General features: G+C 34.0%; 3 protein-coding genes across 3 annotated transcripts; all 3 read left to right on the top strand.

Annotated features, from left to right (window-relative positions):
• The first annotated feature begins 48,160 nt into the window (after nucleotides 1-48,160).
• LOC148271488 (uncharacterized) lies at nucleotides 48,161-51,618 on the top strand. The gene is made up of 3 exons (XM_088241341.1): nucleotides 48,161-48,946; nucleotides 51,250-51,396; nucleotides 51,448-51,618. Exons 1-3 carry the CDS (start codon nucleotides 48,161-48,163, stop codon nucleotides 51,616-51,618), a joined length of 1,104 nt encoding a protein of 367 aa, XP_088097467.1.
• A 27-nt stretch (nucleotides 51,619-51,645) lies between these two features.
• On the top strand, nucleotides 51,646-52,254 carry LOC148271487 (uncharacterized). Its single transcript, XM_088241339.1, has one exon. The coding sequence runs from the start codon at nucleotides 51,646-51,648 to the stop codon at nucleotides 52,252-52,254; it is 609 nt and encodes a 202-aa protein (XP_088097465.1).
• Nucleotides 52,255-56,624: 4,370 nt separating this feature from the next.
• Nucleotides 56,625-70,434, top strand: LOC148271486 (uncharacterized). Its single transcript, XM_088241338.1, has 4 exons — nucleotides 56,625-56,843; nucleotides 59,986-60,082; nucleotides 66,393-66,764; nucleotides 69,584-70,434. Exons 1-4 carry the CDS (start codon nucleotides 56,792-56,794, stop codon nucleotides 69,723-69,725), a joined length of 663 nt encoding a protein of 220 aa, XP_088097464.1. The 5' UTR covers nucleotides 56,625-56,791; the 3' UTR covers nucleotides 69,726-70,434.
• Nucleotides 70,435-70,744: the final 310 nt, after the last annotated feature.

Below are 70,744 nucleotides of genomic sequence, written 5' to 3'. Positions count from 1 at the left end.
TGTGGTCGTTCAAGGTCACACACGGTTTTACTATAGGGGCTATTATGTCCCACCCGATCCTGTTAAGTTTCAAAATATGATAACTTTTTTGTCAAAAAATTAAAAAAGTACACACCGAATGACCTTGAACGTCCCATACTTATAATAAATCTTGAAAACCACCCGATGGATCTAAACCTGGTTTTCACTGTCATGTAACGTGTCCTAAAACAAAGCTACTTGTATTTGTTGCATCTTCGAAAAATAAAAATTAGTTACGTCATATTCATTTCTTACCGAAAATTACCGTAAAATACCGCGGAGATTTTACCGCCTTGCATCTCGAATTTATTGCGATACAAGTAAATATCGTTTTTGCTACCATTTATGCTTGCAATATACACATGTATGTTCATAAGGATGAATGACAATATCCGACTAAGACCCTCCATTTAATCTTTCAAACTCACAGTGAAAGGGGCAGTGAACGTAATAAAGTTAAATTGAATTGAAATAATATACGAAATTAGAAATTTCAAAAGATCTACTCATTTATTGACCAAAATATTGTTTTTTTGAATGAGTAAAACCGATAGGAAGACCCACAGTCTTTTAAGACGGTTTCGGGGATGTGGAGAAATGTACTCCTGCTCCGGCGAATTACGCTTTCGGGAATTTTCCCGTGGTACATCATTACTTGCACCTCCAGTACCTTATGCACCATTGGGTGCGAATAAGAGTTTGATGGTGATGAACATAATGTCATTGTATTATTTTAGATGTTTGTAAATCTAATATTGTGGATTATCGTAATATATAATTTTTATTTGAGAATAAAAAATACTGTTTTGTAATCCACTGTATTTGCTTACACAACCGAATATATAATATATGTATTATGTATGTTTACTTGTTAAATAACCCTAAAGAGGGAAACATTTTGTAGCCGAAACTAGACAGTCAAATTGTACAAAAAAAAATCTTTTTTTTTTTGTATAATTTGATTGTTTTGGTAATTTTGTTTATAGTTAATTTTCTGCTTACTAAAGTTGAAGGTGTAAACAAGGACTTATACACTCGCATACGTTAATGTTTATTGTATGCAATTATTACTTTATTATGTCTATATAATGATTTAAATCATATATACATTCAAATTAACAATGCACTGGCCTATGCACCATTAGGTTCTGATAAGGGTTTGGTGATAATGTATTTCAATATAAATTTTACCGATGTATATATAAATTTACTTTAATATAAATAAATATTCGTTTTTATAAACGATAAATCGATATTATTATCGAAACTTATTTAAACGAATAATGGCGGTACATTACTTTTTCACTAACACATTCGTAAAAAACTCTTTGCGATGTTCTTATGAATATTTTTTAACCTGTTATTATAATCGAATATTTTATATCAGTTTAAAAAAAAAAAGGTATTTATTTAAGAGCAATATTTTCCGAATAATAAATAATTTACATGAAAACTAAAAACTGCACTAATAAGTGCATATTATTTATTTATACCCTTTCTAATTTATATTATAAAATAAGTGGGTTATATTGTTTATTTTGTTTATATATGTATTTTAAGTTTAAGTAAAATATTATTAAAAGTGTTTGCACGTAATTGATGAAAAATAAGTAGTGCATTTTTTTATTTTAATGTTTCTGTATATTATTTTTCATTGTTTGTAAAGCAAATAAATACATTAATGTCAGGCGGGATGGGATTTCTATGAAGACGACAGATATTATTTAATAATACGCTAATTAGCAGCGTGGTTTATTTAAATTTCTGTGCGTTTGACTTAACGGTTCCTAATTTATAATTTCATTTGTGAATAAAAACTAGCAGATTTAAGATATATACGAATTAAAACATATAAACAAAATTTAAATAATAATACGTTGTGTATAAAAATACTTATTTAGTCATGTTTCTTGCAATAAAGGGAACATTATGAAAATTCATCAAAAATATTTAATCCGTTCGGTATTTTTTACTTGTCTAAATCACTCTATAGCTAACAAATATATTGAATACTTAAAAATAATACAGTTTTTTTTCTTTAAGCTAACGAAATAGTAAAACAAATCAATGCCAACCTAGCCAAATAAAAAATATCTATCTTTGCTCTTTTGCCTAAATTTTGGGTTTCTGCCTGATCAATTTCAATATATGAAATTCAATTTTTAAAAATATGTTAGGTTTTTAACACAGAAAAATAATTTTAGTTTGGTTAAATTAATTTATCAATTTTTGAGACTAAATCTCAACTCCATAGAATCAAATTCCTGTGTATTGAAAGCAAAATACAAAACAATTGTGTTTATAAACAAATGAACAAAAAATCTTTTGAACATAGGGAACAAGGTTTTTCTAATCAGTGTGAACTCGGATATGAAACTAGAAATAAAAATGAAGTAAGTCTGCCATTTAGTAAGAAAACAAAGACACAGAACTCGTTGGTTCACCGAGGTGGACCATCAGAAATAAGAGTTTAAGGAAAGACCATTAGAAATAAGAGAACAAAAAAAAATCATTTCATTTGAATGTTAGTTGATAAAACATGTGTGTAGCAGATAAGTTAGCTCTTAAAAAGTGATTGCATTCGAGTTGGTCTTAAAGAATTTTTTGTAATTAGTGAAATGTTAATAAATTATTATATATTTTAATAATAATTCGTCGTCGTCATTCCCTTTCCGTACCTAATGGTGCTTAGATTACTGCAGTGGTACACAAATCGCAGCGTATCTTGATCATTTTTTGTTACATGAAGGTAAGATGATCAGTCTTACGCTTCAGGTACCAGTCCAGGCACTATGAAATATTCTGGTGGGAAAACACCTTTTTAAATAAATATTTCTTATCAACCATGTCGGGAATCGAACCCGAGACCTCTTGCATGGGAGACAAATGCGCTTATCATTACACCACGAGGCCGACTAATAATTATATATAGGTTAATATATTAGCACATTCATGTATTGTGTTTGTACTATTTAAGGACAAAACAAAAATAAAAAAAACAAAAAAATATTAAAACCCATAACTTTATCAGACAAGAAAAGCACGAATATAAAAATGTAAAGTTTTGAAGTGACAGAGGCAATGTAGCATAATGTATTTCTTTATATTAAATCAGAGCTACAGACAGTATTTAATATATGAAATAATTACAGTTTTGAAAAAAATGCCTCAAAAGTATCGAATATTTCAATATATATATACATTTATATTTGTTTTTATTTTATTTATGAAATATATAATACATATCTAAGATATTATACTCCCAGGAATTTAAAAAAACCTCATTGGGACCGTAAATAAAAATGAGACATTTTTGTGACAATACATAATATCATACATAGTGAATACATCCGAAATTGTAAGAAAACAAAAAGAAACATAAAGCATAGTACTTTACACCATCTATATAAATAACATTAATAACTATCACTATCAAAAAGATTTAAGTAATATTTTTTAATTACGACACTTTTGAATTGGCTATTCGATTTTTCGTGTTTTAATATTTATTTAAAATTCGGATGGTCAATACTTTCCAGAAACCTTTTTCCGAACTTCGTTGAGCAAAACTTAGGTACATGAAAATTCCCTGATTTACGCGTTATTATTATTATATTTATTGAATTATTTTATAGAAATACACCATTCTTTCTCAATGGTCCCCTTGATAAAACCTGTGTGAAGGAATATTTCTTTTATTAAAAAAAAGGTAATAATAATAACAAAAAATAGAAAAAATACCTAAATAAAAAACACATTTTTCTAAACAGAAATGACCGAAAAATATTTTTTACAATAATAATAATATTACGAGTACAATACATAAGTTTTTATGTATTTTTTTAGTTAGTGTATACAATAAAGCATTATAAGAGTAGGCATATTTATTTTATATATTTTTAATTAATATTTTTTCTTTCATTCTTCATACTTCATAAGTATTTTGAAAAAACAACGTATTATCCATTAATAAAAAGTCGATTACGGGAATAATCTAATTCGGTTATTCGAACTATTAATATTGATAATAATCGTTTGCGATTAAGCATACCCCAACAGATTTATGTCTGACAGACCGGGTCGTATTCATTTTACAACGCGTGTGAAAAGGTAACAGATTTTGTATGCGTTTGCAGGATAAGCGCGGTAAAATATCGGTAGTATGGATTTGCGTGGCAGGTGTGAAAACGGCCGAATAACCACAAAAATCCAGTTTACGCGAGTAAGATTTTGCATGCCAAGGGTGTTTAGAAAAAAGTATTATTATGACTAATAATTTCGAATAAACATAATTTTTATATTTAGCTATCTGGATATTGCGCATTGGATTTTGCATACAAAGGTGTTTTTTGAATAATAAGTGAATTTTTTAAAATTTATAAAACCTTTTTTTACTTCACCAATCTCAAAATGAGTAGAAAAAATTTGACAGATGATGTTATTGAGCAGCTTCTAAACGATACGGATATTGAAGTGTCTTCCAGTGATGACAGTGATTTAGAGTTAGAATCTTCAGATGATGTTTCTGAAACAGATGACTTTGTAATCGAAGATTACGATGAATCTGATTATTTCGACCAGGATAGTGTTAATTTAGAAGAAAACAGCCAAAATGACGGAGAAAACGTCTTCGCTTCTAAATCGGGTTACCAATGGAGCAATATTTTACCTTCTACTTCAACAACACGTTCCCATAACATAATTAGTCCTACGTCCAAATTAACTTTTTTTATTTTAATTTTGAATATTATATAAATTTTTACACGGCGTTGTTCGATTTTTGAGTTTTTATTTCTTGATTATTTGATTTTCAAGTTTTTTAATTTCGTATTTTAGATTTTTTAAGGTCTCGAGTTTTTTTTTATTGTACTTAATTTTTTTAAAATCGATTTAGTGATTTTTCAAAGTTTTTTTGCCATGGAGTTACTGTGGAGTAATAGAAATTACTATTTTGTATTATTTTTAGTCGTCGTATTCTGTAAAATTGTATAATATATCTACCTATGTAACCGATAAAAGGAATTCGTGCCGTGTTATACTTTATTGTATTTTATTTGGGAAACATACCAACAATTTTAAACACATTAAGATTGAGCTGTGTGATTTTTTTTCTATATTATTTTGTAAAATATTATTAGTTTTTAAAATTAATTCAAATAAATTAACAAACACGCTGTATATGGTTTACGAACTCGCTCATCCCTCTCCCGACCGCCCGCCGTACCGCCCCGCTAGCTAGTGGCGTAATTTCAATCAGTGGTATCCAAAACGTGGCAGCGGGAGGAGCGCGCTGCCATATAAAATATTATCGCAGCAGTATTTTATGAAATGTATGAATTTCGCAGAAAACTGGAAATATTATGAACCAGTTTTATAAACAATACCATGACAATTATAAAGACATTTTTAAAATATTTTTTTAAGACGTATTTATAGCATTTTAGCTGGGGTATTCGTAGTACCCCCTCAGGCGCTCGCGGAATTTTTTCACCCTCAGGCTCCCAAAGGTTAGTAAAACCGTGTGTGACCTTGAACGACCACCGCTCATGCCGCAATTTAAAAAAAAAAAAGTTTTTTTGCTCTTAATTACGTCCCTATAGATTTAATATAAAAAATATGAAAGCCTAAGAAAATAAAATTTATTAAAAATGTTCATATATTTTTTTTCTTTGGACCAATTCTTTTCAAGATACACGTTTGAACATCAAATAGAGTTGATCGAAATAGCGAAAAAGCGGTATTTGCACTAACTTTTTACTAATTGTTTGATAGTCAACCTATCAAAAGTCATCATCATCATTCTATGTCCGCTACCTAGTTGGAGCATATGGTGTTCACAAAGATCCTCCAAAAGCAAAAGAAAGAGCAAAAGTCGTACGGGTTTTGGGTATGTCATAATTCATGCTTTGGGAAAACCTCGTACGGACATTTTGCTGAGACCTCTCCTCATTGTTCGACCAAAAGCGTGTAAGTGCTTCTTTTAGGTACAGTTGTCTCATATCCAGCACCTTCATGTATTGGAACAGCTGTTTTGACGGGTATGTTGGAGGGTGCCGGAATATTATTCTCAATAATAATTTAATGATGTAATCGTATGTGTGTATATGAGTACTTACATATATATTTATATTTTTGTTTTTTATTACTTTGTTGAAATTTTTACATATTTTTGAATTTGGATTTTAGGCCAGAGCATTCTTAACAATTTTAAATCGATTGATAAGGTGGTTGATAGCTTTCCTCATAAAGGTTTGAAAAAAACAATTATTTTTTGAAAATCATTGTTCAATAAGTCAACTTATATTCACTACACATTGTCACATATATGCACACCCATACATGAATACACAATATATTTAGTAAATACACACCCTCACACAATATATTTAGTCCCCCTCCCTAACATGTACAATAATACTGATACATTGTAACAAGTAGGTACTTAGCATAAATATTATTATTGTACAGTAAAAGTTATCCTCATAATGTAATTGTACACATTATATATAAATGTATATATTTGTACCGACATATTGAAACCATTGTATAAATTCTATAATGTGGTTTTATAGTACATAAATTTAGAGTTAACTCTAATGGACCGGTGAAGTTTACATATTATATTACATGCTAAGTTTATCAATTAACTATTTGAATTTTTTAAGTACAATATTGTAAGGGAAAAAAAACATAAATGAAAGTAATTAAATAATTAAAATCGAAGATACGCGCTGCACATGTGAAATGAGCCTATGGCCCATTTCACATGTGCAGCGCGTATCCATGCGACATCGCATAGTCAGTAGAATTGTATTTGTGTGTGTGAGAAGGGGATGGGGACTGCGGAACTATTTCATTCCTAAAGTATCGATTCGAATATTCGAATATCGATTCGAAGTTACGGGATCATGTATATATATAAATATACATACAAATTTCATTTGTATGTGTATATATATAAATATACATACAAATTTCATTTGTATTTTCCAAATTATATACCTAACTTCTTTAAAATTTCATAACCTTGATTCATTGAAACACAGAAAAGATATCTTCAATCAGATCCTGCTTTACAAAACTGTAAATAATAAATTTGATTCCCCAGAACTAATTAATCTACTTGCATACCATGTCCCCTCTAGACTGATATTTTCTATCTTCCTAACATTAATTCTGAAGATGTTTTTTAAATTAACTTAAACTTACTGTCTTTTTTTTTAAAGTTGCTTTTCATTGGTTTTTTGAATCCCTTGAAATATGTAGGTACGTAAATATATTTAACCTTTAAAAAAAATGGTTTGTGCACTTGATCATGTTTTTTTATTCTTTTTTATTTTAACTCTTACTTTTTAATTACTTTAAGTAAGTTTTTTTATTAATGTTAATATTATTTCCATTTATGTAAATACTAACTAGAAACTTTTAACATAACTTTTTTACTTCGATTTTAATTATTTAATTACTTTCATTTATGTTTTTTTTCCCTTACAATATTGTACTTAAAAAATTCAAATAGTTAATTGATAAACTTAGCATGTAATATAATATGTAAACTTCACCGGTCCATTAGAGTTAACTCTAAATTTATGTACTATAAAACCACATTATTAACACATTATAGAATTTATACAATGGTTTCAATATGTCGGTACAAATATATACATTTATATATAATGTGTACAATTACATTATGAGGATAACTTTTACTGTACAATAATAATATTTATGCTAAGTACCTACTTGTTACAATGTATCAGTATTATTGTACATGTTAGGGAGGGGGACTAAATATATTGTGTTAGGGTGTGTATTTACTAAATATATTGTGTATTCATGTATGGGTGTGCATATATGTGACAATGTGTAGTGAATATAAGTTGACTTATTGAACAATGATTTTCAAAAAATAATTGTTTTTTTCAAACCTTTATGAGGAAAGCTATCAACCACCTTATCAATCGATTTAAAATTGTTAAGAATGCTCTGGCCTAAAATCCAAATTCAAAAATATGTAAAAATTTCAACAAAGTAATAAAAAACAAAAATATAAATATAAATGTAAGTACTCATATACACACATACGATTACATCATTAAATTATTATTGAGAATAATATTCCGGCACCCTCCAACATACCCGTCAAAACAGCTGTTCCAATACATGAAGGTGCTGGATATGAGACAACTGTACCTAAAAGAAGCACTTACACGCTTTTGGTCGAACAATGAGGAGAGGTCTCAGCAAAATGTCCGTACGAGGTTTTCCCAAAGCATGAATTATGACATACCCAAAACCCGTACGACTTTTGCTCTTTCTTTTGCTTTTGGAGGATCTTTGTGAACACCATATGCTCCAACTAGGTAGCGGACATAGAATGATGATGATGATGATGACTTTTGATAGGTTGACTATCAAACAATTAGTAAAAAGTTAGTGCAAATACCGCTTTTTCGCTATTTCGATCAACTCTATTTGATGTTCAAACGTGTATCTTGAAAAAAATTGGTCCAAAGAAAAAAAATATATGAACATTTTTAATAACTTTTATTTTCTTAGGCTTTCATATTTTTTATATTAAATCTATAGGGACGTAATTAAGAGCAAAAAACTTTTTTTTTTTTAAATTGCGGCATGAGCGGTGGTCGTTCAAGGTCACACACGGTTTTACTAACCTTTGGGAGCCTGACGGTGAAAAAATTCCGCGAGCGCCTGAGGGGGTACTACGAATACCCCAGCTAAAATGCTATAAATACGTCTTAAAAAAATATTTAAAAAAATGTCTTTATAATTGTCATGGTATTGTTTATAAAACTGGTTCATAATATTTCCAGTTTTCTGCGAAATTCATACATTTTTTCATAAAATACTGCTGCGATAATATTTTATATGGCAGCGCGCTCCTCCCGCTGCCACGTTTTGGATACCACTGATTGAAATTACGCCACTAGCTAGCGGGGCGGTACGGCGGGCGGTCGGGAGAGGGATGAGCGAGTTCGTAAACCATATACAGCGTGTTTGTTAATTTATTTGAATTAATTTTAAAAACTAATAATATTTTACAAAATAATATAGAAAAAAAATCACACAGCTCAATCTTAATGTGTTTAAAATTGTTGGTATGTTTCCCAAATAAAATACAATAAAGTATAACACGGCACGAATTCCTTTTATCGGTTACATAGGTAGATATATTATACAATTTTACAGAATACGACGACTAAAAATAATACAAAATAGTAATTTCTATTACTCCACAGTAACTCCATGGCAAAAAAACTTTGAAAAATCACTAAATCGATTTAAAAAAAATTAAGTACAATAAAAAAAAACTCGAGACCTTAAAAAATCTAAAATACGAAATTGAAAAACTTGAAAATCAAATAATCAAGAAATAAAAACTCAAAAATCGAACAACGCCGTGTAAAAATTTATATAATATGCAAAATTAAAATAAAAAAAGTTAATTTGGACGTAGGACTAATTATGTTATGGGAACGTGTTGTTGAAGTTGAAGGTAGAATATTGCTCCATTGGTAACCCGATTTAGAAGCGAAGACGTTTTCTCCGTCATTTTGGCTGTTTTCTTCTAAATTAACACTATCCTGGTCGAAATAATCAGATTCATCGTAATCTTCGATTACAAAGTCATCTGTTTCAGAAACATCATCTGAAGATTCTAACTCTAAATCACTGTCATCACTGGAAGACACTTCAATATCCGTATCGTTTAAAAGCTGTTCAATGACATCATCCGTCAATTTTTTTCTACTCATTTTGAGATTGGTGAAGTAAAAAAAGGTTTTATAAATTTTAAAAAATTAACTTATTATTCAAAAAACACCTTTGTATGCAAAATCCAATCCGCAATATCCAGATAGCTAAATATAAAAATTATGTTTATTTGAAATTATTAGTCATAATAATACTTTTTTCTAAACACCCTTAGCATGCAAAATCTTACTCGCGTAAACTGGATTGACCGAAGTATCAAAGATCACTAAACTGTGGAGCAAATAGCAAATGAATTGTGATGCATGCTGTTTGCGCGGTGGGGAAACAAAGACAAATGTGAATTATTATTAAATGAGTTCCGCGGAAAAATATTTTAATATCTTCGATACATTTGTAACATAATGGAGTAGAGTTATGCATAAAATGAAATCAATATGATGATTAACAAAAAAGGTATTGAACAATTTATTTTTTTTATTTTTTTTATTTTATTTATTTGGATAACCAACAGCTATAATGATATCATATTTATATAACAAAACAAATAACAAATAAGCCAATTACAGGTTTTCACAAGTAGCATCACAGTAAGTTAAAAAAGATTCTCGAACATAAAATGAATAGTAATTAAATGTAAATTTAAAAGAAAAGAAAAAAATACTACGAGTTATTTTGAAAGCAAACGCCGCACGTTATTAAGATTATTTTCAAATAAATCTATGTTAAATGATTTATTTAGTACATTAAAATTATTAAAAGTTCGCCATAAATATGAATTTTGCCTATAATTAGATGAAACAAGAGGTATGAGAAGGGGGTTATTTCTTAAAACTTTGGAAGGAACATTGATAGAAAGTTTGCAAAGTAGTTCAGGACAGTCAATTGAACCAGAGGCAATTTTAAGTAAATAAATTATATCCGCTATTTCACGACGTTTTTGCAGAGGCAGTAGGTGATGTTTTTTACATATATGAATATACTGGTCAGATTTAAACTCAAGTTTCAACCGGAAACACATGAACTTTACGAATTTTTTTTGAATATTTTCAATGCGTGATATCTGCACATTGTACATAGGATTCCATATTTGTGATGCATATTCTAAGTTGCTTCGCACTAATGTACAGTAAAGGATTTTAAGTGTCTTTGCCATAGTGAACGACGTAGAGCTACGCATAACAAAGCCAAGCGCACGCGATGACTTTTTTATGATGCTGTCAACATGGGCGTCAAAAAGTAATTTACTATCATGGAAGACACCTAGATCCTTTACACATAATGAGCGTTGGAGGTTTTGACCCTTAAGCACATAGTTAGTACGTAAAAAATTTACTTTGCGACTAAATGTAATAACTGAACACTTAGAAGGATTAAGGTCCAAGCAGTTGGAGTTGCAGTAATCCTCTAGACGGTCGAGATCTGACTGCAGATCAAAGACGTCAGCTGGGGTCTTGATTGTTGCAAAAATTTTCATGTCGTCAGCAAAACAAAGCAAACGCGAAGAGGTAAAGCATTTATCAATATCGTTAACAAAAATTATGAAGAGCAAAGGTCCCAGAAGAGACCCTTGAGGCACCCCGCTGGGGACCCGTACCCAACTAGAAATAAAATTATTAACCACTACCGCTTGCGACCTGTTGTCTATATAAGATGAAAACCATCTGAAGAGGTCACCTCTAATACCGATTTTAGTTAATTTTTTTAATAGTAATTTGTGATCGATTCGGTCGAAGCATTTACTGTAATCGGTGTAAATAACGTCTACCTGATGACCACCGTCCATTGAATCAGTAAGGTAATCATTAAGTAAGATTAAATTTGAAACAGTAGATCTCCCTTTTAGAAAGCCATGTTGAGATGGACTCAGTGAGTTTTTAATGGCGGAATATAGTTGGTTATAGATTATTCTTTCAAATACTTTAGACACTATACACAGTTTAGAAATTGGTCTATAATTGACAATATCGGTTTTAGGCCCTTTCTTGTGGACTGGTGTTATAAAAGCGGATTTCCAAATATGTGGGATTGTGCATTCTTTGAGAGATCTTTTGAATAGCAAAGTGATTGGTACACATATAGTACTAGCAGAATTTATGAGAAAACATGCGGGAAGGTGATCAGGTCCAGCTGATTTTGATGTATCTAGCTTTAAGAGTACATTTTTTACAAAGTCTTCTTCTTCTTCTTCGTTTTTTCATGGCCTTTTCACATCTCAACTTGGGTGTTCTGGCCAGTGTCGAGTAGTTTTTTTTTTTTTTTTACATATATACACATGTGTTAGTAATATAATATGTACAAGTTAGTATGTTAGTATTTAATATAATATATACATAAAATAATAAAACATATTTACAGCTTTACACCATTTACAACTAGATATTTACATAGGATTTTAAATACACGTTTATTGGGTGGGGACAGGAGAGTAAGAATATGAATAGGGAATGGGATATTAATATCAGAGAGGTCGGATAGGAAATCAGGATAACAATCATTTATGGGGCATCCAAAAAAAATATGGTTTAAATCTTCCTCATCTAGCTGACATTCGCAAATGGCAGAGTCCCGGACATGGATTCTGAACAGGTGAGAACCATTGCAGCAGTGCCCAATGCGCATTCTGCATATGGAGGATGTCTCAAACTTGTTCAGAATCACTTTGGAAAACCAAGGCTTTTCTGTAACATTTGGTTTCAGTTGGAAAAGATGTTTACCCTTGGCTTGGGAAGAGGCTACCCAATATTCTTGCCATGTGCGAAGTTGCTTCTCCTTCGTCATAACAAGGAGATCACCTAGTGGTAGTAAATTACTATAGGCAGGATCCCCGGAGTGGACCGCCTCCTTTGCCAACGCGTCCACTTTTTCGTTACCGGGAATACCACAATGGCTAGGGATCCAGGACATAACAATACTCTTATTGGATGCCTCTGATATAGAAAGAAGAAATCGAGTTTCCACGCAGAGCTCATCCTCGGGATAAAAGGATGGAGGGGATTTGATTTTTTGTAAGGCACTCAAGGAATCCGACAGGATTAGGAACTTGCTATATTGTGAGCTTAAGGCGTATTTGACAGCTTCTCGGATTGCGATACATTCTGCGGTAAATACAGATGCATTCTTGTGCAATTTGTACAATCTTTGAAAGTTGTTGTCTTCACAATATATAGCCGCACCCGTATGGGTTGCCGAATCTGACCGAGATCCATCAGTGTAGATAATTTTCCAACCTATCCATCTTGACGACCGAATACGGTTGAATGTACACCGGGGCTGTAGGTGGCTTTCGACTCCGAATGTGAGTTCAATACTTGGGGCATAAATAGAAGTTTTAAATGGGAAACGATAAAGGGGAAGAAGGTCTTTAGGATAAATGTAAGATTCGAAAGATTTGTAAAAATGAAAACTGTTGACTAGTAAAGGGGGTGGTTTATGAAACCAAAAAGATGAGGATGTCACGTAGTCAGAGAGAAATTGTACCTTTTTGAGGAGCAGGTTGTTTTTTTGGACAGAGCATTTTAGAAGAAATCTATCCGCCAAGTATTGTCTTCTCATACCGAGTGGGGGATCACAAGCTTCTACTTGTAAAGCGTTAATTGGAGATGACTTCATGGCTCCGACGACTAGTCTCAGACTTTGGGATTGGATCCGGTCAAGTCTTTGGAGATTCTTTTTTGAACAAGGTTCTAAAAGGAACGAGGCATAATCTAGATGGCTCCGGATATACGCAGTATAAAAAAGTCTCTGTATAAAAGGGTGGCTCCCCCACCATACTCGCGAGACTGCTCTTAACGTATTCAATCCGGCTTGACACTTGTTTACTATATGATTTATGTATGAGTTCCATGTAAGATGAGTGTCCAGAATTACTCCCAGGAACTTAATCTGTGACGTAAAAGGTACTATCTCATCTCCGTGTTGAATTTTTATGGTTGGGATTTTTCGCTGTCTACAAAAGGTTATGGCATTACTTTTACCAGTCGATAGATCCAAGCCATGTTCCACTAACCAATTCCTGATGTTTCTCATACCTAAATTTAGAGTATTTTCTAGATTATTTGGGTCCTTCCCATATGTATACATGAAGAAGTCGTCCGCGTATTGAAGCAAACTTGTCTCTGAGGGAACAATTCCGCTTATGTCATGCGTATAGATATTGAAGAGAATCGGGCTCAGGACAGAACCCTGAGGTAGTCCCTTGCTCAACTCTCTCTCCACCACAGCATGACCGCGAACACTGATTTCTACCTTTCTGGAGAGAATCAAATTTGCTATTAAGGAAGTGAGTTTTCGCGGGATTCCAATTCGTAGCATTTTAGCTTCTAGAATATGGATAATAACATTGTCATATGCACCACTTATGTCCAGACAGACACCTATAAGAAATTCTTTCTTAGTAAGAGCGGCTCTGATATCAGATGTCAGAACCGACACGCTTTCAATAGTGCTCTTTCTTTTCCTGAATCCAAATTGAGACTCGGGGAGAGTTTTCGAGCTCTCCACAAACCAGTCCAAGCGTTGTCTCACCATATGTTCCGCCACTTTCAACAGTGTGGAGGAGAGGGCTATGGGGCGGTAGGAAGACCCAAAGTTTGGGTCTTTGTTGGGTTTAAGGATAGGGATAATGGATTGGGTTTTCCATGAAGGGGGGATGTTTCCTGATTCAAAGATCATGTTGATCAATGATAGGATGTAGGAGAGGGTAGGATCACTGTTATGTTGGATAAAACTATACAGTACACCGTCAATCCCTGGAGCTGAGTCTGTGAGCCGGGTCAGAATAGTCTTCAGTTCATCTAAACTGAAGCTATGATCTAACCAGCTTCTATTTGTAAACTGGTACCAATAGGGAGACTCATTCCAGTTATTTGCGGTCTGCGGGGCTAATTTGTTGGCGAACTCCTCAACCCACCCTAGGGTCTCAGGACGTCTCACTGGTGGAGTGAAAGAACCTCTAAATCGACGTATCATGCTCCAAACAGTTGATATAGGCACGTCTCGTGATAAAGAGCAACAGAAGTTTTTCCATCCTTGTCGTTTCTTGTCTCTTAAGAGGCGTTTTGTTTTAGCTTCAACCTGTTTAAAACTCAACAGGTTTTCTAGGCTCATGTTTAAGGAGTAAACTTTAGCTTGCTTTTTCCTTTTCAAAACTGCCTCCGCACATTCGCTATCCCACCATGGGGCAGGGGGGGGTTTACTTCTATTGCCTTTCTCCTTTACAGGGACATGTTTGTCTGCTGCTTCGACGATGCATGATGACAATGCTTCATAGCACTTCACTACATTCTCTTTCGTCAGGGTGGGCAGCTCGTTCACTTTAAGTTCAATGTCGTCAGAGAAGTATCTCCATTTAACTCTTTCTGTAATGTATCTCGGTCTTCGTCTTCCCCCAGGGGATAGGCCACTTTGGCAATATCTATGGCTGGATATGAGGTTGACTACTATAGGGTAATGATCACTACCAATAGTGTCATCCTTAATTGACCATTGCACAGATGGTGCCATTGCAGCGCTGGAGATGGTGAGATCCACTGCACTGGGTCGCTGATTTGGAAGCTGAAGGCGCGTCGCGGAGCCATCATTAAGGACACACATATTCAGATCATCCAAGAGATCAACAATATCTCTTCCCAACCTGTCGCATGTCGGAGCACCCCACAGGGCATGGTGAGCATTAAAGTCACCAAGGATAAGGAACGGAGGGGTCAATTTTTGGAACAAAGATAAAAGTATCGATTTTGAGGGTTTGTTGGTTGGGGAGATATACATGGAAAGGATGGTCAAGTCATTAACCTTTGCAGCTGTCACTTGGAAAGGACAGCCGTCAGTCTTGACATTAATAGGGATAAAGGGAAGGGAGTTTTTGATGAGGAGGGCAGAGCCACCCTTCCCATCCTCACGATCATCTCGCAGACAGTGGAATCCCCGGAATGTAATAGTAGATCCCGGGACCATCCACGTCTCCGAAATGGCCGCAATTGAAATAGATTCTTCTTGCAATGTATGCAAGAGATCTTCTTTTTTATTTAAAATGCTATGGCTGTTCCACTGCAGAATCCTCATCTGAGGAGCCATGGTGGTGGTTAAGTAGGGAGGTTATATTTAGAAGTTGATGGGCGACGTTGGACGGTATTTGTGGATTGTTTTGAAGGATCGATACTAGAATACTCAATATGGTAGATATAATTGTATTGTTCGATGTTGGGACTGTGCTAGGAAAAGCATTCCCATTAGAACCAGATGGAAGTTGTCCATTCGGGAAATACAGAAGTGAAGGGTCATGATGAGGAACATTAGGTTTGGAAGGTAGTTTTTTTGACCTCGACTTCCTCTCTACTGATTTTTTGTAGGATATTGGCGCGGAGGGCGCGGGCATAACAACATTGACATTCGGTTTTGTCGTTTTAGAGACGATTTCTGCATAGGAAATCGTCGCTTTTCCGAACATTTTAGAAGCTTCAATATATGAAATGTTTCTGTCAGCCATCGTGTGTTTTATGTTTTGTTGCCTTTTAAGCTCAGGGCACAGCTTGCTGGTGGCAGAGTGGTTACCAGAACAATTGAGGCATTTTATATCTTCTGCCGCCACCGTGCAGGATTCCCCATTGTGTGAGGAGCCACACTTGTAACAGCGCACAAGAGATCTACAGACAGTCTTTGTATGTCCGTACTTACAGCATTTAAAACACTGAATAGTCGGAAATACGTAGAGTTCTACGGAGAGGGACACATTGAAGATGGAAATGTGGGAAGGTAGAGATTTTGAGTCGAAGGTCAAAACCACCGTGCGGGAGGGTTTCCATTCGACTACGTCACCATTACTCGATCTGTAATTCAATCGTCGAGCCTTGATTACTTTTCCGAATCCATGAGGTACCTCGGCATTCTCCACAATGTCCTGTTCAGACCAGTGCGAAGGGATGCCTTTGGTAACACCTTGTTTAGTTACTAGGAAAGTCGGAATGAAAACGTTATAATTATCTTTTTTAGCTATTTCTGATTTTACAAACGTATTGGCTTCGTTTGCCGTCTTAAACTCCACAGAAATACGGTTACGGCCGACGGACTTGATTCCGTTCCAGGCAGTCCGAATATTGTTTCTATGAAGAAATCGACCGAAGTCAATATCGTACAAGTTGGTTTGGGTGACGCCGTCTACTTGTACTTTTGTTACATGTACGATAAATGGAGCACGATCCATTCCATTGTACATGCGGGATTGGACTTTGGTAGGTGTGGTAATAGGCGATAAAGTGTTTGTGACCTCTGGAGTACCTGGGTTTGTAGAAGCTGAGGGTCGGGGGCTAGGTGTTTTGTGTGGGAGGGGTCGGTCTGACTCAGAACTCGATTTCCTCTCCGAATTTATAAGTTTGAGTTTTTTTGATTTAGGCCTTATTGTAACAAATTCGGCGGGATCTGGAACAGTGTCCATTGTACCGCACGACGAATCTAATTGAGATCCATCCGGTGGATCCGGAGGTTTCTCTTTATCGTTCATTTATAAAAAATAAAAAAAAATAAAAGTACAAAACAAGTTGTAAAAACCAAAAAAAAATTTGGCTACACGTGTATGGAAAAAATAATTGTTACCTGGTTATTAGGTTTCGGGACAGAGAACGAAAACAAACACAAACTACTGAAAACACTTAATAATAGATAAAATTGTATGTACACCACTCTTTTTTTAACCCAATTAGTGAATTATTTCGACTTTTTAAGGAAAAAACACAATAATTATTATCTAAGACAAACAAAAACGACCGCCACCACTGTTAGTCATAGACAATCGCCAAACAATCTTTTACATAGTCTGTGGTAATCACTATGGAATTAATATCTGAGGTATACACATGAGACGAGGTAGATGAGGGATTAGTGGAATTTCTCGATTGGATACTAGCTGGATTTAGAAAAGTGGAGTGAAAATATTCAGAAAATGCGTTGCAAATTTCAATACCAGTGTTTACTCGCATATTACCTAATACAAGACTATTAGGAATACAGTTAGATTTGGATTTGGACTTCACATACGACCAGAAATTTTTAGGTGAGTCCTCGATGGACTTTTCTACGAATGCAATGTAAGAATCGTGACAATCCTTTTCAAGATGTTTGATTCTATCACGTAATAATTTAAAAGTTATTAGATTGGAGTGATTGCCGTAAGTCTTATATTTTCTTAAGTATTTATCCTTTTCTTTAATTGCTTTTACTAGCGCGGGGGAGTACCATATAGGATATGAACTGTTCAAAGTCTTAACAGCGGGTACAAATTTATCTCTCAGATTTGTAAAAGTATTGTAAAAAAAGTTTACGGATTCGTCAAATGATCTAATTGAGAATTCAGTATGCCAGTCGATGTCAGAGATTGTACTATTTATTGAATCAAAGTTTGCTTTATTAAACAAATATTTAGTTAGCGGTGCAGGCTTCAGGTAAGTAAGTTCAATAAATTGAGCATTAATGAAGAGAGCATTATGATGCGGGTCAATAGGTACCAATGGGTCCATACATTCACTAACATTAACAATGTCATTAGAAATTACCAAATCTAGGATCCGTCCGTGTTTATTAAAAATTCCATTAAATTGCGACAAGTTATGTGTATTCAATTCATCGATAAGTAGGTACTCATCGTGACTTTGAGCATTAGAAGGCAAGTATGAAACATTATCAGTTGAAAGCCACTTAATACCGCTCAAGTTGAAATCACCTATTATCAAATATTTGTCAAGCGGGTTATTAGAAATTGTCATATTTAACTTAGAGAAAAAATTTATCAATTGGTCGGAAAAGGAATTGCCTGATTTTTGTTTACATAGGTATAGAACACATAAGTGTAGTTTGGTGCGCGTACGGGTACCTGCGAGATTAAGAGATAGTGTTAGCCACAGATCTTCAGCGCTGGAGTTGAATGTCGGCTGGGCAATAGCTGATATTTCTTTACGTACCGCTAGGAGAACACCGCCGCCCCGCGACTGTCCCGTTGCCGTGTAATCCCGATCGCGACGCCAAACCATATAGCGGCTGTCAAATAGTTCACTATCGGAAATGTTGTCGTTTATCCACGTTTCGGATAGAGCTATAATATCGTAACTAGATATGCTTAAATTACGTTGGAATATAGTAGTCTTAGAACGTAATCCCCTTACATTCTGGTACAGTATATTTAAGTTGGTTTTAGCCATAAGAAAGATCGTAAATATTAATTAACATAATTATGAAACAAAATAAAATAGAAACATGCGAGTATTGATTCCGAAGATTACCGGTACGTAGTTTAGGCAGAAAAAAGTAAATGTAATGTGTTAGAGCGGGCGAGCGGATATAATTTGCAATAAATGTGCGAATAAAAGAGACATAAAGATGTAGATACTTGCGTTGTAGATAAATAAAGTTAAATTGTAAGTAAACATATGAGTATATAATAATATAATAAAGCGAGCGTTTGCTTTCGAAAACAGGGGTTACAAACACATTCAAAACAATCATTGACAGTAATGCGAGTACATAAAAAATACATAAGGAAAGTGCGAGCGATATAAATAATAATAAACATATTAAACGAACTTGTTTAAATCGGCCTCAGTGTTTATAATGTGGACACTCGAAGTATCATTCAATCTTGCATGAATTTTGCCATATTTTACCCAAATATACTTATATCCCTTTTCATCCTTCACCTTGGATTTGGTCATCGTAAGGAATTTCTTGGTCAACGGAGTCAGATGGTCGTTTATATATATTCGATTGGTCGAATGGAAGCCTAAATCGTTAGCTGATAAGTTTTTCATGGCGCGAGCGGCTGATGTGAAATCTTCCTTTAAATATCGATTAATAAAACTCACTATTATTGACTTCTCTTTAGAGTTATGAACCGGTACCCGTGATATATAATTTATTTGGGATTTAGGAAAAGTGTAGTCCACCTTTCGACTGATGCTGTCTAATATTGTGAATAGATTTTCGTCAAATATGCTACCTGGGGGACCCCAGATACCCCCCTTAGGCACGGGAGGGCTAAGGGCATTATGTCCACCGATCCTGTTAAGTTTCAAAATATGATAACTTTTTTTGTCAAAAAAATTAAAAAAGTACACGCCGAATGACCTTGAACGTCCCATACTTATAATAAATCTTGAAAACCACCCGATGGATCTAAACCTGGTTTTCACTGTCATGTAACGTGTCCTAAAACAAAGCTACTTGTATTTGTTGCATCTTCGAAAAATAAAAATTAGTACGTCATATTCATTTCTTACCGAAAATTACCGTAAAATACCGCGGAGATTTTACCGCCGTGCATCTCGAATTTATTGCGATACAAGTAAATATCGTTTTTGCTGCAATATACACATGTATGTTCATAAGGATGAATGACAATATCCGACTAAGACCCTCCATATAATCTTTCAAACTCACAGTGAAAGGGGCAGTGAACGTAATAAAGTTAAATTGAATTGAAATAATATACGAAATTAGAAATTTCAAAAGATCTACTCATTTATTGACCAAAATATTGTTTTTTTTGAATGAGTAAAACCGATAGGAAGACCCACAGTCTTTAAAACGGTTTCGGGTATGTGGAGGAATGTACTCCTGCTCCGGGGAATTACGCTTTCGGGAATTTTCCCGCGGTACATCATTACTTGCACCTCCAGTACCTTATGCACCATTGGGTGCGAATAAGAGTTTGATGGTGATGAACATAATGTCATTGTATTATTTTAGATGTTTGTAAATCTAATATTGTGGATCATCGTAATATATAATTTTTATTTGAGAATAAAAAATACTGTTTTGTAATCCACTGTATTTGCTTACACAACCGAATATATAATATATGTATTATGTATGTTTACTTGTTAAATAACCCTAAAGAGGGAAACATTTTGTAGCCGAAACTAGACAGTCAAATTGTTCCAAAAAAAATTCTTTTTTTTTTTGTATAATTTGATTGTTTTAGTAATTTTGTTGATAGTTAATTTTCTGCTTACTAAAGTTGAAGGTGTAAACAAGGACTTATACACTCGCATACGTTAATGTTTATTGTATGCAATTATTACTTTATTATGTCTATATAATGATTTAAATCATATATACATTTAAATTAACAATGCACTGGCCTATGCACCATTAGGTTCTGATAAGGGTTTAGTGATAATGTATTTCAATATAAATTTTACCGATGTATATATAAATTTACTTTAATATAAAGAAATATTCGTTTTTATAAACGATAAATCGATATTATTATCGAAACTTATTTAAACGAATAATGGCGGTACATTACTTTTTCACTAACACATTCGTAAAAACTCTTTGCGATGTTCTTATGAATATTTTTAAACCTGTTATTATAATCGAATATTTTATATCAGTTTAAAAAAAAAAAGGTATTTATTTAAGAGCAATATTTTCCGAATAATAAATAATTTACATGAAAACGAAAAACTGCACTAATAAGTGCATATTATTTATTTATACCCTTTCTAATTTATATTATAAATAAGTGGGTTATATTGTTCATTTTGTTTATATATGTATTTTAAGTTTAAGTAAAATATTATTAAAAGTGTTTGCACGTAATTGATGAAAAATAAGTAGTGCATTTTTTTATTTTAATGTTTCTGTGTATTATTTTTCATTTTTTGTAAAGCAAATAAATACATTAATGTCAGGCGGGATGGGATCTCTATGAAGACGACAGCTATTATTTAATAATACGCTAATTAGCAGCGTGGTTTATTTACATTTCTGTGCGTTTGACTTAACGGTTCCTAATTTATCATTTCATTTGTGAATAAAAACTAGCAGATTTAAGATATATACGAATTAAAACATATCAACAAAATTTAAATAATAATACGTTGTGTATAAAAATACTTATTTAGTCATGTTTCTTACAATAAAAGGAACATTATGAAAATTCGTCAAAAATATTTAATACGTTCGGTATTTTTTTACTTGTCTAAATCACTCTATAGCTAACAATATATTGAATACTTAAAAATAATACAGTTTTTTTTCTATTAAGCTAACGAAATAGTAAAAGAAATCAATGCCAACCTAGCCAAATAAAAAATATCTATCTTTGCTCTTTTGCCTAAATTTTGGGTTTCTGCCTGATCAATTTCAATATATGAAATTCAATTTTAAAAAACATGTTAGGTTTTTAACACAGAAAAATAATTTTAGTTTAGTTAAATTAATTTATCAATTTTTGAGACCAAATCTCAACTCCATAGAACCAAATTCCTGTGTATTGAAAGCAAAATACAAAACAATTGTGTTTATAAACAAAATGAACAAAAAATCTTTTGAACATAGGGAACAAGATTTTTTCTAATCAGTGTGAACTCGGATATGAAACTAGAAATAAAAATGAAGTAAGTCTGCCATTTAGTAAGAAAACAAAGACACAGAACTCGTTGGTTCACCGAGGTGGACCATCAGAAATAAGAGTTTAAGGAAAGACCATTAGAAATAAGAGAACAAAAAAAAATCATTTCATTTGAATGTTAGTTGATAAAACATGTGTGTAGCAGATAAGTTAGCTCTTAAAAAGTGATTGCATTCGAGTTGGTCTTAAAGAATTTTTTTAATTAGTGAAATGTTAATAATTATTATATATTTTAATAACAATTCGTCGTCGTCATTCCCTTTCCGTACCTAATGGTGCTTAGATTACTGCAGTGGTACACAAATCGCAGCGTATCTTGATCATTTTTTGTTACATGAAGGTAAGATGATCAGTCTTACGCTTCAGGTACCAGTCCAGGCACTATGAAATATTCTGGTGGGAAAACACCTTTTTAAATAAATATTTCTTATCAACCATGTCGGGAATCGAACCCGAGACCTCTTGCATGGGAGACAAATGCGCTTATCATTACACCACGAGGCCGACTAATAATTGTATATAGGTTAATATATTAGCACATTCATGTATTGTGTTTGTACTATTACAAAACAAAAATAAAAAAAAACAAAAAAATATTAAAACCCATAACTCTATCAGACAAGAAAAGCACGAATATAAAAATGTAAAGTTTTGAAGTGACAGAGGCAATGTAGCATAATGTATTTCTTTATATTAAATCAGAGCTACAGACAGAATTACATATATGAAATAATTACAGTTTTGAAAAAAATGCCTCAAAAGTATCGAATATTTCAATATATATATACATTTATATTTATTTTTATTTTATTTATGAAATATATAATACATATCTAAGATATTATACTCCCAGGAATTTAAAAAAACCTCATTTGGGACCGTAAATAAAAATGAGACATTTTTGTGACAATACATAATATCATACATAGTAAATACATCCGAAATTGTAAGAAAACAAAAAGAAACATAAAGCATAGTACTTTACACCATCTATATAAATAACATTAATAACTATCACTATCAAAAAGATTTAAGTAATATTTTTTAATTACGACACTTTTGAATTGGCTATTCGATTTTTCGTGTTTTAATATTTATTTAAAATTCGGAATGGTCAATACTTTCCAGAAACCTTTTTCCGAACTTCGTTGAGCAAAACTTAGGTACATGAAAATTCCCTGATTTACGCGTTATTATTATTATATTTATTAAATTATTTTATAGAAATACACCACTCTTTCTCAATGGTCCCCTTGATAAAACCTGTGTGAAGGAATATTTCTTTTATTAAAAAAAAAGGTAATAATAATAACAAAAAATAGAAAAAATACCTAATTAAAAAACACCTTTTTCTAAACAGAAATGACCGAAAAATATTTTTTTACAATAATAATAATATTACGAGTACAATACATAAGTTTTTATGTATTTTTTTAGTTAGTGTATACAATAAAGCATTATAAGAGTAGGCATATTTATTTTATAGATTTTTAATTAATATTTTTTCTTTCATTCTTCATACTTCATAAGTATTTTGAAAAAACAACGCATTATCCATAAATAAAAAGTCGATTACGGGAATAATCTAATTCGGTTATTCGAACTATTAATATTGATAATAATCGTTTGCGATTAAGCACACCCCAACAGATTTATGTCTGACAGACCGGGTCGTATTCATTTTACAACGCGTGTGAAAAGGTAACAGATTTTGTATGCGTTTGCAGGATAAGCGCGGTAAAATATCGGGTAGTATGGATTTGCGTGGCAGGTGTGAAAACGGCCAAAAGGTAACAGATTTTGTATGCGTTTGCAGGATAAGCGCGGTAAAATATCGGGTCGTATGGATTTGCGTGGCAGGTGTGAAAACGGCCTATCCATGCGACATCGCATAGTCAGTAGAATTGTATTTGTGTGTGTGAGAAGGGGATGGGGACTGCGGAACTATTTCATTCCTAAAGTATCGATTCGAATATTCGAATATCGATTCGAAGTTACGGGATCATGTATATATATAAATATACATACAAATTTCATTTGTATGTGTATATATATAAATATACATACAAATTTCATTTGTATTTTCCAAATTATATACCTAACTTCTTTAAAATTTCATAACCTTGATTCATTGAAACACAGAAAAGATATCTTCAATCAGATCCTGCTTTACAAAACTGTAAATAATAAATTTGATTCCCCAGAACTAATTAATCTACTTGCATACCATGTCCCCTCTAGACGCACTAGACTGATATTTTCTATCTTCCTAACATTAATTCTGAAGATGTTTTTTAAATTAACTTAAACTTACTGTCTTTTTTTTAAAGTTGCTTTTCATTGGTTTTTTGAATCCCTTGAAATATGTAGGTACGTAAATATATTTTACCTTTAAAAAAAATGGTTTGTGCACTTGATCATGTTTTTTTATTCTTTTTTTATTTTAACTCTTACTTTTTAATTACTTTAAGTAAGTTTTTTTATTAATGTTAATATTATTTCCATTTATGTAAATACTAACTAGAAACTTTTAACATAACTTTTTTAATTCGATTTTAATTATTTAATTACTTTCATTTATGTTTTTTTTCCCTTACAATATTGTTCTTAAAAAATTCAAATAGTTTATTGATAAACTTAGCATGTAATATAATATGTAAACTTCACCGGTCCATTAGAGTTAACTCTAAATTTATGTACTATAAAACCACATTATTAACACATTATAGAATTTATACAATGGTTTCAATATGTCGGTACAAATATATACATTTATATATAATGTGTACAATTAACTTTTACTGTACAATAATAATATTTATGCTAAGTACCTACTTGTTACAATGTATCAGTATTATTGTACATGTTAGGGAGGGGGACTAAATATATTGTGTGAGGGTGTGTATTTACTAAATATATTGTGTATTCATGTATGGGTGTGCATATATGTGACAATGTGTAGTGAATATAAGTTGACTTATTGAACAATGATTTTCAAAAAATAATTGTTTTTTTCAAACCTTTATGAGGAAAGCTATCAACCACCTTATCAATCGATTTAAAATTGTTAAGAATGCTCTGGCCTAAAATCCAAATTCAAAAATATGTAAAAGTTTCAACAAAGTAATAAAAAACAAAAATATAAATATATATGTAAGTACTCATATACACACATACGATTACATCATTAAATTATTATTGAGAATAATATTCCGGCACCCTCCAACATACCCGTCAAAACAGCTGTTCCAATACATGAAGGTGCTGGATATGAGACAACTGTACCTAAAAGAAGCACTTACACGCTTTTGGTCGAACAATGAGGAGAGGTCTCAGCAAAATGTCCGTACGAGGTTTTCCCAAAGCATGAATTATGACATACCCAAAACCCGTACGACTTTTGCTCTTTCTTTTGCTTTTGGAGGATCTTTGTGAACACCATATGCTCCAACTAGGTAGCGGACATAGAATGATGATGATGATGATGACTTTTGATAGGTTGACTATCAAACAATTAGTAAAAAGTTAGTGCAAATACCGCTTTTTCGCTATTTCGATCAACTCTATTTGATGTCCAAACGTGTATCTTGAAAAGAATTGGTCCAAAGAAAAAAAATATATGAACATTTTTAATAAATTTTATTTTCTTAGCGCGCTCCTCCCGCTGCCACGTTTTGGATACCACTGATTGAAATTACGCCACTAGCTAGCGGGGCGGTACGGCGGGCGGTCGGGAGAGGGATGAGCGAGTTCGTAAACCATATACAGCGTGTTTGTGAATTTATTTGAATTAATTTTAAAAACTAATAATATTTTACAAAATAATATAGAAAAAAAATCACACAGCTCAATCTTAATGTGTTTAAAATTGTTGGTATGTTTCCCAAATAAAATACAATAAAGTATAACACTGCACGAATTCCTTTTATCGGTTACATAGGTAGATATATTATACAATTTTACAGAATACGACGACTAAAAATAATACAAAATAGTAATTTCTATTACTCCACAGTAACTCCATGGCAAAAAAACTTTGAAAAATCACTAAATCGATTTTTAAAAAAATAAGTACAAAAAAAAAAACTCGAGACCTTAGAAAATCTAAAATACGAAATTAAAAAACTTGAAAATCAAATAACCAAGAAATAAAAACTCAAAAATCGAACAACGCCGTGTAAAAATTTATATAATATGCAAAATTAAAATAAAAAAAGTTAATTTGGACGTAGGACTAATTATGTTAAGGGAACGTGTTGTTGAAGTAGAAGGTAGAATATTGCTCCATTGGTAACCCGATTTAGAAGCGAAGACGTTTTCTCCGTCATTTTGGCTGTTTTCTTCTAAATTAACACTATCCTGGTCGAAATAATCAGATTCATCGTAATCTTCGATTACAAAGTCATCTGTTTCAGAAACATCATCTGAAGATTCTAACTCTAAATCACTGTCATCACTGGAAGACACTTCAATATCCGTATCGTTTAGAAGCTGCTCAATAACATCATCCGTCAAATTTTTTCTACTCATTTTGAGATTGGTGAAGTAAAAAAAGGTTTTAGAAATTTTAAAAAATTCACTTATTATTCAAAAAACACCTTTGTATGCAAAATCCAATGCGCAATATCCAGATAGCTAAATATAAAATTTTTGTTTATTTGAAATTATTAGTCATAATAATACTTTTTTCTAAACATCCTTAGCATGCAAAATCTTACTCGCGTAAACTGGATTTTTCTGGTTATTCCGGAAACAGATGAGACGTGCAAATTGACCGAAGTATCAAAGATCACTAAACTGTGGAGCAAATAGCAAATGAATAGGGTATTATCACTCGGGAGGAATATCGGATTTAACCTACTCTACAAATAAAAGATTTTTTAAAGATTCTCCTAGTGTTTATATAAGCTCTTAAAATGAATATTTTCATTCATTATTTTCGTTTGGAAAATAAGGTCCATCGAAAACGATTCTTTCGTAAGTTGGTTATAAATTTCGTCACAGAACTTCACGAGTAATGCATTCATTTTAATGTTGGTAATGCCACAGGCCTCAGATAGAAAAATAAGGAGAGTTGTCTATGCATATTATCTTAAGCCCCCCCCCTTACCCACTCCACTCTCCAGTTCCAGACGTTGACAGATGAAAGTGAAAACGGATTTCATATCGAATTAATTTGATTATTTTATGTTTTTCAACCTTTTCTAAATTAATTAAATTTATCATGACGGACAGTGGCTTTGTACAAGGACAATCTGACAATTTACCGCATATTGATGTGTTTATGATGACTAATTACTTTACAAGTAACGCGAGTTTTATAAGCGCCGAAATTCGAGGTGTTAAAGCTTTTAGGTAAGAAATTAATACTATAATTTATCATATAATTATATATATAGTGTTGTATAGTATGGTTTGTTGTTAAAAATTGCTCTTATATATTACTTTATAAACATTCTTTCGAATTCAGCTTTGTCGACTGAATACATAACCTCAATGTGTGAATATTGTTATTTTGGTCATCCAACAATCTGTTTTTTTTTGTTTTGTAGAACTGTTTGGAATTTTTTAATGATTTTTAAGATTCTTTTCGGTTTTACGAAGTAAACTGACCTACTTTTGTATAAAAAATTCCCTGGAAGGGTAGCCGGAAGTCGTTTTTCTCTACTCGAGGTGAACGCGATATGGATGTCAAAAAATATTTTATAATCTCTGGGTTCTTTTAAAAATACTAAAATTGATTACTTAAATTTACAGTTAGTAGTAACATGTTTGTTAAAATTTTAGATCGACAAGAGAAAACTACGGTGACAATTCGATAGGATATGTCCAAGTAAAACATACTGGCGACATTTGTACCGTAAAGGCTCGTGTAACTCCGGAACACAAAGTACGAGCCAAAGCCTATGCAGTCACATTAATATGTAATGAAGTGCAAGAAACAATTGAATCATGCCAGTGTCATGATTGTCCAGCTTCTCAAGGTATTATATTACAAAATGAAACACTCCTATATCTTGACTGTCAAACTAAGACTCGACGTATATATTTGCCAACACATATTGTATTAGTCAAGGCCAAAAAAAGGTTAATTTCCTATTTATTGACACAGGTCGCGGGTAATTCATATTATATTTAGGAAAGTCCATGAAGAGAAGAATGCACACAGATAATATTTTTCATTATTTTCTGTTGTAAAATTTATTCTCAACATTTTTTATTAATAAAAAAGAAATATTGGCGTTTTTATAATTTACCCAAATACTTAAATTTTGATGGCCATTTTCAACGAGTTGTAAATAACTCACTATTAGAAAATGGAAACCAAGTTGGAGTAGAGTGGGGCTCGAACCTCGGACCTCTGATCCGTGAGTCTGCAACACTAGCCACGGGACCACAACCCGATTCATTGGATTTGAACATGGATTTTAATAATTGTACTCGACACCAGTTTTTCAACCCAGTATCTAAATTATTATTTTTATTAACTAAAAATCATTGTAAAATTTATATTTGAAACATAAAGTTTGTGATTTTTCATGTTAAATAATGTAGTTATTGTTTAAAGTTCGTTGTGTTAATTTTGTTTATTTTTAATTTACAGGAGGATGCAAACATGCTTTAGCATTTGTAGCGTGGCTCAACAGGCGTTCTGAGGAACCCTCGAGGACGTCAACTGAGTGTTATTGGAGAAAATCCAAGATGGCTGCGATTGGAACCTCAAAAAAGTTCATTAAAGCCAAAGAAATAGGAAAGGACCCGCATCCCAATTTTGCTATCCATGCGTTAGATAACAATTTCTTTGCCGAATTTATAAATAAAACAATTCGGCTGGGAGTATTTAACAGCCAGTTAACTAAATACTACAGCCCAGCCACTGAAATTGAAAAACATTGTATTAATTACCTTGTGTATGAATTTATTAAAACAAGAGATATTTGGTCTGCAGATGATTTTATAAACTACTGCCGGTTAAATATGAATGAAAAATCATGTAAAATGGCAGCCAATGCCACCCTGCACCAAGCCGACTGTGCTTTATGGTATAGCCTACGATTTGGCAGGATAACTGCATCCAAACTCTATGAGGTTGCAAATTGCGGTACAGTAGATGGGACACTTATCGAAACTATTCTTGGTGGTAGAATAATTGAAACTGCAGCAATGAAGCGTGGTCAACTTCTCGAAGTGGAAGTTTTAGAAATTTTACAAAAGGACTTGAAAATAAAATTTAATAAATGTGGCCTCCTGCTTTCCAAGGAACTTCCCATATTTGGAGCCTCTCCGGATGCGATAGCTGATCATTTTGTAGTGGAAGTTAAATGCCCTTCAACAGAGTTATCTGCAAAACGATATTTTGTTCATGGGAAGGAACCCAATGCAAGATGTATGATGCAGATGCAACTGCAAATGCATTTGGCAAATAAAAAAAAAGCACTTTTCTGTGTGGCTGCGCATGATTTCGAATTGACAAAAAACATAACAAAATTGTATGTAGATTATAATGAAACACTCTGCAAAAGTTTTATAGATAGAGCTCAAAAGTTTTGGTGTCTAGCTATATTTAAAAAATTATTATTATAAACTTATTTATGAATAAAAACTTTTTTTATGAATACAACTTAAACATTTCTCCTTAAGTAAAATTATATTATTTTAACAAGTGACTAACATAATATGGTGTACAATGGATAACGAAAGTTTCTACTTTATTATTGTATGAAAGAACATTTTTCGTTGTAAGCATTTCCTTTTTTTTTTTTAATTTGTTAAAATCAACCTTTCTTTGTTTTTTTTATTTACTGCTTCATCCATTATACAAGTAATCACATATCAACAGATTCATTTCCTTGAAATTTATACTTCTTTAATTTTAAATTTCCCACTTGTAAGTCATGATGAAAGTACATAAGACAGGCAACATTAAGGTATGAATGTAAATAAAATGTGCATATATTTAGTACGCAGGTTTTATTTTATGAGTTACATTATAGTTACAGTAAAAAATTAATCAAATAAAAAAACATTTAGCCATGAGAGCATAAATCCCATATTTTTTCATAAATACAATATTGAAAATGAAAATAAAAGCACTTTGTTTATAACCGCTTAATATTTATTTTATTACTGATCAGTTTCAAAGCCACACAAGCCTCCTTATAAGGGTTTAATTTAGTAAACCTTGATAAGAAAGCTTGTGTAGCTTTGAAACCAGTTCGTAGTAAAATAAATATTAGTGGTTAGAAACAAATTATAAGAATGAATAAAAAAAATATGTTTCATTTTTGGGTGATACTGTGTGTGTTGGATTTGTTGCGACGTTTCGGCTACCATTGCAGGAACCATCTTCAGGGTAAACTGTAGCTCAGTTTCCCTGAAACTCAGTTTACCCTAAAGATGGCTCCTGCAATGGTAGCCGAAACGTCGGAACAAATCCAACACACACGGTATCACCCTAAAAGAAACATATTGATAACAGTGACCGTAAAAACCTTCGCACCTATTTGAATAAAAACAAATGTACTGCTTCAAATGTAAAAAAATACAATTACGTATATTTATATTTATGTATTATTTTTCAAATAGGTAATATTACGTTTACATACAATGTTTGCAGATTTATTCATTTATTAAAACTCCTTGCAAATTCACTAGTCCACACACAATTATTACAATTTCATCCATTAAAAAAATGTGATTATAATGGACACCTGCGTACATTTGTGTCATTGCGAATTCTCTGATTCTACTTATAACACGCTCAACGTGGATCCGTAATGCAGCTATTTGCTTGGCTCGCTGCACTTCCTGGGGTGTACACTGAACTCCTGCAGATACGCTGGGCGGCCGCACGAGCTGGCACTGCTTGCTTTCCAGAAGTTTGGATATGTTTTTAAATCCTCTGTCACCCATTATGTGAGTACCTGGTTGCAAATGACTAATATATCCACTATTTTCAACTATGTCAGTGTCCGTTGCACGTCCACCATATCCGCAAGACAAAAAATTTATTAATCCGTCAGGAGTGCAAGATAAAAGGTATTTAAGAGTATTTGTATGTTTATACTCGGACCAAGTTAAAGCTTGATTTGTAGGATCTGACGGCTTATGAATTTGTATTTCAAAGCAATCAATAATTGATTGCACTTTCGAATATCTTGATATAAATGAAATAGGTAATTTGTACCTAATTTTCTCAGCAGATGGCCAACAAATCATTTCTTTTAAGCAAGGAGCTAGAATTTTCACAGTTGTTGTGAATATCCGACGTATTGTACTTATGGACATCCCAAATTGAAGAGCAAGAATAGCATAAGACTCGCCAAGTTTAATTTTTTTTAGAGTAATCATAATAGCTTAAGCGTCACAATTTACTTTAGAAGTTATATATTCTATGAGGTGATACATATTTTTAGGTAATCCTAAACATAATTTAGGATTTTGTTTTAAAATTAAAACATTTCCCTCTCTCATGTTACATGAAGTCAAGTTAATTTGATCTTCAGAACCTAAACTAGATTTCATGGACATATCTGAAATGTTTTCTTTGTCAGACTCATTTTCTTCATCAGACACAGCAGAGACTGATGTAGAATCTTCTTTACAAAATTTAATTTTAGTAATTTTTTTTATAGGTGAGCAAGCAATTGTCTTGTACTCTAGACGAATTGAAGTCGATTTGCTTCTAACTGTAGGCATTTTTTGCAAACCAACTTGAATTCCTTTATTATGCTGGCTTAAAGGCACAGATATATTGGTACGTGGTGACACTGACATAGAATATGATGTACTCGCACAGGGTAAAGGCGCAGGTGTAACGGTGCGAGCTGGTGGGGACACAGAGAACACGCGAGGCACCTCGGTACACGGTAACGGTGACACTAATACGTGCTGTACAGAATACGATGAACTCGTACAGGGCAAAGTCTCGGGAGTAAAAGTGCGATGCGGGGGCGACATGGAGAACACTCGAGGCACAGAGTAGGACGTGGAAGGTAGAGGCTCAGGAGTACTGGGGTGTGGCTGCCATTGCGTTGAATAGGTATCACGTGTGGAGGCGTCAACGGACCCTTGTGCACATCCCACAAATGATGAAAGTGGCTCTTCATTTTCGCCACTAAAAATATGTGGAATCGCGTGATTCTTCAAAAATGGACGGCCTCCCATTAAAGTAAATTTAAGATAGTTTTGTATATCTTCTTTTATCTATAAAATAAATGTAATATTTTATAAAAAAATTCATTGCCCATGGATCTAAGTCATACACATAGTGTACCATGATTTGTGAGCCACGAAATTGGAAATTAATCCTCACACTGAGAAAATTAAAATGTGAAATTTGAATTTCAGGTTTTGACATTAATTTGTATATTATTAATATGCTCTGAACGCATAGTTTCTATAAAATTGTTACTGAAAGTCTAATATTTCTATTCATTGTACATATAAAACGGTATACTCAATGAATTCGTGTTATAATACTTACATTAAAATGGTCCTCACAGAAATAAACATTGGTTTTGGCTGAATATATTTTGATGCTTTTAATCGCCCGACACCACTTCTCTGCCATTACTGGGTTCTTGGGTAAGCGAAAAAATAGTTTTTTCGGCATATCTTCTGATGTATTTCTGCATTTAGGCACAACGCATCGATAATACATCTTAAAAATGATAAATCAAAACTCGTAGCGTCTAATAATTGACAAGACGCCGCAAATGTAAACATACGACGCATAGAAAAAAGAAGCTATCTACAATACTCTATAAAATCCATAGACATTGATGAAAAAGAAATCCGATGACGTCACAAAACATTCGAAGACGTCATACTTGATGACGTCACGAGCTGTTTGTTTTTGGCACCATTCAAATTACTAGAATTTAATCCTTTATATCTCCCTTATTTCTTAACAGATTTCAAAAAGAATAATACCGATCGGCGTGTGATTTTTTAGATTAATTTAAAAGCTAATAAAAAAAATCCATGATAATAGCCCATTGTGATGCATGCTGTTTGCGCGGGGGGGAAAAAAAGACAAATGTGAATTATTATTAAAAGAGTTCCGCGGAAAAATATTTTAATATCTTCGATACATTTGTAACATAATGGAGTAGAGTTATGCATAAAATGAAATCAATATGATGATTAACAAAAAAGGTATTGAACAAATATGCTACCTGGGGGACCCCAGATACCCCCCTTAGGCACGGGAGGGCTAAGGGCATTATGTCCACCGATCCTGTTAAGTTTCAAAATATGATAACTTTTTTTGTCGAAAAAATTAAAAAAGTACACACCGAATGACCTTGAACGTCCCATACTTATAATAAATCTTGAAAACCACCCGATGGATCTAAACCTGGTTTTCACTGTCATGTAACGTGTCCTAAAACAAAGCTACTTGTATTTGTTGCATCTTCGAAAAATAAAAATTAGTACGTCATATTCATTTCTTACCGAAAATTACCGTAAAATACCGCGGAGATTTTACCGCCTTGCATCTCGAATTTATTGCGATACAAGTAAATATCGTTTTTGCTACCATTTATGCTTGCAATATACACATGTATGTTCATAAGGATGAATGACAATATCCGACTAAGACCCTCCATATAATCTTTCAAACTCACAGTGAAAGGGGCAGTGAACGTAATAAAGTTAAATTGAATTGAAATAATATACGAAATTAGAAATTTCAAAAGATCTACTCATTTATTGACCAAAATATTGTTTTTTTTGAATGAGTAAAACCGATAGGAAGACCCACAGTCTTTAAAACGGTTTCGGGTATGTGGAGGAATGTACTCCTGCTCCGGGGAATTACGCTTTCGGGAATTTTCCCGCGGTACATCATTACTTGCACATCCAGTACCTTATGCACCATTGGGTGCGAATAAGAGTTTGATGGTGATGAACATAATGTCATTGTATTATTTTAGATGTTTGTAAATCTAATATTGTGGATCATCGTAATATATAATTTTTATTTGAGAATAAAAAATACTGTTTTGTAATCCACTGTATTTGCTTACACAACCGAATATATAATATATGTATTATGTATGTTAACTTGTTAAATAACCCTAAAGAGGGAAACATTTTGTAGCCGAAACTAGACAGTCAAATTGTACAAAAAAAAAATCTTTTTTTTTTTGTATAATTTGATTGTTTTGGTAATTTCGTTGATAGTTAATTTTCTGCTTACTAAAGTTGAAGGTGTAAACAAGGACTTATACACTCGCATACGTTAATGTTTATTGTATGCAATTATTACTTTATTATGTCTATATAATGATTTAAATCATATATACATTCAAATTAACAATGCACTGGCCTATGCACCATTAGGTTCTGATAAGGGTTTGGTGATAATGTATTTCAATATAAATTTTACCGATGTATATATAAATTTACTTTAATATAAAGAAGTATTCGTTTTTATAAACGATAAATCGATATTATTATCGAAACTTATTTAAACGAATAATGGCGGTACATTACTTTTTCACTAACACATTCGTAAAAACTCTTTGCGATGTTCTTATGAATATTTTTAAACCTGTTATTATAATCGAATATTTTATATCAGTTTTAAAAAAAAAGGTATTTATTTAAGAGCAATATTTTCCGAATAATAAATAACTTACATGAAAACTAAAAACTGCACTAATAAGTGCATATTATTTATTTATACCCTTTCTAATTTATATTATAAATAAGTGGGTTATATTGTTCATTTTGTTTATATATGTATTTTAAGTTTAAGTAAAATATTATTAAAAGTGTTTGCACGTAATTGATGAAAAATAAGTAGTGCATTTTTTTATTTTAATGTTTCTGTATATTATTTTTCATTGTTTGTAAAGCAAATAAATACATTAATGTCAGGCGGGATGGGATCTCTATGAAGACGACAGATATTATTTAATAATACGCTAATTAGCAGCGTGGTTTATTTACATTTCTGTGCGTTTGACTTAACGGTTCCTAATTTATCATTTCATTTGTGAATAAAAACTAGCAGATTTAAGATATATACGAATTAAAACATATAAACAAAATTTAAATAATAATACGTTGTGTATAAAAATACTTATTTAGTCATGTTTCTTACAATAAAAGGAACATTATGAAAATTCATCAAAAATATTTAATACGTTCGGTATTTTTTTACTTGTCTAAATCACTCTATAGCTAACAATATATTGAATACTTAAAAATAATACAGTTTTTTTTCTATTAAGCTAACGAAATAGTAAAAAAAATCAATGCCAACCTAGCCAAATAAAAAATATCTATCTTTGCTCTTTTGCCTAAATTTTGGGTTTCTGCCTTATCAATTTCAATATATGAAATTCAATTTTAAAAAACATGTTAGGTTTTCAACACAGAAAAATAATTTTAGTTTAGTTAAATTAATTGATCAATTTTTGAGACCAAATCTCAACTCCATAGAGCCAAATTCCTGTGTATTGAAAGCAAAATACCAAACAATTGTGTTTATAAACAAAATGAACAAAAAATCTTTTGAACATAGGGAACAAGATTTTTTCTAATCAGTGTGAACTCGGATATGAAACTAGAAATAAAAATGAAGTAAGTCTGCCATTTAGTAAGAAAACAAAGACACAGAACTCGTTGGTTCACCGAGGTGGACCATCAGAAATAAGAGTTTAAGGAAAGACCATTAGAAATAAGAGAACAAAAAAAAATCATTTCATTTGAATGTTAGTTGATAAAACATGTGTGTAGCAGATAAGTTAGCTCTTAAAAAGTTATTGCATTCGAGTTGGTCTTAAAGAATTTTTTTAATTAGTGAAATGTTAATAATTATTATATATTTTAATAACTATTCGTCGTCGTCATTCCCCTTCCGTACCTAATGGTGCTTAGATTACTGCAGTGGTACACAAATCGCAGCGTATCTTGATCATTTTTTGTTACATGAAGGTAAGATGATCAGTCTTACGCTTCAGGTACCAGTCCAGGCACTATGAAATATTCTGGTGGGAAAACACCTTTTTAAATAAATATTTCTCATCAACCATGTCGGGAATCGAACCCGAGACCTCTTGCATGGGAGACAAATGCGCTTATCATTACACCACGAGGCCGACTAATAATTATATATAGGTTAATATATTAGCACATTCATGTATTGTGTTTGTACTATTTAAGGACAAAACAAAAATAAAAAAAAAACTAAAAAATATTCAAACCTATAACTTTATCAGACAAGAAAAGCACGAATATAAAAATGTAAAGTTTTGAAGAGACAGAGGCAATGTAGCATAATGTATTTCTTTATATTAAATCAGAGCTACAGACAGTATTACATATATGAAATTATTACAGTTTTGAAAAAAATGCCTCAAAAGTATCGAATATTTCAATATATATATACATTTATATTTGTTTTTATTTTATTTATGAAATATATAATACATATCTAAGATATTATACTCCTAGGAATTTAAAAAAACCTCATTTGGGACCGTAAATAAAAATGAGACATTTTTGTGACAATACATAATATCATACATAGTGAATACATCCGAAATTGTAAGAAAACAAAAAGAAACATAAAGCATAGTACTTTACACCATCTATATAAATAACATTAATAACTATCACTATCAAAAAGATTTAAGTAATATTTTTTAATTACGACACTTTTGAATTGGCTATTCGATTTTTCGTGTTTTAATATTTATTTAAAATTCGGAATGGTCAATACTTTCCAGAAACCTTTTTCCGAACTTCGTTGAGCAAAACTTAGGTACATGAAAATTCCCTGATTTACGCGTTATTATTATTATATTTATTGAATTATTTTATAGAAATACACCATTCTTTCTCAATGGTCCCCTTGATAAAACCTGTGTGAAGGAATATTTCTTTTATTAAAAAAAAGGTAATAATAATAACAAAAAATAGAAAAAATACCTAATTAAAAAACACCTTTTTCTAAACAGAAATGACCGAAAAATATTTTTTTACAATAATAATAATATTACGAGTACAATACATAAGTTTTTATGTATTTTTTTAGTTAGTGTATACAATAAAGCATTATAAGAGTAGGCATATTTATTTTATATATTTTTAATTAATATTTTTTCTTTCATTCTTCATACTTCATAAGTATTTTGAAAAAACAACGCATTATCCATAAATAAAAAGTCGATTACGGGAATAATCTAATTCGGTTATTCGAACTATTAATATTGATAATAATCGTTTGCGATTAAGCACACCCCAACAGATTTATGTCTGACAGACCGGGTCGTATTCATTTTACAACGCGTGTGAAAAGGTAACAGATTTTGTATGCGTTTGCAGGATAAGCGCGGTAAAATATCGGGTAGTATGGATTTGCGTGGCAGGTGTGAAAACGGCCATAAAGATGTTCTTATGAATATTATAAAACCGGTTGATATAATCGAATATTTTTTATCCGATTGTATTGAAAAAAATTGGTATTGATTTAAAAACAATATTTTCCGAATAATTAAAACTTACAACTGCACTAAAAAGTTTATGATATTTATTTTATACCCTCTCTAATTTGTATTATAAAATAATGGGTTATATTGTTCATTTTGTTTAAATATATGTATTTCATTAGTGTTTACATGTAGTTGACGAAAAATAAGTAGTGTATTTTTTTCTTTCAATGTTTCTGTATTTTATTTTTCATTGTTTGTAAACCAAATAAATAAATAAATGTCAGGCGAGATGGAATTGCTACGAAGACGATATATATTATTCAATAATACGCTAATTAGCAGCGCAGTTCATTTAATTTTCTGTGCAATTGACTTAACGGTTCCTAATTTATCATTTCATTTGTGAATAAAAAATAGCAGATTTAAGATATATGCGAATATCTATAAGTAAAACACATAAACAAAATTTAAATAATAAAACGTTGTGAATAAAAATACTCATTTAGTCATGTTTCTTACAATTAAAGGAACATTATAATATTTTTACATATATATATATTGAAATGTTCGATACTTTGGAGGCATTTTTTTTCAAAATTGTAACAATTTCACATGTGTAATACTGTCTGTAGCTCTACTTTAATATATAGAAATACATTATGCTACATTGTCTCTGTCACTTCAAAACTTTTTATATTCGTGCTTTCCTTGTCTGATAAAGTTATAGGTTTTATTATTTTTATTTAGTCTTTAAATAGTACAAACATAAGATATGAATGTCCTAATATATTAACCTGTATATATTTTTTTTAAAAATATATACTAATTATTAACATTTCTAAACAATATACGGACATTTAAAAAAACTTATTTAAGACCAACTCGAATAGAATTACTTTTTAAGATATAACTTATCTGCTACACATGCTTTATTTTATTAACTTACATTAAAATGAATGATTATTTTTGTTCACTTATTTATAATGGTATTTCCTTAAACTGTCCAGCTCGGTGCATCGCCAATTTCTGTGTCTTTGTTTTCTTACTAAATGGCAGACTTACTTCATTTTTATTTCTAGTTTCATATTCGAGTTCACACTGATTAGAAAAAAACAGTGTTCCCTATGTTCAAACCTTTTTTTAAAATTTTGTTTATAAACACAATAGTTTTGTATTTAGCTTTCAATGCACAGGAATTTGGTTCTATGGAATTGGGATTTAGTGTCAGAAAATGATAAATTAATGAAACTAAACTAAAATTATGTTTCTGTATAAAAAACCAAACATGTATTTTTAAAATTGAATTTCATACTTGAAATTGATCAAGCATAAACCTAAATTATTAGCAAAAGAGCAAAGATAGATATATTTTAATTTGGCTTAGGTGGCATTGATTTGTTTTACTATTTCATTAGCTAAATAAAAAAACACTGTGTTATTTTTCAGTATTCAAATATATTGTTAGCTTTAGAGTGATTTAGACAAGTAAAAAAATAACAAACGTTTTAAATACATTTAATGGAATTTTCATAATGTTCCTTTAATTGTAAGAAACATGACTAAATGAGTATTTTTATTCACAACGCATTATTATTTAAATTTTGTTTATGTGTTTTAGTTTATAGATATTCGCATATATCTTAAATCTGCAACTTTTTATTCACAAATGAAATGATAAATTAGGAACCGTTAAGTCAATTGCACAGAAAATTAAATGAACTGCGCTGCTAATTAGCGTATTATTGAATAATATATATCGTCTTCGTAGCAATTCCATCCCGCCTGCCATTTATTTATTTATTTGGTTTACAAACAATGAAAAATAAAATACAGAAACATTGAAAGAAAAAAAATACACTACTTATTTTTCGTCAACTACATGTAAACACTAATGAAATACATATATTTAAACAAAATGAACAATAAAACCCATTATTTTATAATACAAATTAGAGAGGGTATAAAATAAATACCAAAAACTTTTTAGTGCAGTTTTAAGTTTTAATTATTCGGAAAATATTGTTTTTAAATCAATACCAATTTTTTTTTTAAAAATCGGATAAAATTTTTTCGATTATATCAACCGGTTTTATAATATTCATAAGAACATCTCAAAGAGTTTTTACGAATGTGTTGGTGGAAAAGTGATGTACCGCCATTATTCGTTTCAATTAGCTTCGATAACAATATCGATTTATCGTTTATAAAAACGGATATTTATTTATATTAAAATAAATTTATACATACTTCGGTAAAATTTAAATACATTATCACCAAACCCTTATCAGAACCCAATGGTGCATAGCCAGTGCATTGTTAATTTGAATGTATATATTATTTGAATCATTATGTTGACATTATAAAGGAATAATTGCATACAATAATCATTAACTTATGCGAGTGTAAGAGTCCTTGTTTACGCTTTCAACTTTAGTAAGCAGAAAATCAACTATCAACAAAATTACCAAAACAATCCAATTATACAAAAAAAAAGATAATTAAAAACACTTTTTTTGTAAACCACTTTATGTGTTCACACAACTATTTAGTTTCGGCTACAAAACATTTCCCTCTTTAGGGTTTTTTAACAAGTAAACATACATAATACATATATTCGGTTGTGTAAACAAAACAGTGGATCACAAAACAATATTTTTTATTCTCAAATCAAAATTATATATTGCGATGATCCACAGTGTTAGATTTACAAACATTAAAAATAATACAATGACATTATATTCATCATCATCAAACCCCTATTCGCACCCAATGGTTCATAAGGTACTGGAGGTGCAAGTAATGATGTACCGCGGGGAAATTTCCGAGAGCGTAACTCCCCGGAGCGGGAGTACATTTCTCCACATACCCAAAACTGTTTAAAGACTGTGGGTCTTCCTATCGGTTTTACTCGTACAAAAATGCGGTATTTTTGTCGATAAATGAGTTGTTCTCTTAAAATTTCCAATTTCGTATATTATTTCAATTCAATTTAACTCTATTACGTTCACTGCCCCTTTCACTGTGAGTTTGAAAGATTATATGGAGGGTCTTAGTCGGATATTGTCATTCATCCTTATGAACATACATGTGTATATTGCAAGCATAAATGGTAGCAAAAACGATATTTACTTGTATCGCAATAAATTAGAGATGCAAGGCGGTAAAATCACCGCGGTATTTTACGGTAATTTTCGGTAAGAAACGAATATGACGTACTCATTTTTATTTTTCAAAGATATAACAAATACAAGTGTTACATGACAGTGAAAACCGGGTTTAGATCCATCGGGTGGTTTTCAAGATTTATTATAAGTATGGGACGTTCAAGGTCATTCGGTGTGTACTTTTTTAATTTTTTTGATAAAAAAAGTTATTATATTTTGAAACTTAACAGGTTCAGTGGGAATAATGCCCTTAGTAAAACCGTGTGTGACCTTAAACGACCACCGCTCATGCCGCAATTTTGAAAAAATTAAGTTTTTTTGCTTATAATTACGTCCCTATAGATTTAATATAAAAAATATGAAAGTCTGAGAAAATAAAATTTATTAAAAATGTTCTTATTTTTTTTTTCTTTGGACCAATTCTTTTCAAGATACACGTTTGAACATCAAATAGAGTTTATCGAAATAGCGAAAAAGCGGTATTTGCACTAACTTTTTACTAATTGTTTGATAGTCAACCTATCAAAAGTCATCATCATCATTATCATTCTATGTCCGCTACCTAGTTGGAGCATATGGTGTTCACAAAGATCCTCCAAAAGCAAAAGAAAGAGCAAAAGTCGTACGGGTTTTGGGTATGTCATAATTCATGCTTTGGGAAAACTTCGTACGGACATTTTGCTGAGACCTCTCCTCATTGTTCGACCAAAAGCGTGTAAGTGCTTCTTTTAGGTACAGTTGTCTCATATCCAGCACCTTCATGTATTGGAACAGCTGTTTTGACGGGTATGTTGGAGAGTGCCGGAATATTATTCTCAATAATAATTTAATGATGTAATCGTAAGTGTGTATATGAGTACTTACATATATATTTATATTTTTGTTTTTTATTACTTTGTTGAAATTTTTACATATTTTTGAATTTAGATTTTAGGCCAGAGCATTCTTAACAATTTTAAATCGATTGATAAGGTGGTTGATAGCTTTCCTCATAAAGGTTTGAAAAAAACAATTATTTTTTGAAAATCATTGTTCAATAAAGTCAACTTATATTCACTACACATTGTCACATATATGCACACCCATACATAAATACACAATATATTTAGTAAATACACACCCTCACACAATATATTTAGTCCCCCTCCCTAACATGTACAATAATACTGATACATTGTAACAAGTAGGTACTTAGCATAAATATTATTATTGTACAGTAAAAGTTATCCTCATAATGTAATTGTACACATTATATATAAATGTATATATTTGTACCGACATATTGAAACCATTGGATAAATTCTATAATGTGTTAATAATGTGGTTTTATAGTACATAAATTTAGAGTTAACTCTAATGGACCGGTGAAGTTTACATATTATATTACATGCTAAGTTTATCAATTAACTATTTGAATTTTTTAAGTACAATATTGTAAGGGAAAAAAAACATAAATGAAAGTAATTAAATAATCAAAATCGAAGTAAAAAAGTTATGTTAAAAGTTTCTAGTTAGTATTTACATAAATGGAAATAATATTAACATTAATAAAAAAACTTACTTAAAGTAATTAAAAAGTAAGAGTTAAAATAAAAAAGAATAAAAAAACATGATCAAGTGCACAAACCATTTTTTTTTAAGGTTAAATATATTTACGTACCTACATATTTCAAGGGATTCAAAAAACCGATGAAAAGCAACTTTAAAAAAAAAGACAGTAAGTTTAAGTTAATTAAAAAAACATCTTCAGAATTAATGTTAGGAAGATAGAAAATATCAGTCTAGTGCGTCTAGAGGGGACATGGTATGCAAGTAGATTAATTAGTTCTGGGGAATCAAATTTATTATTTACAGTTTTGTAAAGCAGGATCTGATTGAAGATATCTTTTCTGTGTTTCAATGAATCAAGGTTATGAAATTTTAAAGAAGTTAGGTATATAATTTGGAAAATACAAATGAAATTTGTATGTATATTTATATATATACACATACAAATGAAATTTGTATGTATATTTATATATATACATGATCCCGTAACTTCGAATCGATATTCAAATATTCGAATCGATACTTTAGGAATGAAATAGTTCCGCAGTCCCCATCCCCTTCTCACACACACAAATACAATTCTACTGACTATGCGATGTCGCATGGATACGCGCTGCACATGTGAAATGGGCCTATGCGATGTCGCATGAATAAGCGCTGCACATGTGAAATGGGCCTATGCGATGTCGCATGGATACGCGCTGCACATGTGAAATGGGCCAATGTGTCACGGGACCGCATCGTGGCGCGCCACGACACACCGCACTAGACTAATGTAATTCTTACCATGTTATATTATATGATGGTATGAGCCAGATACCTCCCTAACACACCTCGACATAACAATTTAATCCTTCTTTTAGGGTCGAAAACAACACACACACAACAAGAGAAGCACGCCGTACACAGCTGTCACAATTGATATTCCGGTTGCTATCAACATGATCGTGTACACGTTGGTTCGACTCCACGAGAATTCTTTAGGCCTGGCGTATGACACACCAGTAACTTTACTAGCCGCAGTGGGAATGGGCTTAGCGGCGGTCTTGGTAAATCTGATCCTGGGAGCCTTGAGGTCTAAATAATACATCTGAATTTGGAAAAACTCAAAACAGCTATACTCTCCTTTGCCTACGCAATACGGATGGTATATACGTCGATTGCAGCAGAAAACGAATTTTACCTGAAAAGAAATATTTTAGTGTAATGGGTGGAGAATATGGACCTAGCTCAGAGTAATACCGCGCTACCGCCTATAATACTGTATATATTTATTTTCTTTTATTCAGGAAACATACAGTGCGGTTACACAGTTTTATATTTTACACAGTTAGACCTAACTCTAATGGACCAGTAAAGTTTCCATATTATATATAATAATTATATGTAAGGTTATCAATTACAGTACAAAAAAACATAAATGGAAGTTGTTTAAAAATTAAAATTAAAGAAAAAACTTTTTAAAAGTTTGTAGCATAGAATTAAGAATAGTCCAGAAACCGCATACGCACATCAAACAGAAGGCAACTAAACTACTCATAAATTAGTAGGTTTACGTTTTGACCCATTCGTTTCATTGTAGATGCGCTCAGTACGCAATTCCCGATTTTAATTCAACTATGCCGTGTTGTGTCGTTTTGAAGTGTAAAAATACTGCTGGGATCTTAAAGAAACAGGATGGGATCACATTTCATGTGTAAGTACCGAATACATGTGTATGTAGCAAACGCTTTACACTAAATTTGTTTTATTTTTCCACCTGTCAGATTTTCAAAGAAAACAAAATAGACATTTTATTAGTGTTGCCAGGGTAGTCAAATTTTTTACGCTACTTTTTATTAATAAGAATATTGGTTTCAATTGATTTAGTGGAATTTTAGCTTCCCTGCCGATGAAAGAAGGAAAACGGAGTGGATAAAAATAATACAAAGAGAACGGCGAGATGAGTTTTGGAAACCAACAGAGCGAAGCATAATTTGCTCAATACATTTTGAGGAGAAATGTTTTTATTACACAAAAGGTTGGTTTGAAAAAATTAATCAAAGGAGCTTTTCCAAATAAGGTAGGTTTAATTAAAATAAATATAAATTTATTTCAACAGAGAGAGAAAACATTTTTGAGAAGGGAATATGGAAGTCTAGGCATTTAGAGGGCTTCTGACCTGTCATTGACTGGTTTAAGTGGCCACTTTACACAATGTGTAACATTCACCATTCTGCCCATGTTTGAACATCCACATTTCCTCAACTCTCCATCTGTTGACTTTTGTGAAGTTACAGTGTGTAAAGTGGGCACTTAAACCAGCCAATGACAGGTCATAAGCCCTGTAAATGCCTAGACTTCCAAATTCTTCCCTTCTCAAAAATGTTTTCCCTCTCTGTTGAAATAAAATTTAAATATGAACAACTCCCTAGGGAGGAAATCCAGCCATTGTGCAAGCATTTGGACATACGCAAACATTGTTAAATAAATATATTTTAAATATTATTTACATCTATCTCGTTTCCCTTTAGGTGGAATTTGATGCAGTTTTTAAGAGAAGAGTTTTTTATTAAGTATTACTATAAAATAAAAAAGTACCTTCTCATCTTTTACAGATTTTTTTTTTCTTTCTTCTACTACCCAAAAATATTATACTTGTCTATTTATTATAGGAGCAAACAATACATAAACATTTCTTGAATACCCGCGAACAGGTTATGCCTTTGTGGGATTTTTCGTTTACTAATTTTACTATTAATATGCATTTTATTGCCATGTAATTATCCTTTATTCTTTAAATGCTCTGTTTTACCTCTTACGTGTTTTGTAAAAAAAAGCAATTTACTAATTTACTCTGTTGTGTCAATCAATGTTTTCGCGTGTACAATAAAATTTTGGAGAAATTAACAAATCGTTTTTTTATTTTTTATTAATTACATTTGTGTTATGGTTATATTTTTCGCAACATGGCAACATTACGCGGCGACTTTGAGTATGCGCGCGGTGAAAGTGCGACATAGTGGGGGCGTTTTTGGACACAGTCCGATGTATTCGAATATGATTCTACTCTCCTTCTGGACTATTCTTAATTCTATGGTTTGCAGTTAGTATTTACAAATGGAAATAAAGTAATTAAAAGGTAAGAATTAAAACAAAGATTGAAAAAACATGCTCAGATGTAAAAAAAAACATTTTCAAAAAGGAAAAACTGTATGTTACATTACCTACCTCATTTATACCAGGAATATTTATTTCATAATGCAATATATGAATTACATCCTTGTGATCTTTTAGCTTCAAATCTGCATCCTCCTCAGTTTTCCCGGTTTTTGTGTTAGTATATGTAACATATCCACGGTGATTAAAATTGCAACGTATCTTCGATTGTTCATCGTGCAAAAAATGTACAAATACTATATAGCGCAGGTAAGATGAATTAGTTTTAAAATGAAAACAGCTCCCGTCGTTTATTTTCCAAAAAGGGAGCCTCATGGTGATGAGTTGCATAACCCCATCACCTGCAATCTGAGCATCACAATGGGTGGAATTTGCAGGAGTAAAACTTAGCGATTTGCAAGGTGAATGCGACTGCCGAATAACCTCAGATCTAACAAGACCACAAGCAATTAAAATATTCAGCACGAAAAAACGTCGAAACATTTTTTTTAAAATAAGGAATCAACGCAATGGCAGAGATAATGTAGAACTACTACTAGTTCGCAATAGCGTTTCGTCTGTTTTATAAACAATATTATTTTGTCTGTCGAATTTTGATATTATTTTTCAAATTGAAAATCTTCAACAGTAGATAGGTACATAGTACCTAACCAGTATTTAACTTGCATAAATATCATAATCCAAAAACAGATTATTATTTTTGTGCAACTATCAATAACAAATATTATTTTTTTTATTCAGACCAAAAATATATTCGATTTGAAAAAAACCATGAATACCACGGCCAAATTCAAGGACAACTGCTCTGTTCTCGGAGATTAAAAGCATATTTCACTGTTTTCACTTTTACAGATTTTTTTCATATGTATTAATAGGAATTTTGCGGACGTCGCATAGACTCAGCAGCCCTTCCTGGGGCCTCTTGAATAAATAGTGTAGAAACCTCGGTATATGTAAACATGAAATGCTGCCTCCCTAATAAAGACTTTAATTTGTTACCTTCGGGGGTGGCTTTCGTTATACCAAGGCCTATAGAATTAGGATGTTATAGAAAATTATAAATATATTGCATTGCCTGGTTGTTTTAAATTAATAATATTTTCTCTTTACGTTTCTTACCGCGCGGTCTGCACCCGAGTGCGGGCAGGTGGCGGGGGGAGGTAGCCTTATACGTGGCGAGAGAGAGATAGACAGAGCAGGCGACAGCGCGCTATCTCTCTCGCGACAGGATTGGTCGGGCTACTCCCGCCTGCCATTGGCCGGCCTATGTCGGCCGCACGGGTTTGTTATGTATAAAACGACGCAGCGCCAAAAATAAATCAGTGTCAACCTTTTACTCGTGTATAAATCATCTCCCGCTCTACTCTCCACCGATACCGACTACGCTAAAAGACCTTCACCTGCCCTTGAATACATAGAGTGTAGTATTTCGGAAAGATGGTACATAGTGAAGCGAAAGAATTTGTGTTTTTCGTGTTTATCGAACACTCATCGGGCGATAAAGTGTAGAAATATAAAAAATTGCGGCCTCGATGGATGTCGCCGAACACATCACAAGACATTACACGACAGAAATAGTGCCGATATCAGTGAAGCTCGGTCTAGCGCCGATATACGAGCGCCAGATAATAGTGCCCGCCGCGACACGCCTGCAGCGGCGGGCGCCGGGGGAAACAGACCGACCGCGAACGAAACCCGCGCCGCGAGTTCAAGTGAAAGAAACTACGATTTCGGCCGTAGTTCGCGGACGAATAATATAGTGACGAGCACCTACGCTCGGGAGGAACCGGTCCTCCTAAAAGTGATTCCCGTCATGTTAAGTAGTCCGCGAGGACGAGTGAACGCGTACGCGTTACTAGATAAGGGATCAACCGTGACATTGATTGACGCGAAAATAGCAAACGACATCGGCGCGCCGGGAGAGACTCAAGGATTAAAAATCAACGGTGCCGGCGGAATGTGCGTAACAGATAGTGCATCAAGAAAAGTCACAATTAAAGTGCGCGGAATTACGGAAGATTTATTCACTCTCCGCGCAAACACAATACAGAAGCTGAGTCTGCCACTACAGCCCGGGGTTGAAGGGGAAGGCAGGATGCGACAAGTGTGCCCGCAGTTACTCATCGGACAAGATAATGATTATGACGTCGATGACGTTCGGCGCGGCGTGTTCACCGAGCAGCGCACAGTACGTGAGAAATCAAGTCGCAGAAGATCACGGGCAAGAGATGGCCGCCGCCAGGGATGCTGTGCGAAATAAATTCTACATGGACGACTACATGGATGCCGTAGACAGTGCAACAGAGGCGATACAACTGCGCCACGATGTCAGCGAACTACTACGGCGGGGCGGATTCATCCTCGCGAATTGGGCGAGTAATGATCCCTCCGTAATGGAAGCGATTCCCTCAAGTCTGAGAGGGAAAAGCGCACGCGAAATAATTAGCGGAACCTCCGTGACAGAGAGGGTCCTCGGCATCAAATGGGACCCGGTGACAGACGAGTTTCAATTTAAATTTAAAGTGTCACGGGAGGTTCCAACAGAGAGGCCTACAAAACGGCAGATGTTAAGTGAAGTTATGAGCATTTTCGATCCACTCGGTTTCGTAGGGTGTTTGACAATACGCCCGCGAATACTGCTACAAGATGTGTGGCGCTCCCACATAGAGTGGGACGAACAAATGAATAAAAAACACGCAGAGAAATGGCGCACTTGGGTAGACATATTACGCAATACCGAGTGCGCTATACCGCGGCGCGTATCGAGCGCCAAGGGCCAGCCAGTAGAGCTACACGTATTTTCCGATGCCTCGGAACAAGCGAGCTGCGCCGTAGCCTACATCGTGGAGAAGAACGCCGCCGGAAGGAATGCGACGTTCATGGCTAGCAAGTGCCGAGTTAGCCCACTACGCGCGCTATCAATTCCACGCCTGGAATTACAAGCCGCGTTCATGGCCGCGCGACTGGCGGCCACAATTAAGAAAGAATGGGGAAGTAATATACGCGATACCTACTACTGGACAGATTCTGCTACGGTGCTATGCTGGGTCCAGAGTGATTCGCGTATCTTCACGCCATTTGTAGCACACCGCCTAGGGGAAATAGATAAGCTAACGAACGCTCAAGAGTGGCGGTGGGTACCAGGAAAGAAGAACCCCGCTGATCTCGGGACGCGGGACGGCGAGATACCAGACATCTCCCCGGCCGGCATGTGGTTCAGTGGGCCGAGTTTCATAAAGAAAAATAAAAGTGAATGGCCGCCGCTCAAGGTAATAACGGCGACCCCGGATACAAGCAGTGAAATAAAGTGTGCGAATAGTGCCATCGTGATGACAGCCCTCCCGGACGAAAGAAGATTTTCCTCCTGGTGGAGACTGATCAGGACTACAGCGTGGCTGTTGCGCTTCATAAACCGCTGCAGGAAAAAGAATATAGGAAGCGCGACACTCATCGCCCCGGAGCTCAAGGCATCAGAGAGGGCGTGGATACTCATTTTATTTTTTATTTTATTTTGTTTATTAAGAAAAACAACAGCAATACAAAGAAATACACACAACATAATAAAAAAAACATAAAATAAAGCCAAATCAGTTTTTCACATAAATACAATTATAAAAATCCAGTTCAGTTAAATATAATTTATAGAAGTGCATGTGTGCGAGTTTTTTTTTGTGTGTGAGGATGCGTGTGTAAAAAAGTGGAGTGTGGTTTTGGTAGGTATGTGAATATGTGTGTGATTGTATATGGGTGTGAGGGTAGGTTTAAGGACAGGGTAAGTGTGTATTTGATATGAGTGAATAGAAACAATTTAAAATTATAATGTAAAAATATAAATATATTTTTTTTTATAACGAAACATAATTTTTTTCAAATAATAGTTTTTTAATTTTGGTTTTAAAAGTGAGTTTACTGTAATTAAATATGTCTATGTTATTGAAAAATAAATTATAATTACGCGTCAAGCGAATCAGAGGAGAGTTCTGAGCATAGTTGGTGCGAACTGTGGGTACATGGAAAAGAGATAGATTCGTGTGACGGGTGCGGTAGCCAGGTACGTTAAGGGCCAACTCAGAAACCAGAACAGGACTATCAAGACGTCCATTAAGAATGTCATGTAAAATACCCATATCTAATAACAAACGACGATCCTCAAGACTAAGTATATTATGTTTATGACAAGAAGTTTTATAGTTAAGGTCCGTAAATCTGGATCTCCAATTGAGATGTCTCAAAAATGTTTTCTGAATATTTTCAAGCCTTATCTTGTGTATGGAATACTGGGGAGACCACACAGAGGAGGCATATTCAAGGAGACTACGAACGTAAGCGAAATAAATTAATTTGATACTACCAATATCATTAGAAACTTGGCAAGTGCGGATAACAAAACCTAAGTTTCTGTGTGCCCGGTTCACTATATTTTCGATGTGGTTTTCATACGTAAGTTTTTTTATCTAGAATCACACCAAGATCACGAACACTTTCAACTCGTTGTATAGCTTGATTACTTAAAAAATATTGATGTGAAATAGGTTTGGAGCTACGGGAAAAAGAAATGAGTAAACATTTTGAGACATTTACATTTATGAAATTTTTTTCATAGTAATCTGTTAATCGGTGAAGATCGTCTTGGAGATTATAGCAGTCACTAGTATCTTTAATATTCAAATATATTTTTTTATCGTCAGCATACATCAAGAAATTTGAATTATTGATGACTGCATATATATCATAAAGGTAAGCATTATAGAGCAAAGGACCCAAGTGTGAACCCTGAGGAACTCCCGATGTAATATCTATAAAATTGGATCGAAAACCTCCGAGTACGACAGCTTGGCTCCTGTTGCTTACGTAGGATGATATCCATCGATATACGTCACCTCGTATTCCAAGGTTAAGAATTTTTCTCAGAAGGATGATATGATCCACACGATCGAATGCCTTTTCAAAATCAGTGTAGACCACATCCACCTGTTCACATTTATCCATACAACGAAGTACAAAGTTCGTAAACTCAATTAAGTTAGACGCGGTTGATTTGCCTTTGAGAAAACCGTGCTGATGTGGAGGAATTCCTTTAACAATAATGGGATAAATGCTTTTATAAACAATTTTTTCGAATACCTTACTAAACGTATTAAGAATGGGAATACCCCTGTAGTTGATAATTTTAATTTTAGAACCTTTTTTATGAATAGGTAAAATATGAGCCTCTTTCCATTTGAGAGGGAAATATCCCTGCTTGAGAGAAATATTAAATATTATATTTAAAGGGGAACATAGTGATTTCGCGCATTTTACAATAAAATATGGAGGCACTCCATCACTACCAGCACCCCCGTTAGCATCTAACATGGACAAAAGTTTACAGACCTCATTTTCCGTAGTTTGGATATTGTTAATTACTCCATAAGCCAGACAGACAGTTACCACGCCGAGATAGCCGCAATTAGACGGAGGGAGTGCCTCCCGCAAAACAGCCGCCTGCTGGGCCTCACTCCCTACCTCGATAAAGATAGCGTCCTCAGGATGGGGACGCGAATTATGGAAGGCGGTGAGCGAGCAACTGAAGGCGCCCGTCATACTGGACGGAGCGCACGCCTATACGCGCCTATTGATAAGGCATTATCACGAGTCGCGGCAACACGAAAGTACAGAGCGGACACTCAGCGAACTCAGACAACAGTTCTTTATAACACGATTACGGACAAATATAAGGAAAATTATATACGAGTGCCGCTACTGTCGAATACAAAAGGCCCGCCCGCAGCCTCCGCTCATGGGACAGCTGCCTGCCGGCCGACTCGATCATCACGTAAGGCCTTTTACCCACTGTGGAGTGGACATGTTCGGGCCCGTATACGTAACTATCGGAAGACGCCGGGAGAAACGATACGGGGCCCTGTTTACGTGCATGGTTACAAGGGCCGTGCATATTGAGATTACACCGTCGTTGAGTACTGACTAGACGGTGCAGGCCCTCAGAAGGATGGCGGCCTGCAGAGGACATCCGACAACGCTCTACTCGGACAACGGGACGAACTTCAGAGGCGCAGACAAAGAGATGGCGGCCGCCATGAAGGAACTAGCTCACGATCCCGAACTACAGAACGAGGCAACAAGGAGAGGGATCAAATAGGTGTTCAACCCGCCATCGGCGCCACACATGGGGGGAGCCTGGGAACGACTCATCCGGTCGATAAAGGGGGCGCTTATGGTGATTCTAAAGGAACAAGCCCCCCGAGAGGAAACGCTAATGACAGCGATAGCGGAGGCCGAGTACACAGTAAACACTCGGCCCCTAACTCACGTCTCGCTTGATAGCCGAGACGACGCTCCGCTAACTCCGATGCACTTTTTCATCGGATCGAGCGGGGCCCAGCCGCATCTGGCCGATTACAGAGACGCGCCGCCCGAACTGTGCCTCAGAAAACAATGGCGGGTGGCGCAGAAACTAGCCGACGCATTCTGGAAAAGATGGATGAGGGAATATCTCCCGACATTGGCACAGCGACAGAAGTGGCAACAGGCCGCCACACCGATCATGGTCGACGACCTGGTCATAATAACGGACGCCGCCCTCCCGCGGAATGAATGGCCGCGGGGACGCGTCATAGCAGTCACACCAGGGAAGGATGGACAAGTCAGGAGCGCCCGGGTCCAGACAGCCGTCGGAACCTACACACGACCCGCCGTCAAGCTCACCGTGTTGCAGATCAAGGACGACGTCGGCGCAGAGATGCCTCCTCGGCAGGGGGGAGTGTTGCCGACGTAAAGCGACTATATCAACTTGGCGGCCCTTCCTGGGGCTTTTAATATAATGTAGCATAGGAGCTTCAGTATGTGTAAGCGAGGTACCACCTCCCCAATAAAGATCGGTATTTGTCGCTTTCGGGGGTGGTCATCGCCATACTGAAGCAGATATAGATCAGGAATCGTAATAATATTATTGTCTGCCTATGTTACATATTATCGATTATTCTGTATGAGTGTTGATCGCCGCGCGGTCGGCGGGGAACTGCGGCCGGGTAGCGGGAGGGAGGGGACCTTATACGTGGCGCGAGAGAGACCGATAGAGCCGGTGAATGTGCTCGCTATCTCTCTCGCCGTGTGATTGGTCAACCTAGTACCGCCCGCTATTGGCCTAGCACCGCCGCCGCACGGCAAAATATATTGTATACTCGTATATAGCCCCGCCGGGCAAATAATAAACTAGTCAACTCGTCACGCTACTAAGGGCTTTTACTCTCCACCTCGTCTCCCTGCCTCGCTTCAAACCGGGCCTCATCGCCACCTGGAATATTTGAACACCGTTACCCCCTGGACTTGGAACTCGGATACTCTTTGGATTGGATTTTGGACCCCGGATAATTTGAACCCTTGGCTACTTCCCCGGAACACACCCCGCCATTCCCGCCGACGGAGAGATACCGGCCTTACAACCCGGTTGCCTGATTCAGGATTACAGCCGCCAGTGCTACTCACTAGCGACCCCGCAAGAGATCTCTAGGCAGCGATACCTCCCCCGGAGCTAATCGTTCGTCGGCCGAGGCCCACCTACGCCCGGCCACTCTGCGTTGACCCCAGCACCGACAGAAATACAGTTCTTGTGACGGGCGCGATTGCTACGGAAGCCAGTGATCCGCCGCATCTGGTACAGTCACTGTAACGGACGGTTAAAAATATGCAATAATATAGTTAAGCCCCCCGGTATCTGTCGGCTAAATGTTGGACCTACAATAAAGGATAAATATTCCACTTTCGGGTCTGACTTTAGCGATACCGGGGTACTATAGAGTAGAAATTTATGTTACTGGAGTTAAACGTTTGACTAATTATTGCCATAAAAAGGGCATTTGTATTTATAAACGAGACTAAGGTCTGCCTTAAAAAAGGCAATGTTGTAAACGAGACTTATGTTTGCCTTTAAAAAGAAATTTTGTAATTGATATGGCGCGTGCGGTGGCTCCCAGCGAAGTGACCACAGACTACATATATCTTGAAGTGACCGAGCCGAGTGCCGGCACCGGCGGTGTTTCTCCGCCCCCACTCCCGTATTAGCCTAACGCCAGTTCGGACGCAGGTAGGGGGAGCCCGCAACACGCCCTATATAATGTCCCCATGTACCCAAAATCATCGCCCCATTAGCTTACTCCCCTGCATAGCAAAAATATACGAAAAAATAATCCTCACACGCGTCAAAGAAATAGTCGAGGAAAAATCGATAATTCCCGACACGCAGCACGGCTTCAGAGAAAACCACTCTACGCTGCATCAGTTACTACGCGTAGTAAAATATATAAACGAAGGCTTCAACAAAAAATGGCACACCGCGGTGCTATCGATCGAGCATTTATCGAGCGTTTATTGATCAGCAAAGCTTTTGATAAAGTATGGCATAACGGCCTACTTTATAAAATGGACTCGTTTGGCATACCCCACTCGATGATCCAACTACTTGGTAATTACCTATCAATTAGAAAATTCCGAATTAAGTTAGACTCACATTATTCAACAGAACGCCCCATCAGGGCGGGCGTACCGCAAGGTTTGCTACTAGGACCGATCCTATATAACATATTCTCAAGCGACATCCCCAGCGCCCACAATCACAACGTAAGAAAAGCCCAATTTGCTGATGACACCGCACTAATGTCCAGCTCGTACAGCCCAAAGCTAGCAGCTTCGCGCGTACAAAAACAATCTGACCTCCTGGAAAAATGGTGTAAAGATTGGAGGATAACAATAAATTCTTCTAAAAGTGCCACAACCCTATTCTCAAAAAGGAACCCGATCCTTCCCCCAAACGTAACAATGTTTGGAGAAAACATACCATGGACCAGCAGCATTAAATACCTAGGAGTCACGCTCGACTCAAAAATAACTTGGAGTAAGCACGTAAATGAAAATATAAAATCATCCTTTAGGGTAATGTCGACGCTCTATCCTATATTCGGGAGAAACAATAGACTCGACGTTGATAATAAACTCCTGATTTACAAAACTGTAATTCGGCCGATCTTTATATACGCTGCACCCATATAGGGCCACGCAGCTGTAATGCACATCAACAAACTACAAGTCTTTCAGAACAAAATGATCCGCACCGCAATAGAAGCATTACGTTGGACGAAAAACTCCCGAATACATCACAAAACTGACATTCTAACCGTTTCAAAGTATATAGTCTCACTCTCGGAGAGATTCTATAGCGACCTCCCTAATCATACAAATCCCACAATAAACTCACTATCAACTTACGACGTAAACTCACGCCGCCGGTATATCAGACCCAAAGAAGTCTTAATAAGAGAATCAACCCCTGCGACATCTTCGCAGACGTAATAAACTCACCCCCCCTCCCCAGCTTCAATCAATGATTAATCCATAAGACGAAGGAGAAAGGGGTCATTGTGACCCGTTACTCTAAGAGCCATGAGTTCAAAGTCAATAAATCATGAGTTCGCCTCGAGTCTTCACCTAAGTCAAATCGTTTAATTTCGTCACTCCGCCCGACCTCCTGCTCAACTACTGGGTCTACCCTTGGACTTGACCATCGCTTCACCCCGGGACTACGAACCAGTATCTTCTACTGACCTACGCAGTGAAACCGGACTTGAGAGGGATTTCAAGACATCGTAATTCTCGGGATTTACGACCCCGAGATTTCGATTCGGAAGGTCACACCACTCTTCAGGAAGAAGCAACCCCCTCGCCGACTGTGACTGACGAGATGCTGAAGAACGAGAGATCTGAGAGGCGTCGGGAGAGAAGACACTACGAGAGACACATTAGCAACTGATGTCGCTTTTGGAAACTACAAGTAAGCCAGCCGCTCAGCCAGACACCGCGCAACTCAGAGCACGGACCGCCCTGGCCCAGGCAGAGAAGGAAGCCACATCGAGCGCGCCCCAGGCCCGGGACGCGCTAGTCATTGATCCTGTCCGCCCCAAGAGGAACGAGCCTTTCTCCGAGGAGGACAATCAAGAGGCGAGGCCGAAGGAGACAGCGCGCCGCAACACGGAGAGATGGGTCGAGGAGCACATCAACGCCGAACCAGCCGACCGTTTCACGCTGGCACTCGAGACCTTGCTGACGAAGCAAGGAGGGAATCGAGGACAAATCCAAGAAGAGGAAACACGCATCGGCGCCATGCTCGCTCGACAGGGGAACGCCAGGGAGCTACAGGACTTCAGCGGCAGCCCCGTGCATCAGCCGGCATTCTGCGACCAATTCTGGGAGTCTTCAGAACTGTGCCAACTGACGGACCCGGAAAACCTTCTCAGGCTGAAGAAAGCATTCAAAGAGCCCGCCCGGGCGCTAGTGGAATCAAAGGACGTTCACTATCTATCATTTAAATTTATTTATTTAACTTTTTGTACATATATCAAACATATTGGATATTGATCCAACATGTTTGATTTAATGTCATTTAAATTGGAATCATAAACTTTTTTCTTTACCATCGTGGGTTTATTTTGGATACGGTCAAAGAGCCTTTTCCTTCTGTTTGAAGTTTCAGCATTCTCTTCTTGACTCCGGGAAAAAACAGAGAGCACTATTTCCTTTTTCAGCCGCCGAGTTAAAAGAATGGTTCCATCTAAAATTAAAACAAATTTATTGAATGCTAATTACTGTCAAAAAAATCTATTTGTGTATTTGCTAAATTTGGTAAATTATTAACTAACAGTATCTGCTCTCCTTTAAATAGTCAGTACTTCTAAAATGAGCTTTGCAACAACGGAACTAGAATGTGGTTTCCATTATTTATTCTTTTGACTATAACAACCCATTTTAATTTAGATTATTTGTCTTTTGGAATACAAGTCCACCCGTATTTTAGCACATTGGAACGCAACAATACGTAGAATGCATATATTTATCGATTCACAGTAACTTCTATTCAAAAATAATAAAAAAAATAAAATTAAACTGCAAGCAATCCACGTAGGGATTTCGATACGGTTTGCAGGCGATTGAAGTTATGTTTTTAATTATTTTTTAGACCGTATTAATAAATTTTACTTATGCCTGGCGGAAGAAAAATGCGAACTAACCTCCGATTGCCGTCGGCTTTTTTTCGATTTAAGGCTATAGAGTTTATATGAATTTCTGAGTCTATAGTCTCTGACTTTGCCGTCTGTCAGTGTGTTAAATCTCTGGATAACCCGCGTCGCTTGAAATTATTGTTGCCTCGTTATAAATTAATCATTATCATTTATTTATTCATAAATTGTGTGTCTTTCGAACGCAGCGGACGTTTGAGGACTCGGTATTAAGTTAAATCAATTGAAATCTCCTTTGTTTGCAGAATGTTACTGCATTTATTTTCTGTTTTTCTTTTAACAGGATTTACGATTGCGGGTAATTATAAAATTATTTAACTGAACGCGAATTGTTAGATTAAAATGCTGTCTTGATCTTGCGGAAATCTAAAAAACAAACTGAAAACTGAAATCTATAATACATAATTGTATTTTTTGTCACCAACTCATGGCGTACCCTCGACGAGATTTTCAATCACATTACTTTTTTTTTTTTTCATTGAACGAACAAATAGAATCTTCCGAATGTTTTTTAACGTGCTTCGTTATTTCTATATCACAACTTAAATTATCCATATAGTTAAGTTAACACAGGTAATATGAAAGTCTCCTGATGTTTTCCGAAGTTTTACTGAACAAGTTTTAGTATGTAAAAGTAGGTATACAAAATAATATTAGTAGAACGACAATGTCACCGAATCAGGGGAAGATAATTAGTTTACATTAATAACCCAATCCATTTCTTGTCTACCTACTTCCAATATTTATTTTTCATAGCCTTTTAAACATCAATTTGTTACTTACACTAATGAATTATTACTCATGTGTTTGTTTTTAAGTAACTATCTTTCTTCCCAAATCTCTTAAAATAAACAATGCAGGTAAATTATTTTTTTTAAACATAATATTTTGTGCTGCAAAATTATGTCTTCTTCTTCTACTTTATTCTTTCTATAGATCTTATGGATCTGTTTGCGCCGCTGTTTTCTCTCGGGACGCCGACTGCCAGCTATCGGGCCACCTCTTCGGGGGTCTGCCCGGGAGTCTTCTTCCTTCGGAGTTACCTTGAAGTGCGATATGTAGAAGTCTGTCCTACACCATTCTGTTTACATGTTCATCCCAGTACCGCCTTCATTGTCTTTCCCATCTTACAATATCTTCCGTAATGCACGCGCTCCGAATATCATTGTTTTTCATGCGGTTTCGCAGCGTTTTTCGGGTTATGGATCGGAGAGTTCGCATCTCGGAACTTCTCACCCAAATATTGTCTCGGTAGTGTCTGCTTTTGCCTCTATCCCGTAGGCTGCTATAGGTCTAACACATTATTACTATTATATAATTTTAAGCGAGCAGCTTAAAGCTTATATGCATAAATCTATTTCAATGAAAGTTAGCTGCTGGCGCACTTTAACTTTTCCCAAACAAAACTAGTCCATTTTTAACCCATTGAGATCAGCTCTTTTGGGGGCTTATTCCAACCATCAACAACCCTATTGCTCAGGAAATGCTTCCGTGCATTTCTATTGAATCTCGTTTTCTCCAGCCTGAGACTGTGGCCTCGAGACCTCAAGACAAGCATCTTGCTTAAGCTTGAACATGCGATCCAAATTTGGGCAGCTATAGTGGCTGTTGTGTATTTTGTATGTCTATCAAGTCACCCCTTTCTCGCCGTTTTTATGCCTTTGTAATACTTGCGTGCGTTTTACCAGACTACAGCCTTAAGCGAGGGAAGTTAAAATCTCCAAATATGAGAACAGTTGCCGATTCAGATGCATTTTTAATGTTCGTAAACAGCATTTCGTCCCCTTTGAGCAGATCGGGTGATGGTGGTCTATATTTTATTTTATTGAAATAAACGGCACTTCGCGCCTTTTACATATTAGTTACAAATACAATTAAATATGCACACATGTAAGCATAATTATAAGTAATACAGAGCATTTAAAACAATATTATTAATTAACAAATTAAGAAAGTCTAAAAAAGAAAAACCATATAAAAAATTAAATATTACCAATTATAGAATTGTCGATAAAAAATGATAATTTGGTATTAGAAATACTTTGAACCAGTTAAAAAAAAACTAAGAAAACAATTTTGAAAAACATTAAATGATAAAAATAACAAACAATTGTATGTATTATTATTTAGAACTAATAAGATATTTAGAACTAGTAAATAGTATATATTTTTGTATAAAAATATATAATAATGTAAAAAAAAATTTAAGAGAAATATTTTGTATTGTAAATAAATTTAAGAAAAGAAACAAAAAAAAATACTAACAAAGAAGTTTAAACAATTTTTAACCATAGTAACAAATAGTTATCTAGATCTGTTACCAATGAAATACAGGAGAAGAGCCTATATGCACTAAATTTCATGTGAAATGAGTCACCAACGTCCTGGTACTCATTGCCTAGAGTGTGAAGTCTATTGATGACTGCATTTCCATATGATGTCAAAGTATTGTTGCCACAGTATTGGTAGGTTTGCCGAGTTGTCCTTTTCGGTACATTAAAATTAATTAGTGATAAAATTAGATAACATAAATTACACTTATTTATTAGACACTTTAAATTTAATTTTATTAGAAGATCGTAGAAAAATAAATGACCTCCTTTTTTTATTTTAAATTCGGAGCTCGATTGTTGTGAACTCCTGAATCTCATTAACTTCAAAATACCTAATCGAGTCACTAGAAGTACGGAGTTGTTTGCAACTACGAGTACATACGTAGCTACTAACTATGATTCCGCGTTTACATTCCTTAGCCAACAAATTTACTTGTGAAATCAACATTTTTAATACGACAATTATCAATTTTAAAACGTTCTTAAATGCACTATTTGAAACTAATTACTTTCTTTTTCATACAATTCTTTCTCTGTTTTTGATGTGTATTATTATTATCTTATCTTTTTCTGATATTAATTTATCAAATATTTTTATGTGTTGTATATTATCTTACTGCCAAGTAATTTTCATTATTTGTTTTTAACAATAATTTGTTGATACCATTTTTTTTTATACTTATAAGTATATGTAAATGTATTTATTTATTTTGTTTGAATTCTTTACAAGTTATTTATGATTTGCTTTTTAATTCAATTACTTTTCTTATATCCATTTATTTATTTTTTTCTTTTTTACTATGTAAAGTTTCACTTTTTATTTTGCATGGCAGTATGCTTCTTATTGTTTCTACATGTATACAAAAAAGCGTTGTTTATCTTTTTAATTTTTACTCACTATGTTTGTACTTACCTGTATATTTTGTGTAAATGCCCCTTGGGCGTATTGTAAAATTAAATAAATTAAAAAAATAAATATAAATTTAAACCTGCAATTGAGAATTTAAGGTTGCCGAGCTGAAAACTTAACCACAATGCTTCTGCTGGGCCATTCTTACAAGAAATAACGATGGTGACATATTCACTTATTTTATCTTATTCTTCCAGATCCTATAAAAGAACCGCCGAAGTGGAGTGATGTTTATACAGTGAAGGGGGTGTTATCCATTCCGTATGCGGAGCTCAAAGAGCCGTTCTATGCCTGGTGAGTTTAATATTCCACATAGGAAAAAATCATTTCGATTTACCATTTAATTTATTGTCGGTATTTGCGCCCACGGACGGTGAAGTGAACCAACCGACAAAATGGTCACACTCTTGTATTTTCTTTATTTACTGAACTGTTTCTAACCCTTTGCTTTGCCTGTATCCTCCAGGATACACGAGAAGCAACAACTCAAAGTGTATAAACCCCGTGCATATCACTTCTAAGATATAGGTTGAAATATGAAATTAACTACATTTTGAAATGCTATTATGATTGGATTTCATATTGTTTAATTTGTTAAGCAGATGATTTTAAATTTTTTTTTTATTTATTTTATTTATCAACAATATTTTGAGTTTGTCCAAATTTTTGTAAACAAGGACTGGATTTAACTCCCTGGGGAGCTGTTTATATTAACATATTACAACAGAGATGAAGAACATTTAAGAGAAGGTAATATATAAGTCTAGGCATCTACAGGGCTTATGACCTGTCAATGGCTGGTTTAAGTGGCCACTTTACACACTGTGTAACATTCACCATTCTGCCTATATTTGAACATCTATATTCCTTCAATTTTTTTATCTGTTGATGTTTGTGAAGTTAAAGAGCTGAATTGAATCCAGTCCTTGACTAAAAAAATTTGGACAAACTCAAAATATTGTTGATAAATTACCTGGTCCATGAAGAAGTATAGAAATTAAAAAAATAACATTTTCAGGCGTTGCCTAGTATGTAGGTGAAATAATTCAATTAGATGAATCTCACCCGCATAAATAAAGGTTTCAGCTCTTTAACTTCACAAACATCAACAGATAAAAGAATTGAAGGAATATAGATGTTCTAATATAGGCAGAATGGTGAATGTTACACAGTGTGTAAAGTGGCCACTTAAACCAGCCATTGACAGGTCATAAGCCCTGTAGATGCCTAGACTTCTATATTACCTTCTTTTCATCTCTGTTGTAATATGTTAAAAATAATTCGATTGAAATAAATTCTTTTAATTTCTACAATTGACTAGCTTTATCTTGGTTAGTTTCGTTTGCTTTTCGTTTTGTGGTAGCATTTTGGATTTCTGAACAGGATAATGATTCTACGTCGCCATAGACTAACGTATCATATTTTTCATAGTGACAGTTGGAGGGCGGGCAATTTAAAAAAAGATATCATTCCGTAGGGAAAATTCTTATTGATAAACGCAAATTAATTACCCAACTAATTTCTCCCTATTACCCTGCGAGCAAAGCTGCGGCTAAAATTGTTTGTTTAGCTTTATGTTATTATCCAAATGTCTGCAAACCTTGATATATGTAAGTCGTATCTGCTCCCGTTATTGGAACAAAATGGCCGATAAGAATACGTATTATATTTCCTAGAACAAATAACTTTTGTTATCATTTGACTTATGCCCCCTGAACTGTATGCTCACTCTGGCGTTAGTTTGCTCGGTGTATGACACCGACACATTATTTTTCCAACAGATAACATAAGAATCATTGTTGACGCAGTATTCTTATTTTCTCAGTGTTACATTCTTCTCTTTACACTTAAAATGCTAACAATAGATTACTTGCCTTTTCTTGAGCGTTATTTATTTATTTAACAAAATGTTAACAATAGATTACTTGCCTTTTCATGAGCATTATTTATTTATTTACTTTAATCAGCTTGTTACATTTTTGTTATAAAAGAAACATACTACAATACTGTTTCGTAATTTGGAGTCGAAGCTCATTTTTATTATTTTTATTATTATTAATTTTAAACGAGCAGCTTAAAGCTGATATGCTAACACATAAGATCCTTTAAAAATAAAAAACAAGATTCTCAATTTGCCAATCACTTAATTGAAAATAATCATAAAATTTATATCTCAAATAAACCAATTCCATTACACGTTGAAAGCAAAGGGCGTAAACTTAATATACTTGAACAATTGGAAATTAATAAATATCTAAATAATCCTAATTTTAAAATAATAAATGAACAAACCAACCTAATATCTTCACCACTATTAAACATATTTAAATATACTGTTATTCTTCACTTTGTTCCTTTTTGTACACGCTTATATGACGCGTAATTAATAGATGAATCGTGTTACAATTGCATTTATATATTTTGATAAGAAATTCTTAAAAATAGAAATATTGTAAAATAATACATTTATGTTTATATAAATTTCCTCATAATATTCAATCATGTTTTAAAATTAAAATGAACAGCAACCTATTATAATATTATTGATATTTTTTCGACAACAATTATCTAAATTTACAAAACTATAAGGCTTCATTAATTATCTCACAATACATACTTGTATGTCAATAAATACTTACTTTGTTATATTATCCCCGAAATTCAAATATTATGCTGATCTTTTAAAACGAAAGCTAGTTGTTAGCGCACTTTTCCCAAACAAATCTAGTCCATTGTTGAATCCATTGAGACTACACATTGAGATCAGCTCTTGCGGCAGCTTGTTCCAACCATCAACAACCCTATTGCTCAGGAAATGCTTCTGTGGATTCAGATTGAATCTCGTTTTCTCCGGCCCGAGACTGTGGCCTCAAAGACGAGCATCTTGTTTAAGCTTAAACAAAATAGAGAAAGTTAAAAGGAAAATATTACATACTACAAATACCGATAAAATATATGAAATGGAATTAGAATAATTCATTGTATTTTCAAAATTAATATGGATACTGTGGAGTTTTTTTTTATGCATAAATGTATTTATTTATTTGATGGACTTATGCAGTCCATTCTAACGATGGTAAATACAATTTCTTATAATAAATACAAGCACTAATAAAATAAAATATAATTAAATAAAATTAAAGCTGGGACAAAAAAAATAAAAATTACTACCTCAAGACAAGATCCGGTCAATCTTAGTTAATTTTTAAATCTATAAAGACTTACACCAAAAAAGTCCAGATCTTGTCTCGAGTTTACAATACGACACAATCGGGACATTGGTGCATGCGAGCCATAGTTTGTGCTGTGTTGATCGAGGAACAGCACATTATTATTTCGCAACCGGCGGATCGGAACATTGAATGCCACTTGTTCCAGTAACGATGGTACATCAATTAAGCCATTCAGCAAATTAAACGTATATATGGACTCAATGTTATTTGTATGTTTTTGTAGACTTGAGATCTTGAACATTGACTCCATTTCTCCGTAAGTGTAGTCTCCCCTCTCGAGGCCAATCATCAAAAAATTTAAAAAGAAATTCATTGAAAATACGTTTGTAGAAAAACGCGACGTGTTTGGCCTCTGGCGAATCTCACCCGCATAAATAAAGGTTTCAGCTCTTCAACTTCACAAACATCAACAGATGAAAGAATTGAAGGAATATAGAGGTTCAAGTATGGGGAGAATGGTGAATGTTACACAGTGTGTAAAGTGGCCACTTACTTGTGATTTTTTTACAATTAAATTGAAATGTTCATGGAAGCAGAGAGAGAGGGAGGAAATTAAAGTAGCTTTACAATGTCTTCTCCTTTTTATGAACTTTTTATGTAATATTTTTTATTTTTACTTTTTTAGAATAAAATTATTTTTCCCCTCTCCTCCTGCATTCATTAGTGTGAAATCTGTAATTGGTCTTACTTTTTAAAATTGTTAATTTGTTCCTTGTTTTATATAAATACTGTATGATTTCATTAATAAATAAATAAATAAACCAGCCATTGACAGGTCACAAGCCCTGTAGATGCCTGGACTTCTATATTACCTTCTCTTAAATGTTCTTCATCTCTGTTGTAATATTTTAATATACATTTATAATTTATTTTGAATGTATTTGAACCCCGGCGTAAAACGACATTTGCCCGGACTTCCAGAAATCAGCTTATAGAAATGTTTTCCAAGAAAAATACAATGACGAGATTTGAGGGTGTTGTAATCCAGCATCTCTTCTAGAAACAATGATGGCTACAAGACAATGCGGTGGCAGAGAAATTTGGATTTTAAATGGACTTAATAAGTCCGTAAATAAATAAATAAACATGTTATAATAAAGAATTTAAATTGTTATTGAAGTGAATCAAATTTGTTTCATAGAATCAGCCTTGTCAATGAAAATTTACCAACCAATTCCTTATCTATAAATGATTTGTGACTCCATTTGTTTTCATGGTTTCACGGATTGAAAACAAATAAATAAAATCATTGTCATTGGAGCATATAATTGTTTTTTTTTGTCCAGGTGCACTAGAACTCTCACTCAAATGTTCCACTCACCGCCGAGTCCTGTAAAATACCTGAAAGTTTAATCTTCTTCTTCTTCTCAGTTAAGATCGATTAATTTGGTATCAGCTAAAAGCTAACTCCTGAGACTTTGAGTTTCAGCTGTTCTTCCCTCTCATTGGTGGCCCTCCGGGCAGACGGCAAACGGCCGGGATTTCGTGAGCAATGGTTTAGGGGATTTTAGAGCTGTCGATAAATGGAATTATTGACGTAATCTCTCCATAATCTATTTACTATGCAATGGGTATCGCTAATCCGTCTAACTTCTTGACTCTAGATTCTGCCTTTTTTTGGGTTTCCCTGCGATTGCCTTTAGTACTTTCATCTCTGACGTTCTGAGCAGTTATTTAGTTTTTCTATTTAGTTTTTCTATTTAGTTTTTCTACTTGGTTTTTCGTATTTTTTATTTTCTCTCTATCTATCCACGCCTCTGTTGTATACACCATGATTTGGTCTGACACACGTTTTGTATATCCGAATTATGTTTCCAATAATCATGTGTTCATTGTACTATACGACATTTCTTAGGCATCCAGATGTTTACTAACTGAGATGGATATGTTCTCATCATCACTATGGCAGCATCATCTGCATGACATGTGATGTTAATGACCTTATCTCCCTCAGTGAATTCACTACTTTTTTTATTCTTAAAAGCATTTTTTTATATATATTTATTCTGCTTGTGTAAGAAAAGGTTTTAGGCGTATATATTGTTGTTGTATATTTAGTTATAAAGGTGCTAAACTTGCTTTGTTTCTTTGTTGTTATCAATATGTGTTATTTTCTAAATGCTAATATTAATTATGTCCCGAATTGAGTTGTTGTAACTCCTGGGAGTGTAATTCAACGTATTATACTTGTAAAATAATTTGTGTTGTATTATTTATAAATAAATAATAAATACCGGCAGAGCATTTCTATGCATTTTGTTCACTTGTATATTAAGTTCGTTGGCCTCGTGGTGTAATGGTCAGCGCTTAAGCCTGTCATGCAAGAGGTCTCGGGTTCGATTCCCGACATGGTTGATGTGAAATATTTATTTAAAAGGGTGTTTTCACACTAGAATATTTCATAGTCCCTGGACTGGTACCTGAAGCGTAAGACTGATCATCTTACCTTCATGCAACAACAAAAAATGATCAAGATACGCTGCGATTGGTGTACCAATGCATTGCCCTATGCACCATTAGGTACGGAAAGGGAACGATGATGATGATGATGGTATATTAAGTTTAGTTGGCCCTGGTATATTAAGTTGAGTGGTCAGCGCAATTCCCTATATACAAGAGATTTCATGAAATTGACATGAAATATTTATTTGAAAAGGTGTTTTTACATTGGAATATTTCATAGTCCCTGGACCGGCACCGGAAGCGTAAGTCTGATCATCTTACCTTCAGCTAACAAACTGTTGATGATGCAGTTCTGTTAGCAAGCAGCAATGAGGATTTACAAAAAATAGTCTCTAGAATGTATGATGTATGCCTGGATAGCGAATTGGCGATGAACGAATATAAGTCAAAAGTGATGGTATTTGAAAGGGGAAGTGAGGTCACTGACTGCATATTAAATGAAAACAACGAATGTCTCGAACAAGTAGAAGAATTTGTGTATCTGGGAAGCATGTTTTCAAGATTTCAAGTTCTCAATTGTTCGCCCTCTTCTAGAATATGCCTCTGTAGTCTGGTCTCCATTCTATGTCAATCGCATAAATCACATTGAATCAGTCCAGCATCGCTTGCTTCGAAAAGTAGCGTGGATGCTCGGACTAGTAAGAGGTAATTATTCTTATGCTGATATAGAGTCGATGTTAAATATTTCTAGTCTACAAAAACATCTAAAAACAGAACTAATATTGATTCCATATATATGTTCGGCATACTAAATGGTATAATCGATGTTCCATCATTACTGGGTATTATATTACGAAAATGGTGCTATGTAAGTTATCCATAATAATAAAAATGAGTTGACTTCGCACTAGGGCAACAAAGTGCATATGGTCCACAGCAAAAGTATAAAAGTTAAATGTTTTTTATAGGTTTGACAGACCGCATGGAGTGTCCCGTATCGATTACTACGGCGGCATGGTCAAGACCTATCAGCTTTCTGCGGGAGCCGTCGGAGGCTTCGGTTCCAGCATCAAAATCGCCCCCGTCACCACCGAGGAACAGTTGAACAAGCAGACCTGCCTCCAGGTCAACGGCACCGACGACAACTCCATCACGGTCCAGTCCATCCTTCCCGACCTGGCCGGCTTCCGGTACTCCGGCGAAGAGACGGTCCGGGGGGAGCAGACGCAGAAGTGGAAATTGGAAGAGGAGATCGGAGAAAAGAGTAACAAATACGCCATTTGGATCAAATACAGGAAGCCATCGGGAGAAATGGTCGATTCCCTACCAATTCCAGTTAGGTTCGTTTTTTAAAATTTCTAACTTTTTAAAATTTATTTTATTTTATTAACATAAACGGCAAATCTGCCTTTTACAAACATTTATAATGTTAACATATTTGGCTTAATATCTTTTTTTCAAAAACATAAATTTTAAAAACAAGATTTACAAAAAAAAAAAAAATCAAACCATAAATTAAACAAGATTTATTTTTAAAAAAATAACCTAAAAATTATACAGCATATTCAGTAGAAAGTTTAAATAATAAAACATTCTACAGTAAATTTTTTAGTCGGGTTGTGGTCCCGTGGCTAGTGTCTCGGACTCACGGATCAAAGGTCCGTGGTTCGAGTCCCACTCTACCCTAACTTGATTCCCATTTTCTAATAGTGAGTTATTTAAAACTCGTTGAAAATGGCCCTCAAAATTAAATATTTGCGTAAATTATAAGAACGCAAATATTTCTTTTTCCAAAAAAAAAAAAACAACAAGAAAATCATAAGTACTGATTCACACAGCTAGGCAAAGTGAAGAAAAAATTGTATGTGAAATGCATGAATAAATAAATATAATTACCATTCACCATCTTTGAAAAAGTTCAAAAGGTTTGTTCTAAAGGAACAATTTCCTACACTAAATATATCAGATATGTGGGAATAACTATTGCCGAGTTCATGAAGTCTATTTAATACTGCATTACAAGTATACACTGTCCGTGAATTGTTGCTACAAAACGGTGGCACCTGTCTAGTCATTCTTCCAGGCACCCTAAAGATGATAAGAGATAACAGTTCAGGGCAATCCCATATTGAATTTACAATTTATCTTCCATATGCGAATTAAAAAAACATTGGCAATTCTACCCATCATATGAAGTTGTCTTGTGACAATTATCACGCAGTTAATTCAGTTAAATCCCTGTTTTACGTTTTTCAAGGGAGCAACAAAAAAAAGTGTAAAACTGAGGAAAACTCAGTGAGGAACTGAAAAATGTATGGAAAAAATTAAATAACATAAAAATATAATTATTGTACTAGACTATACTAAATTTACTGCCGAAATATAGTGAGAACTGTCATAGTTGGGGATTATTCATATTTACCAAAGATTTAATTAAAAATATTTTCTATTTTTTCAAGCAATACAACAATGTGTTATTTTTTATTGATTTAAAAAAAAACATGTTTAAATTATTTTATTTAGCTATTTAACCTTAAAAACACAGAAACAAAAGTTTTAATTTGCATAAAATGCATACAAAGATTTTTTCCCTAAATATTGGGAAATTTTATTTATATGGTATCACTTTTTTTAGTATGGCACCACAGAATTTCAACTGTCATCTACATCGCGGCAAAATTGTTTCACAGTTTTATGATAACTGTTAAATCTATCTTCTTTTCACATTATGTTTATAACTTCAAATGATATTTCTATTGCCACATTTTTAAACTTTCTTCGTTTTAATTTATCGATGTAAATACTTTATTCCTCCTAAACATGCGTGCTTCCTAAACATGTCACAATTTAGTAAAATGTCAAAAAAAGTCAATTACACTGCACCTACTTTGAATTTAGTTAGAGACTATTTGCATATTTTTTTATTTACCTCAATTTTATTCTCCAATCACGCGGAGGCTTGTTGTCTTTTGACAAATCAAATGAGTTTTGAAAAATTTTCAACGTAAAACCGGGAAAAACTTAAAAAACGTTAATTGGGGGGAATATTTGAATGAAAATGTTTGGAAAAAAATGTGACTTAAATATTTCGGTGTAAAAAGCGGGAATATGTAAAATCAAGGAACGTAAAAATGAGGTTTTACTGAAGCTATTTCTAGTCTCAATGCATGCATGTGCAGCACGCGTGGTCCGTCCATAGAACGCATGGAACCATCGTTTCCCCTAAATGTAGCGAAATAATATTTATAATATATCATGTTTTATGAGGACAAAACAAAATTGATGATTGCCTCCCAAACCCTCGGGATAATCCCCCACACCGGGAAACTACAAATTTGATGTGATCAAGTTGTACAGTCATCGCTTTCCTATGGAATAATTGTATGAGGGGGAACTTACAACAATCATATTAAACCAATAGAAACTGTTCAAAAATTTATATTATAAATAATGCTTCACAAAATTTATTTACAAGTAATTCAAATAGATCAAGTCAAAGAAGGAATCGTGTGTTAGAAATACCACATTGTAAAACGAGGCTCGCACAGACATGTATATTTTATAGGCCCAAAATTTTTTAATTCTTTTTTTACTGATAATATTTCATTGATTCCAAACATTCAAAATTTTCCTTCTTTTAAAAAACACGAACTATCCTGGTTTCAAACTAAAGATATGAACTCTTTTTTTCTGTGATTTATTTTGTTGCCCTTTAATAATAAGGAATATTTTTGTGTTTTTTAAAAATATTTTTTTTTCCTTTTTTAATTACTATAAAAAAAATATATGTTATTATTTTTTACAGAATATTTTATTTTTTCTTTCTTATGGTATACAAAAATATTATAACTGTCCATTATTTATTATAGGAGCAAAAATTCATTATCATTTTCTTGTATACCCACGAACAGGCCATGCCTTTGTGGGATTTTTTTGTTTACTATTTTTCTATTTACATGTATTTCGTTGATATGTAATTATGCTTTATTTTTTTAATAATCTGTTTTATCATTATGTTTATTGTAAAAAATAAAAAAGTAGTTCCTCACAGTCGCTGTTTTTTTTTGTTTGTTGTCACCAAAATTAACTGCTACTATTACCTGATTTGTAATCTTAATTATGACATTATAGTAAAAAAAATTGTGATATTTTTTTTCAGGTATGAAATGCGGGGGTTCAACTCTCTGCTTGGCTCTCACTACGATCACTACTATTTGGATTATGAAGACTACAGTGTGGATGATATTCCCAAAGAAATATTTCGTCTAGATGCCAGTAAGTTCAACCCAACAATACATTGAGTGTGTTCAAATGTTTGCCGACAGGCTGGATTTCACTCTAGGCATATACAGGGCTTACGACCCGTCTTTAATTGATTTACAGAATTGGTCAACAGATGGAAGAGTTGAGGTAATGTAAATGTTCAAACATTGGTCGAATGATGAATGTTACATAGTGTGTAAAGTCCGTGGAGGAAGAATATGGTGCTTAGCTGATGAGATTAGTCGAATTTTTGGCCAAAAACTCTGAAACAATCACCGCTGTATGAGACGGCATTTTATCGTGGTGTGAAATCCACGAATTGTCCTTCCACATTCCTTCAGTGTTTTTGGGACGAGGTGGGCAGTGACGCGTTTCATACCCAAAACATCTCAATAATGAGATCTTCAATAACACAGCAAGCTCTTGGATTGGTACACATATATTTTTCGACACGATTTGCTTTGCCGATTCAATGTTTTCTTCGGTACTTGACGTTGGGCGTCCAGTATGTTTATCATCATCTGAGCATTCGTATGCCCGTGTTTTGGACATACACGATTCTCCAAAGGCTTTATTCAACATTTTCAATGATTCGGTACACGAAATTTCATTAGCAGCTCAAAATTTGGGCACGCTCGTTGTGCCAATTTTTTATCTATTGTAAAAATTGCCACACGGCAATGAGGAACTTCAGCCCTACAAAGTAAAAATTAAAGCATTAAATTGTAAAGCAAAATTTCTTAAAAATGTATGAAAAAAATATATAAATATTTAAATAAAGCGCACTACTTTGAATGACGTCACTGGTTCATATGAACCATCCAATGATATGAGAGCTTTGAAGGATATCCGGTTTTGTCACCGTAAACAAACCAATCGGAAGAACTGTCATAGAACAACCTCTGACGTCACTTCTTCTTCTTCTTGTTCTCTCCACTGCTGGACAAAGGCTTCTTACAAACATCTCCATTTCTTCCTATCACCCGCTTTCATCATCCACGTTTTACCGGCAATAGAGGCAATGTCGTCGACCCATCTTTTCTGTGGCCCTCCAACA

The sequence above is a fragment of the Micrasema longulum genome, unplaced genomic scaffold (genome assembly GCF_059751315.1).
Source record: "Micrasema longulum isolate JH-2025_06_02 unplaced genomic scaffold, ASM5975131v1 h1tg002840l, whole genome shotgun sequence".
Taxonomy (NCBI): domain Eukaryota; kingdom Metazoa; phylum Arthropoda; class Insecta; order Trichoptera; family Brachycentridae; genus Micrasema; species Micrasema longulum.
Note: the sequence above shows the minus strand (reverse complement) of the source record. Positions and strands in the feature narration are given on the sequence as shown.

What these genes read in the sequence shown, in the direction of transcription:
- LOC148271487 (XM_088241339.1), top strand. Translation starts at nt 51,646, where the DNA reads ATGGGGGGAGCCTGGGAACGACTCATCCGGTCGATAAAGGGGGCGCTT.
- LOC148271486 (XM_088241338.1), top strand. Translation starts at nt 56,792, where the DNA reads ATGTTACTGCATTTATTTTCTGTTTTTCTTTTAACAGGATTTACGATT. An exon ending in AACAGGATTTACGATTGCGG is followed by an intron (nt 56,844 to 59,985) that starts GTAATTATAAAA and finishes TTATTCTTCCAG; the next exon opens with ATCCTATAAAAGAACCGCCG. An exon ending in TCCCTACCAATTCCAGTTAG is followed by an intron (nt 66,765 to 69,583) that starts GTTCGTTTTTTA and finishes ATTTTTTTTCAG; the next exon opens with GTATGAAATGCGGGGGTTCA.
- LOC148271488 (XM_088241341.1), top strand. Translation starts at nt 48,161, where the DNA reads ATGAATAAAAAACACGCAGAGAAATGGCGCACTTGGGTAGACATATTA. An exon ending in TCATCGCCCCGGAGCTCAAG is followed by an intron (nt 48,947 to 51,249) that starts GCATCAGAGAGG and finishes GCCCGCCCGCAG; the next exon opens with CCTCCGCTCATGGGACAGCT. An exon ending in GGGCCCTGTTTACGTGCATG is followed by an intron (nt 51,397 to 51,447) that starts GTTACAAGGGCC and finishes AGTACTGACTAG; the next exon opens with ACGGTGCAGGCCCTCAGAAG.